This window comes from Natrix helvetica, assembly GCF_964273705.1.
Source record: "Natrix helvetica genome assembly, chromosome: 7".
Classification (NCBI taxonomy): domain Eukaryota; kingdom Metazoa; phylum Chordata; class Lepidosauria; order Squamata; family Natricidae; genus Natrix; species Natrix helvetica.
Genome location: NC_138558.1, coordinates 9,344,519 through 9,408,095, shown reverse-complemented (window position 1 = coordinate 9,408,095; position 63,577 = coordinate 9,344,519). Strand labels below are relative to the sequence as shown.

The 63,577-nt window shown below is 45.0% G+C and overlaps 2 protein-coding genes across 3 annotated transcripts in view; both read right to left on the bottom strand.

The window, feature by feature from the left end:
• Positions 1-4,592: 4,592 nt before the first annotated feature.
• ANXA3 (annexin A3) lies at positions 4,593-41,521 on the bottom strand. Of its 2 annotated transcripts, none has more exons than XM_081960327.1 (13): positions 41,419-41,521; positions 36,188-36,225; positions 28,226-28,313; positions 26,378-26,472; positions 24,277-24,390; positions 21,959-22,049; positions 17,290-17,369; positions 15,184-15,240; positions 14,021-14,114; positions 11,706-11,801; positions 10,007-10,065; positions 8,805-8,927; positions 4,593-6,700 (listed from the first exon to the last, which is right to left on the bottom strand). In XM_081960327.1, exons 2-13 carry the CDS (start codon positions 36,200-36,202, stop codon positions 6,641-6,643), a joined length of 972 nt encoding a protein of 323 aa, XP_081816453.1. In that variant the 5' UTR covers positions 36,203-36,225; positions 41,419-41,521; the 3' UTR covers positions 4,593-6,640. The 2 variants fall into 2 exon arrangements, with proteins under 2 accessions (XP_081816453.1, XP_081816454.1); XM_081960328.1 differs by lacking the exon at positions 41,419-41,521 and adding an exon at positions 41,123-41,220.
• Positions 41,522-48,234: 6,713 nt separating this feature from the next.
• The window catches only part of FRAS1 (Fraser extracellular matrix complex subunit 1), a gene marked incomplete at its 5' end in the record, with an annotated part of 344,413 nt that continues 329,070 nt past the window's right edge, over positions 48,235-63,577 (bottom strand). Inside the window, 4 exons of the mRNA XM_081960316.1 lie at positions 48,235-50,210; positions 53,939-54,085; positions 57,044-57,249; positions 61,484-61,650. Of these exons, the coding sequence (XP_081816442.1) occupies positions 49,608-50,210; positions 53,939-54,085; positions 57,044-57,249; positions 61,484-61,650 (1,123 nt within the window). The 3' untranslated portion in view covers positions 48,235-49,607. The remainder of the gene's footprint in view (positions 50,211-53,938; positions 54,086-57,043; positions 57,250-61,483; positions 61,651-63,577) is intronic.

Below are 63,577 nucleotides of genomic sequence, written 5' to 3'. Positions count from 1 at the left end.
TATTTTTCGGAGTATAAGACACACCAGAGTATAAGATGCATCAAGATTTTGAAGAGGGAAATAAAAAAAAGTTTTTGCACTCTGCAGACCTCCCAAAACCAGCCCATTTTTCACAAAACGGGCCCATTTTTTTCAAAAAAAAAAGAGGCAAAAATAGCCTTTATGGGGCTTATAGAGTGCTCCTGGGGGCTGGGGGGTGGCAAAAGTGAGCAACAAATGGTCTGTTTTTTGCTCATTTCTCCCCAGCCCCCAGGAGCACTCTGAAATGCAGGCTCTGCATGGCCATTTTGGTGAAGGAGGTGGAGTTTCGGGAGGCAAAAAATGCTGCATTCAGTGTATAAGACGCATCCAGATTTTCAGCCTCTTTTTTGAGGGAAAAAGGTGCGTCTTATACTCCGAAAAATACAGCAATTGCTTTTTCCAGTGAATTTTCCCCTCGTGACATAGCCAAAGTAAGTGACACCATCTCTCTTGCACATTATTCAAAGTTGGGATCTTTACATAAGACACAGTAACCTTAGAATATTTGTCGCTCAGGACTGAATTGTGGGAGTTTTCGGTGTTCTCTAAGCTGGGTTGTTTTCTTGCAGACCTTTCATTGCCAAACTAGGTTACATCATCAATGCTAATAGATGCAGTCAATGCCAGGCTGCCTGTTAACAGATCTTTAACAGATTAACGGAGTTGGAAGGCACCTGGTAGGTCATCTACTCCAATCCCCCACTCAAGCAGGAGACCCTACATCAGTGAGGGCGAACCTATGGCAAGTGTGCCCAAAGTGCCATTTGAAGCCATGTCGCCTGGCCTGTTTGTCTTCCAGGTTTCTGGCGCGCATGCGCATGGGATGATCAGCTGTCCTTCGCGTGCGAGGCAGTGCCGAAAACCAGCGTGCTCCTGCGCACTGGCCAGCTGATTGTTGGGTGTGCATGCACACCAGAACCTGGAAGTTCAGCTTTTCCGGAGCGCGATCACTTTGAGCGCGCAGCAGTGCCAAAAACCGGTGAACTCATGCACGATGGCCAGCTGATCGTCGGCTGCACATGCGTACTAGAACCAAGAGGTTCGGCTTTTCCAGAGCATGGTCCTGATGAGCGCACGCACGCAATGTTTCTACGTAACCATTTCAACACTTGGTGCTGAAACGTTTCGCCATCGCTGCCCTACACCATTTCTAACAGGTGGCAGCCAAGTCTCTTCTTGAAAGCCTCCAGGGATGAAGCTCCCACAACTTCCCAACTTCTGTTCCATGGGTTGATTGTTCTCACTGTCAGGAAATGTCTCCTTATTTCCAAGCTGAATCTCTCCTTGTTGCAGCTGGAAGCAGGAAGAAACCGTGGAATTTCTGGCTGAGGGAGTCGGTGTCTGGAAAAGTTGGGCAAACTCAGTAGCTAGAGGGAAAATGTTGGAAAGAATAGGGCAGCGTTTCTCAATCTTAGCCCCTTGAAGATGCGTGGGCTTCAACTCCCAGAATTCCCCCAGCCAGCATCGTTTACAGAAACTTTACACAAATACCCCAGGCCATCACTACACTGTATGTATTTTATCCTCATAGGTGTTCCAAGGGGACCATTGAACATTCGATCTGATGTACATCCTGTGTAGAAGATCATATCAGAGTTGGAAGGGACCTTGTAGGTCATCTAGTCCAACCCCCTGCCCAAGCAGACCCCACACCATTTTTGACAGGTGACAGTCCAGTCTCTTCTTGAAAGGCAACTTCTGTTCCATGGGTTGATTGTTCTCACTGTCAGGAAATGTCTCCTTATTTACAATACAATACAATGCAATGCAATAGCAGAGTTGGAAGGGACCTTGGAGGTCTTCTAGTCCAACCCCCTGCCTAGGCAGGAAACCCTATACCGTTTCAGACAAATAGCTATCCAACATCTTCTTAAAGACTTCCAGTGTTGGGGCATTCACAACTTCTGGAGGCAACTTCTGTTCCACTGATTAATTGTTGTAGCTGTCAGGAAGTTTCTCCTCAGTTCCAAGTTGCTTCTCTCCTTGATTAGTTTCCACCCATTGCTTCTTGTTCTACCCTCAGGTCCCTTGGAAAATAGTTTGACTCCCTCTTCTTTGTGGCAACCCCTGAGATATTGGAAGACTGCTATTATGTGTCCCCTAGTCCTAGTCCTTTCTAGGTTAAATCTCTCCTTGATCAGTTTCCATCCATTATTCCTTCTCTGACCCCTTCAGGTGCCTTGGAAAACAGCTTGACTCCCTCCTCTTTGTGGCAGCCCCTTAAATATTGGAAGACTGCTATCCTGTCTCCCCTGGTCCTTCTCTTCACTAGACTAGTCAATTCGTGTCTCTCCACCTCCTTCTGGAAAGCCCCACCGCTAAATTTCCCTTCTTCATCCTCTCCTGGAAACGTGAAAAGAGAAGAAATTGCAGCTGGTTCCACTAAACTTTTTTCCTCCCCAGGTTAAAAAAAAACCTAGCATTTTCATTGTGAATGCCAAACACAGAAGTTCTTCTCTTACAATTTTGCAAAATCCGATTTTACCTTTTTAAATATACGGTTGTTTTTTCTTGCTTTCCGACTTCCCTGAAAGGAGACACTTCGGCAGCAGAGGGATTCCCCCCCCCCCTCCACTTGCTGCTAATATATAAAATGAATTTATTTGGGAGGTCATTTCTTCTTCTTCTTCTTCTTCTTCTTCTTCTTCTTCTTCTTCTTCTTCTTCTTCTTCTTCTTCTTCTTCTTCTTCTTCTTCTTCTTCTTCTTCTTCTTCTTCTTCTTCTTCTTCTTCTTCTTCTTCTTCTTCTTCTTCTTCTTCTTCTTCTTCTTCTTCTTCTTCTTCTTCTTCTTCTTCTTCTTCTTCTTCTTCTGTATAATACCAGAAGGTGGCAGCATGCATATATAAAGTAGAGCACCAAACTTGTTTGTTTGTGTTATTTCTGGATTGAGAGGGTAGCTGTGTTAGTAGCCAAAAACCAGAAGGAAATCTGGCGATTCATTTTTTGATCAAATGTGTTTTTAAAAAATGTCACCATACTATAAAAAAGATGTTGAGACTCTAGAAAAAGTGCAGAGAAGAGCAACCAAGACTGGAGGCTAAAACAAACGAAAAACGGTTGCAGGAACTGGGCATGGCTAGTCTAGGGAAGAGAAGGACCAGGGGAGACAGGATAGCAGTCTTCCAATATTTGAGGGGCTGCCACAGAGAGGAGGGAGTCAAGCTATTTTCCAAGGCACCCGAAGGCCAGACAAGGAATCATGGGTGGAAACTGATCAAGCAGAGATTCAACCTAGAAATAAGGAGGAATTTTCTGGCAGTGAGAACAATCCACCAATGGAACAGAAGTTGCCTTTGGAAGTTGTGGGAACTTCATCATTGGAAGCTTTCAAGGAGGGACTAGACTGCCATTTATCAGAAATGGTGTAGAGTCTGCTTGGGCAAGGGGTTGGACTAGATGACCTACAAGGTCCCTTCCAACACTGTTAAGCTGTTAAATCTGAATTACCATAAACGTTTCCAGGTAGCCCTCGACTTAGGAACACAATCGCGCCCCCAAATTATCTATGGCTAAAGAAAAGCAGTCGTAAAGTCTATGACTTTGGGTTGCCACGGTTGTTAAGTGAATGAGGAGGTCGCTAAGTGAATCTGGCTTCCCTCCATTGACTTTGCTTTTCAGAAGCTCCCTAGGGAAGTTTGCAAATTCACAATTCCAGGACCTCAGGATGTTGCAACCATTATAAATGCCTGCCGGTTGCCAGGCCCCTCAATTTTGATCACGTGACTCTGGGGATGCTGCCACAGTCATAAGTATGAGAACTGGTCATAAGTCACTTTTTTTTTCACTGCCGTTGTAACTTTGAACGGTCATGAAACGAATGGCTGTAAGTTGAGGGCTGACTGCATAAGATTTATGTAATGAGCAGACTGGTTGCCCCAAATTCTTCAAAATGAGTGGGCATAAGTCAGGGGTCGGCAAACTTAAGCAAGAGCCACAAAGCTCCTAACCAGAAGCCCCCCGTTCAATTCTGAAGCTGGAAGTCCAGTTCCTCCCACCATAGAGTCTCCTCCTAATGTGGCCTCCTTTTTCCTCTGCCAACCGGAAGTCCGGTTCCCCCCACCATAGAGTCTCCTCCTAATGTGGCATCCTTTTTCCTCTGCCAACCGGAAGTCCGGTTCCCCCCACCATAGAGTCTCCTCCTAATGTGGCCTCCTTTTTCCTCTGCCAACCGGAAGTCCGGTTCCCCCCCACCATAGAGTCTCCTCCTTATGTGGCCTCCTTTTTCCTCTGCCAACCGGAAGTCCGGTTCCCCCCACCATAGAGTCTCCTCCTAATGTGGCCTCCTTTTTCCTCTGCCAACAGGAAGTCCGGTTCCCCCCACCATAGAGTCTCCTCCTAGCACGGCCTCCTTTTTCCTGTTCCTATCCTAACTGAAAATCCTATCAATTGTGGAGCTGACTGGCAACAGGGAGCCGTAGCAGGTGGATGAAAGAACCACATGCGGCCTCAGAGCCGAGGGTTGCTGACCCTTGTCTCGCTTTAGCAACATAAATTTGGGGTTTCTACTGTGTTCGTAAGACGAGGACTACCCGCATGGCACCAAAAAATACGTTCTCCTGCATTTGCTTCTACTAGTGTTTATTCCATTCCAGGCCACAAAATTTGCTTTCACGTTTTATTTCAAAGAAGAATAGAAGAGGCCTTTCCCGCGGCCAGCAGATTGCGCTCGTTTTGATGATCAAAGGAAGGCGTGGAACGTCTTCATCGCAGCCTTATCTTCCCTGCAGTCTGCAGCCAGGCTGACTCCTCACTCTCTTGTTCAATCCCCAAGAAAGGATGTCATGAGAAAAACTCCACCGGCGGGCTTGTCCCAGTAGGAAGGGCAGCCCGCCAAGGGAGGTGTCAGAGTGACGGGGAGATGAGTCAGTGAAAGCAGACACATCCTCCGCGGCCCATCCTTTGCCGCTTTCCACAACGGAGTCAGTTCAAAGCAACAGAGAGAAATCCTCAAATATTCTGAGAAGACAGCAATTTACAGACACCTCTTTCTAAAAGGGAAGAAAACCTCAACCCAAGCAACTTTCAACACCTCATTAATTTAACCCAGAGATCCCATGGACCAGGGGTGTCAAACTCAAGGCCCAGGGGCCAGATCTGGCCTGCGGGATGCTTAGATCTGGCCCGCAGGGCCGCCCTGGAAAACTGGAAGGACTGACCCGCAGTGCCTCTGCCAGAGAAAACGGAGCTCAGGACGACTTCATCCATCCCTCCTGAGCTCCGTTTTCACTAGCTGAGGTATTGCAGGAGGCCGTCACACCTGCAAATGGAGTTCACAAGCGTCGCGGGTGGCACTCCCGAGCTCCGCTTTCGCTAAGGGTTGCAAGAAGTCATCACAGCTGAAAGCAGAGCTCGGGAGCCCGTATTCACTGGCGGAATGCTCAGACTATCACAGCCACCCCCGACACAAGTGACGTTGAGCTGGCCATGCCCGCCCTGGTCCTCCAAGGTCAAACATAATCCCGATTCAGCCCTCAAGGAAATTGAGTTTGACATCTCTGCCATAAACCAAAACTAGGACCCCCTCCATAAAGCCAAAATGAGGGTATCAATGGCTTATCTTCACCACGAACGTGTGCTTTGTGTTCATATCAGGTGTATGGTGGGTTAGTGTCTTTCCCAAGTGTTGGCTATCATCACAACTTCTCATGTTACGGTTTCAATAAAACAACATGGCAAAAATTTGGCAATATTAGTATTTATGCCTATTCTATCCTCTTTGGAAAGGTTTTGGCCATTCTTATTATTTGTTTTAAAAGGCAATTTTTTTACAGTTTAATGTTGGGTCCTCTAAGGCTGGGGACTCCCAACGTAGCAACTTTTAAGACTTGTGGACATCAACTCCCAGAATTCCTCAGTCAAGACATGCTGGCTGAGGAATTTTGGGAGTTGAAGTCCATATGGTTAGAGACCCCCTGCTCTAAAGATAAGAGGAATGGGCCACTGATGCTATTTTAGCCAGTCCCTTTTGAGATTTGATTCCAGAAAAAGGTGTTTCCAGAGATTGCAAGAAGACAAACCTAGAACCTGACTGCAACTTTAAAGCAGCTGCATCAATGCAACTGCTTTAAAGAGTGGTTGGCAGATTGTAGATTCATGTTCCCGTGTGGTCCATAGCACTTTTCCAAATTATTTCTTAAACAACCGTTTAAGGCACTTCAGGTCTGGAATACAAATGAATCATTTGCGGTAGCTGTGCGTTGCATGCAAAATACAGGAAGCCCTTTTGTAAAGCTGGACAGCAAAAACAACACAACAGCAATTCAAGAATAGCACAAGAAAAGCTCAGTTCAAGACCCAGCAGTTCCTCGGACGTGCCCAAGACGCTGTGTTGTATCTTAACTGCATCCCGATCCCAACTTTCCAGGGTTGGTTAATTTCTGGCAGATTATTGGCCTGTGAGTGCAGATTTCATCCCAAATCCACGGTGTGTGATGAAATCAGTGTCATCCAGGGGCTTAAGATACTGTGTGTAGTCAACATCTGTCTGTTATGATACCTAATTAAAAAATAATTGAAAGGAGGAGTGGAAACGTCGCACCCTTGCTTAAATATATCTAAGAAGCTCTATGAATTGGTGAAAGCAGCCGGAAACAAGTGCTGTCAGCCAGAGTCGGCCTCATCAGTCGTCCCCACCAATAATCTTGAGCAAGGTGCGGCGATAATCCCCAGAACTGTCCGACTGTAATAAAAAAAGAGGAAGAGTAACATTACTTTCAAGTCGCTTACGGCCCTTCCACAATTACACAGGCAAGTGTCATTTTCCTTGCTTCTGAGATGCGAGATTTATTGCAGACGTCTAAAAGCACTCCGGTTTTATTTTAGTAGTTTTAGGTTGCTTGTTTCCCCACCACCGCTCTGGTTATTTAAAATTTGATTTCCCCTTTGGAACAAGCGCCGATTCATAGAGCACCTGTCCAATTACAATGGTATTTTCAAGCCTACCAAGGGTTGAACCTATTTCATAAGAATAGCAGTCACGGGGGTAAAAACAGAAGCTGTCTGAAATTACCTTGTTTTCCCCAAAATAAGACCTCCCCAGTTAATAAGCCCAATTGGGCTTTTGAGCGCATCCAATAAAATAAGCCCTCCCCGAAAATATTGCGACACAGCAGCAGCCATGAGGTGACCACGCTCGCCGCCTCCTGCAGCTCAAAAATAATAAGAGCTCCCCAAAAATAAGGCCAAGCGCTTATTTCGGGGGTCAAAAGAAAATAAAACCCTGTCCTATTTTCGGGGAAACACGGTACATTGGTGGCTAGCCCAAGTCAATATTTTAGAAGTGCTCCCAAATGTTTGTGTGCGTTCTCTATCTCTACGGACGGCAACTTTGCGGTTGTCGGCCTTACGCAACTCCGTAGCTCACAGCGTTGCGGAAGCGCTACCACAAAATCCTTCTGTGTAACAGGAATTCTGAAATCTGTAGCAGTTTGTTTTATCATTCTCAGAACATTCCCTCATGCAGTGAAGGGAGAAAGAGAGAGACGGAGAGAGAATTTATCGTTTGTCAACCGATATCACAAAATCGCTCCAGGCAGAACTCAGAAAATCCTTTTTCATTTAGAAAGGCACCGCAATGATCGGTTCCAACTTGGCCCGCTGAACACATTTGCAGCCCCCTCGGCTCCTATCATGTTAAGCCCTCATGCGGTTTGCTGGGTCGCGCGAGCCTCATTCCCTGAGATTTGTAATCACGGGAGCAAACCAGAGCTTAGCAAAATCAACCTCCTTTCAGTGTGTGAACGAGCTTCTAAGGGCGCTAATACACAAAGCTAGTCGCCCTGGCAACATGCATTAACAAACCAGGGGTGCAGGCCATGTTGGAGAAGCAGAAGGAAGCAGTTCGCCCCTGGGCTGCAGGGAAGCAGCCATCATTTTGGTGCGACTGCAATGAATTGTGGGTGTGCTGAAAATGGTGGCCGCTTCCGGGAGTCAAACACAGATTAGGCCGAAGCCTGCATAGACCCTGTGGGACAGGATGGGGCAGGGATGAAATGCTACCAGTTTGAACCAGTGTGCCCAAACCAGTAGTAAAAAATGCTACCGGTTTGCCCGATCGGTTGGAAAAAAATGCTACCGGTTCAGGTGAATTGGTAGCTCCGATGATCAGCTGTGCAACAATCAGCTGTGCTGTACGATCTATGTTTGCTAGATTTATATTCAAAGCGAACCTATAGCGAAGCGAACCGTTAGCAGGCTTCAGAGCATTTCATCCCTGGGATGGGGGTGGTGCGTAGAAAAACAGAGTGCTGCAGCACCCCTGTGGTCAGTCATAAGGGTGAATGCCGGCGGGCGTGTTGCACCAGTTGTAAATTCAAAATGGGGTCATAATTGTCTTGGGCGGGGGGGTCAGTCGTAACTTTGAATTGCCATTAAGCAAACAGACCTGATAAAGGAGAATATTTGTAGCTCAGGATTGAAATGAGGGGCCCTTGGTGCTTTCTGAGCATAGTTTTTGCCTTGCAGACGTTTCATTACCAAACTAGGTAACGTCATCAGTGCACTGATGTTGTTACCTAGTTTAGGTAATGAAACATCTGCAAAACATACCAGGCTCACAGAGCACCAACGCCCCCCCCCCCAGACCTCAAGTACACAAGGATCTCGATTTGTTGCATCTAAACAAGCTGAATTAGTCAGCCGTGAATACACCATGCTTAAAATCTTCACAATAAGCCAGCATACTCCAGCATCCTGCCTTGCAGTTAGCTGTTTCTGCTTACAATCGGATCACCCATGCTTAGAAAGTTGGAGAGTCCCTGAAACTTTGAACTGGAAGTACTCACACTAATAGCAGAATGCAGAGATTCTCCAAAGAGGTTCTTGTATTCGTGTCGAATATCCAGAAGATCGATTTCTGACCTGGATACTAGAATTCTGGTCACTGTGATTTCATCGGTTCCAGGTCCCTGTAAACAAATGAGGAAAAAAATCCCTCAGTTAACGAAGAGTTTTTAAACTCTGCTTCCAAAAACACAGAATGCATGAGCTCACATATTTTTACACCAGAGACCCAAACAGCTCTAAATATTCAAAACAGAACACAACACAACAGAATAGAATAGAAAGGAACAGAATAGCATAGCATAGAATAGAATAGAAAATAGAATAGAATATAGAATAGAATAGAAAGGAATAGAATAGAATAGAATAAAAAATAGAATAGAATAGAAAGGAATAGAATAGAAAATAGAATAGAATATAGAAAATAGAATAGAATGTAGAAAATAGAATAGAATATAGAAAGTAGAATAGAATATAGAAAATAGAATAGAAATGAATAGAATAGAATAGAACAGAATAGAATAATAGAATAGAAAATAGAAAATAGAATAGAATAGAAAATAGAAAATAGAACAGAATAGAATAGAATAGAAAGGAATGGAATGGAATGTAATAGAATAGAAAATAGAAAAGAAAATGGAATAGAAGAGAAAAGAGAAAAGAAAAGAATAGAATAGAGAAAAAAAATTAGAAAAGAATAGAAAAAAGAAAATAGAAAAGAATAGAAAATAGAAAATAGAATAGAATTCTGCCCAGTTTGGTGAATTGGCTAATGCCATCACTGGTGGCCCTGCCCCCACCCATTTTTGGGCAGGTTTTTTTGCTGTTTTGGGACAGTTTTCAGCCCTTTTTCAGCTGTTTTTTCGGGCCGTTTTCCATGCTGTTTTCCAGCCCAAAAACACAGGCCAAAAACATGGCCTGAAAAACAGCGAAAAACACGGCCCCAAAAACGGGCAGGGGCAGGGCCATCCAGTGGTGGGATTAGTCCAAACCAGTCAGAATTGCTGAATCCCACGTCTGCCTTTGAGCCAAGTGGCCGGGAGGGAGGGCTGGGTATGATAAGTGACGTTTACTTGGCTGCACCCACCCACCCAGTCATGTGACCACCCGGCTATGCCTACCCAGCCAGAGAACCAGTTGTTAAATTATTTTAATCCCACTACTGAGTTGGTGGTTGGGCAAAACAATCTCATATCAGTCTTACCTTTAAGGCTTTGTTCAGTTTTTCAGCAAAGAAGGCAGGGGCATTATTTACACACTTCACTATAAAAAAAAAGAGGAAAAACAGAACTGAACATAAGCCTTTTATACTATCTGGCTACATTTTGCACAGGATTGGAATACAAAGCAGTAAAATATCCAGTTAAATTATTTAAGCATTTGCAAATCATCCCACAGATTAAATGCATGAACAAGAAGTGGGAAGCACATCTAACAATTAAATCTGTAGATAAATAAAATATTAACCCGAGGGCTCGTACTTGATTACAATCATTTACACGGTTTCCTTATTACAACTCTCTTGTGCATATTTTTTATATTTACATTTGCAGAGTGGTTTGGGCAGATGAAGAGCAAAAGCATCTATCAAAATGTAATCGGCCACCCCCTTTTGGGAAATTACATTTTGGAGGGGGGCGAGTGTAGAAACGTATCCTCCTCTTTAGCTGCTGTATGTGGTTCAAGATTAAATCTGCAGTTTGCTTTTCCTCCAAAAAAACCGCTCAAAATAAGAGCTGGTAAGGACAAAACGTTTCTAAACAGACCTCAGTGGGAGGCTTGGAAATCTATTTTGTGTTACGAAGTTCCCAATTTGGGGGGCAAACCAAGGCTTTTGGAGGAATAGAGAAAGTGGCATTCACTTCTTCTTCCACTGTATTTATATACAGCAGTGATGGCATTTTTGTCGGGTGCCAAAAACGTGAGAGCATTTGTGCGATAGTGCGTGCGTGCTGGCACCCATAATGCAAAGCGCCACCCCCACATGTGCATACTCACACAACCCTCCCATGCTCCCCCCCCTCACGTGCGCAGCACTGCCGGTGCACTGCTTGCCACCAAGCTGAGCTTAGTATTTCCTCCAGGGGGCAGGGAGGCCGTTTTTGCCCTCCTCAGGCTCCAGGAAAGCCTCCGGAGCCTGGGGAGGGTGAAAAACAGGCCTACCAGAAGTTCAGAAACAGATTGTTTCCAGCTTGGAAACAATAAATGGCTGGATGATAGATGCAAAATTACAGTATAAGAATTAAGTATTATCGACAATCAATAGGATAACACTGTAAATATCTGTAAATATTATTACATTCTATAGAGCTTATGTAAATATGAATTATATTAATACCGATACAGTAACACTGTAACATATAACACACATACATGATACACCGGTGGTGGGTTCTGGATCCCGTTGCAACCGGTACAGTGCAACGGGGCCCGGCGGCCATCACATGAATGCACGCAGTGCGCACATGCATCCTTACCTCCTGCAACGCTCTGTGATGCCTCCGCAACACTCCCGGTGCTTGGCAGAGAGTTGCGTAGGTGCCGTACACTCCGTGCACGTACGCGGAAGCGCCGAAGTGCTCAAATACAGGTAAGGACGGTGGGCGGGCCTTCCGGAGCACCATACTAGAACGGTACCCGGTGCTCCCGGCAGGCACTGGTATGTCCATACCATGGCGTACCGCCTGCAACCCACCACTGCAATACACATATAACACACAGACACACACACACAGACAAACAGACATACAGTATCTATATGTATATGTGTATCTAAATATCTATATTTATTATATGCATTGTATATATGGAAAGAGATCAACCGTCCATGAGATTTAGAAGAGTCAAAGGATATAGTGTATAAATACGGACACACTCACAAGATCACCACACGCTTCCCTTACCTACGGCCAAAAGCAGTTGGGCAAAGTCGCCCGATGTTTCGTTAAGCACAGTATCCTCCATCCGGTGTCCACTAAGTTTTTTGTACTCCTCAAATGCTTTAAGAAAGGACAAAGGAGAACACTGTCAGAGGCATAAGCTGCACATACTTTAAGATGCGTGAACAAAAGTCTGAGGCATTTTTACTTCTCCATCTACAAACCATTGCTCCTTTACAATATATCATTTGTCACAGTCTGAAACACTATTTTCCATGCTGTTAGTGGTACTAGTGCGATTAAGCACTAGCAATGAACCCCAGGTCGAGGTTATAACAGAGCAACCCTGTAAAGTATACGCAGCGTGCGACATATAAAGCAACCACACTGAATAATGGATAGTAAAGTAACAAAAATAAACTTTACTTTCTGAAGAATATAGCAAAATCCATAAACACAGCCAAAAAGTCATACACAGAGAAAAACAGTCCAATAACTTGTATAACTTGGATACAAGTAGATACAAGTAAGTAACTTACACACAGTAAGTAGTAGCAACAGTAATAACAACAGTAGTAACAGTTAGACAGCAGTTATCATACATCAAGCAAGAGAGAGAGAGAGAGAGAACATCAGCTGCAATTTATATGCTGTAATCTACTAATTAGTAGATCTCCTCTCTTAAAGATATATAACATGCCTTGTGCAATATATTGTCTACCCAACTTGTTGGTTACACCCTAACACATGCTATTTTTTTTTGAAAGTTTGTTAAAATATTCATGACTGGGAGAGACATGGGAACAAGGTCAGCCAATGAATAGGCATAGCAACTAAGTCAGCCAATGGGAGCTTAAACAGATCTGAGTCTGTGCAGAGAATTGAAACAGAAACTTAAGAAACTGCTCTGAGAAGTAAACTAGCAGTCGGTCTCAGCTTGTCTGCTGAAATAAAACTAACTGCTTGTGTTTGCCTGTAACTCTCCTGCCTTGTGTTTACTAGGAAGAACCACCTGTTGGTATTGTACATTTATTCATCTATTCTTATGTATATAAAGAAGTTAATGAATCCAGCGGAATCAATTATCTGTGCGTGCTTTCTGGATTTGATTTTTCTGCAACAAACTCTGACAAAGTTTCTAGTGTGTCTTAGGATTTTCTCACTGGCTCAAGATTGACTCAGCCTTCCATCCTTCTGTGGTCAGCAAAATGAGGACCCAGATTGTTGGGGTCAAAAGGCTGACTCTGTAAACCACTTCGAGAGGGCTATAAAGCATTGTATATAAAGTATATATGTCTAAGTGCTATTGCTAAGTGCTATTTCAGCCTTCCTGGACTGGGCTTCCTAACCCATGATCCTCAGCCAATATGACACATCTGAAGAACATTGGACAAGAGAAAGTTATATATAGATGGCCTAAATATCTAGCTTGATTCATTTGGGCAAACCTAGCCATATATCCAAACTGCAAATGTCCCCCCCCCACCCCTGGCATAACAAATGAGCAAATAGCAATAGCACTGAGACTTATATACCACTTCATAATGTTTTACAGCCCTCTGTAGGCAATTTACAGAGTCAGCACATTGACCCTAACAACCTGGATCCTCAGTTTACCAACCTCGGAAAGTTGGAAGGCTGAGTCGAGTGCGTTTCAAGGTTTTGATTACGATCTTTAAAGCGCTCCATGGCTCAGGACCTAGTTACCTGCGGGATCGTATTCTGCCCCATACATCCCTACGACCCATCCGCTCGCACAGAGAGGGACTTCTCCAGGTGCCGTCTACCAGACAGTGCCATGGGGCGGCGCCTAGGAGAGAGCCTTCTCTGTGGCGGGCCCAGCCCTGTGGAATGACCTCCCCCCGGATATTAGGACTACTACTGACCTCCGCTCCTTCCGTGTCAAGCTCAAGACCCACCTTTTCCAAATAGCTGGCCTGGCTCGACCATAACTTAGTAACGCTCCTGATGGGTTTTTTAATTTGGTATTTTATTAGGGGATTTTAAATTGTATTTTTAACTGTCTTTCACTTAAGTCCATCCTCCTCCATGCACATATGTATATGTCTCTGTTTTTTGTATATATGTTTGTCTTATGTGTATTTTTTATCTGTTTGATTGTACGCCGCCCCGAGTCCTTCGGGAGAGGGTTGCGGCTAATCAAATAAAATTATTATTATTATTATTATGAGTCAACCTCGAGCCAGTCAGGATCAAACCGTTGACAGTCTGCAGAGTCCGCCTGCAATACTGCATTCTAACCACTGCGCCACCCTGGCTAATCATGCGAGGACAGCTAATTGGTTTTATTTTACTGTGGAAGACAATCTGTTTCTTACTGAGTTTGAGCTGAGCAAAGCTGCTGGAGCTCAGGATCTCGATGAATTTGGTCTCATCCGTTCCCAACCTCTTCTCACCAGCACTGTACAGGAGCTAGAAAAAGGGAATTGAAGGAGCATAAAATGGCTATCCCCTTGTAATATTTCAAATAAGATACTCTGGGCAATTACTTTGCCAATTCAGGGGTGAAATTCTGCAGCTACTGACGAACCGGTAGCGGAAATTTTGAGTAGTTCGGAGAACCGGCAAATACCACTTCTGGCTGCCCCCAGGAGTGGGGCAGGAATAGAGATTTTACAGAATCCTTCCCCGGGAGTGGGGAGGGAATGGGGATTTTACAGTATCCTTCCCCTGGAGTATGGTGGGAATGAGGATTTTGCAGTATCCTTCCCCTGGAGTATGGTGGGAATGAGGATTTTGCAGTATCCTTCCCCTGGAGTGGGGAGGGAATGGGGATTTTACAGTATCCTTCCCCTGGAGTATGGTGGGAATGAGGATTTTGCAGTATCCTTCCCCTGGAGTGTGGTGGGAATGGGGATTTTGCAGTATCCTTCCCCCAGGAGTGTGGTGGGAATGGGGATTTTGCAGTATCCTTCCCCCAGCTGTAGGGTGGGAATGGGGATTTTGCAGTATCCTTCCCCTGGCATGTAGTGGGAATAGCGATTTTGCAGTATCCTTGCCCTGCCACACCCACCAAGCCATTACAGAGGCAGTTTCTGTAAGCAGGGCAATAAAGATTAGGCTAGAAACAACACCAGAATGTTTCCTTCCTGCCTTCCTTACAGGATTAGCCCTGTAAAGTGGAAAAAAACAAAAGGAGATCTCTTCCAACAACCAGTTTTCCGAACTGCATAGAAAGTTAAAAACCCGTTCTCCCGAATAGGTGCGAACCGGCTGAATCCCACCACTGGATCAGAGTTTCTTCAGCTCAGCATGCTGGCTGGGGAATCCCAAGAGTTGAAGGCCACACATTTTAAAGTTGTCCAGGTTGAGAAAAACCAGCCTAGATCTTTTACTACAGATAAATACAGCATTTTCATGTCTGGATATCTGCCTCCCTATTTGAGTTTTTAAAAAGCAGAAAAGGCCTTTTAACAATTTGGAGATTAAAAAAAAAACATTATAGGACACTGTAGCTGGATTTTTTCCAAACTGTGATTACCTGTGCATCCCTCTTTGCTACGTCTTCATGGGCCTGTGGATTTTCATCTCTTTTGGCCTGAGACATTATTGAAAAGAAGAAGAAAAACAACAGCAGGTAAGATGCACGATTCCTTCCCAAAACAACTCTTGTTGTATTTGTGTTGCAATTCAGTTACTTATAGAATTGCCAACCGAACAGGAATAACAGGAATATATATATTAACCTAAACATGTGTATTCATAGTAGAATTATATGGATTGAAGAACTGGAAAGAACATGAATAGAAGTACTTTCAATGTATAAATGATTGTGATTGATACTAAACCTGTATAAGGAGATATTGAAGAATGGAAGAATGAAGGATAGAACGTTGATTTAACTATGGAAATATAAAGTAGGTAGAAAACACATCTTTGAATATTATAGCGACATGAAAGGGGGGGGAAAGTTAAAATAGGGATAGAAAATAGTGGGGGAAATAATAATGAAATATTAATATGTTAATATATACAAAAGGACAGAAAGATGGTCCAGAAAGGAAGGGCGATAATAAAATAAAAGACATGTATAAATAATATGAAACAATGGCAATGAAATGTAATATTTAGGAATAATAAGACATATTTATGTGTACTGAAATGTATGTTATCCAGTTACCACACCATTCACGCATTGATAAGTATAAAGAATATAAAAAATCAAAAAAATTGATTGGGGAAAAAACAACAACAGGAATAACGAGACCGGCGTTTATGATGGATGGATCTTCCTTGATTTCGAAGCTCTAAGGCAATTGACAGTAATTTCAGGGAAGATAGGAGGATCTCAAAACTGATGAGTTTTTAACAACTAACTAACTGTCGGTATAATTTACTTGGACTTCAGTAAGGCATTTGATAAAGTAGACCATAACCTACTACTACATAAAGTTGAAAAATGTGGGTTAGACAACTTCTGGGCTTCTCTCCTGTTTCTGGATTAATTCTCCAAGTGCAATAGAAGTTACTCTACCTGGCTGGGGAATTCTGGGAATTGAAGTTCACCACACCTTAAAATTGCCAAGGTTGGAGAATACTGCTCTACAGAAGTGGCTAAAGGGACCTCAATTAACTTTGCTGACTAGGATCAAGAACATGTCACTTCCACCACATCTGTAAGATGTTTTTAATGCCCTATTTTTCACAGATCCACCTTCTTCTTCAAGAACACAGGAGAAGGGAGAAAGTTGTGCAGCTTTCCTTTCTAGGAATCAAAACATTTACTTGCTCAATAGTAGTAACTGTGAGAGGGATTTTGGAGTCCTAGTGGACAACCATTTAAATAGGAGCCAGCCGTGTGCAGCAGCTGCCAAAAAAGCCAACACAGTTCTAGGCTGCATAAACAGAGGGATAGAATCAAGATTACGTGAAGTGTTAATACCACTTTATATTGCCTTGGTAAGGCCACACTTGGAATACTGCATTCAGTTTTGGTCGCCACGATGTAGAAAAGATGTGGAGACTCTAGAAAGAGTGCAGAGAAGAGCAACAAAGAGGATTAGGGGACTGGAGGCTAAAACATATGAAGAACGGTTGCAGGAACTGGGTATGTCTAGCTTAAGAGAAAGAAGGACTAGGGGAGACATGATAGCAGTGTTCTAATATCTAAGGGTTGCCACAAAGAAGAGGGAATCAAGCTATTCTCCAAGGCACCTGAGTGCAGAATAAGAAGCAATGGGTGGAAACTAATCAAGGAGAGAACCAACCTAGAACCAAGGAGAAATTTCCTGACAGTTAGAACAATTAATCAGTGGAACAGCTTTCCTCCAGAAGTTGTAAATGCTCCAACACTGTAAGTTTTTAAAAAGATGTTGGATAACCATTTGTCTGAAACGGTATAGGTTTTCCTGCCCAAGCGGGGGGTTGGACTAGAAGACCTCCAAGATCCCTTCTATTCTGCTCTAATAAAAAACACCCCAGTGTTTGGGGTTTGTTTTTTTTGTGTGCGTGCCAATAAGACGGTTGACAACGGATCCGATTCATTCTATTGTGAATAGCTGCACCACACATGAGGACCTTCCAATAAATTATGTTACACAAGGCAACCGTGAGGTCATTTAAACAAATCTGTTAAAAGCTTCCTTACATCCAGCAAGGCCAGGAAAGTTCTTTTGGTGTCTCCAGACGTGTCCCAACCGACATCCTCACTCATGATTTTCCTATAAACTGGAACCAAAATGAACAGAGTTAGTGACACACGCTCAGATGAGAAAAAGATAAGAAACACTCTGCCTCAACGCCTTAAGTAGATTATATGCGGTCAATATAGATCAGTGATGGCGAACTATTTTGGCACCGAGTGCTCAAACCAGACAGTGGCGGGTTTTTACCGGTTTTACTACCGGTTCGCTCGTGCGCGCACACTCTCTCTCTTTTGCGTGCGATGCGTCCGGGCAGGTGGGCGGAGCTTCCCGCCGCCGCCACTACCGGTTCAGCCAAACTGGGCCGAACCGGGAACAAGCCATATCTTCTGCCAGAGTGCTGGAAACCTGAAGTCCAGCTGGCCGGTGCGCAGTAATCTGAGACCTTTTGGAAACCTGACACAAACATTATCCCCCTTTTATCTTAATAACACCAAAGAAACCCAGCTTCCCAATTTCTGAGGCAGCCCTCTTATGATGGAAGTGATACATCCATTATACTGGAGGAGCTGACTCTTATCTGCAAAGCTCATAAACACAGATTGCACGAAATAATCCTGCCGGTTATCTTGTTCCCGTTGCTAAAGAGCCGATAGAAGGTTTATAGCCTCTACAGGGCAGGATTTTTAAAAATATATATATATTAAAACATGCTAACTCTTTTAAGCCGGAGGAGGAACTGATAAGCTAGATAAATAAAGTGTCGTCCGGATGCATGACTTTCATCAGCTCTAGCCAACCTGGGAAAATGCAGTGGAGTGGTAATCCAGATTACGTGTCACACTGAGGATCACTATAAGGTTTTTACGATCCCGCTAGTCCTCAACTTACGGCACACAGCCCAAAGTTTATCTTCCGTCCTTCTGAGATGGGTAAAATGAGGACCCAGATTGTTGGGGGCAAAAGATGCTGACTCTGTAAACCGCTTAGAGAGGGCTGTAAAAGCACTGCGAAGGGGTATATAAGTCTAAACGCTATTGCTGTGACTATTTTACGACCTCTCTGGCTGCAGTGGTTAAAGGGATCACTGCAGTTAAGTTAGCAACATGGGTGTAAAATGAATCTGGCTTTCCCCATTGACTTCACTCGTCAGAAGATTGCCCAAAGACTCCAGTACACCGAAACCGTCATAAATATGAACCAGTTGCCAAGCGGTTGAATTTTGATCAGGTGAACATGGAGATGCTGCAAAGGTCATAAGGTGCTTTCGATGAATAGTTTGACCCCCTTCTTCCTTGTGGTAGCCTCTCTAAGATCCCCCTTGCAGTTACTGCCATTGAGCCAAGTGTCACCTAATTTGTCCCTTTTGCACATTTGGTTTTTCATAAGCCTTTCCTTATGGGGTGACTTCTTAGAACTAAGAGCCAGCAGTGTGCAGCAACAGCCAAAAAAGCCAACACAACCTTAAGCTGCATTAACAGAGGGATACAATCAAGATCAAGGGAGGTACTAACACCACTCTATAAAGCCTTAGTAAGACCACACCTAGAGTACTGCATCCAGTTTTGGTCACCACACTATAAAAAAGATGCTGAGACTCTAGAAAAAGTGCAGAGAAGAGCAAGCAGGATGATTAGGAGACTGGAGGCTAAAACATATGATGAACGGTTGCAGGAATTGGGCATGGCTAGTCTAGTGAAGAGAAGGACCAGGGAGACATGATAGCAGTCTTTCCAATATTTGAGCAGCTGCCACAGAGAGGAGGGAGTCAAGCTATTTTCCAAGGCACCCGAAGGCCAGACGAGGAATAATGGATGGAAACCGAACAAGGAGAGATTCAACCTGGAAATAAGGAGAAATTTTCTGACAGTGAGAACAATCAACCAATGGAACAGAAGTTGCCTTCATAAGTTGTGGGAGTTTCATCACTGGAAGCTTTCAAGAAGAGATTGGACTGTCATTTGTCAGAAATGGTGTAGGGTCTCCTGCTTGGGCGAGGGGTGGGGGTTAGACTAGATGACCTACAAGGTCCCTTCAAACTCTCTTAATCTAATCTAACTACAACTCTCAGAACTGTCAGGCTGCCCTTGATCACGGAATTCATCCATCCCTCCATCCATCCATTTTCGATAGCCAACCATCTCAATCAACAACTATGGGCAGCTTGCAGTTCCAAAATTCTGGAATTCTGGGAACTGATGCCTCAAGGCCCCTTCAAGAGCACTCAAGTAGCCAATCGCTGGGACCTCACCAAACGGTGAACCTGCCTTCCTTCACTCGCAGTGTCAGCAAGTTTACTGACCGGTCCATTGTGACTCAATCAATTTGTCCTCCGGTCCAGGTTTATTTGCTTGGCTCAGCTAAGACTACAGTGCAGTGAAGCAGGGCGTCTGATTCTATTCCCACCAGTGGCCTCCCTACACTCTCGCCAAGAGAAGAGCCATCCATCTTCCAGATATTAATCAATGCCAGGGCTCTGAAAGAACGACGCCAACTCCAGCTATAGGCTCCGCTGGGCTGGCTGCGTTCAATTTCCAATCCCTCTTGGCCAGCCTCTCCGCAGTTCGGCAATTCATCAAGCCGCGGGTTCTGTGGCTAGTGCCACTTATCAAACTAAAAGCTAGAGGGGACACGGGCCATGATCTGGCTAATGCTAACTCAATAGGGTCTGACTTAATGATGGGGAGCCCCTCCAACCGGTGTGGACTTCTGCACAAAACCAGAAAGACCAGAAAGGCACGGTTTTCTTCAGCCACAGACGTGGTACATGAGAAAGAAAACCCGATGAGTAAATATTCTGATGGTTATATAATCAACACTATGATGGAAGATAGTATACGTTGTAATAATGATTGATATTATTGCATATTTGTTGATATATTATCTATCTATCTATCTATCTATCTATCTATCTATCTATCTATCTATCTATCTATCCCATCCATCAATCATCTATCTATCTATCTATCTATCTATCTATCTATCTATCTATCTATCTATCTATCTATCTAATCTATCTATCTATCTATCTATCTATCTATCTATCATCTATCTATCTATCTATCTATCTATCTATCTATCCCATCCATCAATCATCTATCTATCTATCTATCATCTATCTATCTATCTATCTATCTATCTATCTATCTATCTATCTATCTATCCCATCCATCCTCTATCTGTCTGTCTGTCTGTCTGTCTGTCTGTCTATCTATCTATCTATCTATCTATCTATCTATCTATCATCTATCTATCTATCTATCTATCTATCTATCTATCTATCCCATCCATCCTCTATCTGTCTGTCTGTCTGTCTATCTATCTATCTATCTATCTATCTATCTATCTATCTATCTATCTATCTATCTATCTATCTATCTATCATCTATCTATCTATCTATCTATCTATCATCTATCTATCTATCTATCTATCTATCTATCTATCATCTATCATCTATCTATCATCTATCATCTATCTATATTTGTGTTGCATTTTTGCTGATAAATAAATGAAGGGGGACTAGTATAGATCTTATTTCAAGTTATTTAGCTCTCATCAGCTAGCCATACCCTTGCTGGGATTCGAACTTCGGCTGTTTTTACAGATTAGGCAGTTGTATTAACCTCTAAGCCACAAGCTCTCCTCCCTTATCAGCTGAGCCAGGGGAATGATTAAGTATTTTTCCTTTTGTCAAAGCACCTGGTGTAGCCAAATATGCTCCAAATCTGCAGTATGCGCCCTCCCATATTTGGGCACACCAGGTGCTTTGACAAAAGAAAGTGCGCGCGCACATACATACACACACACACGATTATATTGACTATGATGATGCTTGTATGTTAACACCCCAGACACCTAGAAAACACACAGTTCAATACAGAAATGGAATGTAGGATATAAACCAATAAAAAACATATAATAAAAAAAAGAAGTTGTAAGTGCCCCATCATTGGAAGGTTTTAAGAAGAGATTGGATATCTGAAATGGTATAGGGTCTTCTGCCCGAGCAGGGGGTTGGACTAGAAGACCTTCAAGGCCCCTTCCAGCTCTATTTTAATTGGAAAATTGCCCTGTTGACTTTGCTTGTCAGAAGCCGTCTGGGAAGGTCCAAAATGGTGGATGACATGATCAGTGGTGAAATTCAAATTATTTTACTACCGGTTCTGTGGGCGTGCTTTGGCGGGCATGGCAGGGAAAGGATACTGCAAAATCCCCATTCCCTCCCAAACAGCTGGGACTCGGGAGGCAGAGAATAGATGGGGGCATCGCCAGCCAGAGGTGGTATTTGCCGGATCTCCGAACCACTCAAAAGTTCCGCTACCGGTTCTCCAGAACCCGTCAGAACCTACTGGATTTCACCCCTGGGCATGACCTTGGGACAGTGCAACTGTCATGCATACATGCCAGTTGCCAAGCAGCTTACATGTTGATCATATGACCCTCAGGATGCTGTTACCATCATAAGTGTGAACACTGGCCATAAGTCACTTTTTCCAGCGCCGTTGTAAATTTGGACGGGCACTAAGCAAACAGTTGCTAATAAAGGACTACTTGTAATACAGGATACCACCCTGAACCATTTTTCCATTCCAGACAGGTGGGCAATCGCTGCCTACAGAGAAACAATGAGGCAAATACCTGGCTGGTACCTATTTAGCCAAAGCAGTTCTTACTTGTATAATACACCTGAGCTGTCTCTCTGATTTGCTTGCTGGTTCGGGAAGCCGCGATCTCAATCAACGCCATCTCATTCGTTCCAATGCCCTGGCAAGGATCACAATGAAAAGATGCTCAATTTTCCATTTTAAGATTTATCTAGATCTAATTGCATCCAAAGGGATGAGGTGGCTCAGTGGCTAAGACACTGAGCTAGTCGATCAGAAAAGTTGGCAGTTTGGCGATTTGAATCCCTAGAGCCGCGTAACAAAGGGAGCTCCCGTTACTTGTCCCGGCTTCTGCCAACCTAGCAGTTCGAAAGCACATAAAAATGCAGGTAGAAAGACAGGAACCAACTTTGGTGGGAAGGTAACAGCGTTCCGTGAGCCTTCGGCGTTTAGTTATGCCAGCCACATGACCACAGAGACGTCTTCGGACAGCGCTGGCTCTGTGGCTTTGAAACGGAGATGCGTACTGCCCCCTAGAGTCGGAAACGACTAGCACATATGCGCGAAGGGAACCTTTACCTTTATCTAATTGCATCTGGCCATCGCAGAAGCTGCCACCACTTGGTCAGACATCTCCAGATGAGATAAATGACCCCAAAGAGTTCCTTTCAACATTAAAACATTTCTTCTGGCAGAAGAAAAACCAGCTGACCTCATCTTAAAGCCAGTGTTTTGTAAACAGGTTCGGCAGATGACTCTCTGTGAGCGAACATTTTATTTGAAATCGCTGAAAGTCAAGTGGGCCTGGGTGATTAATGTAAGCCCCCGACAAATTGTTGGTTAATGGTGTGAACTAACAAGAGTTGGGGTAGATGAAAGAGCATCGATCAATTCATTCATCAATGCGTTACTGCTGGCTAAAAGTAAGGATTTTAAAATGGAGAATAGAATAGAAATAGAATACAATAGACTAGAAATAGACTAGACTAGACTAGACTAGACTAGACTAGACTAGAATAGAATAGAATAGAAATAGGATAGGATAGGATAGGATAGAAATAGAATAGAAATAGAAATAGAATAGAATAGAATAGAAATAGAAATAGAATAGGCTAGAAAAGAATAGAAAAGAAATAGAATAGAATAAAATAAAATAGAATAGAATAGAATAGAATAGAATGGGATAGGATAGGATAGGATAGGATAGGATAGGATAGAAATAGAAATAGAAATAGAAATAGAAATAGAAATAGAAATAGAAATAGTATAGGATAGGATAGAAATAGAATAGAATAGAAATAGAATAGAAATAGAATAAAATAGGATAGAAATAGAATAGAAATAGAATAGAAATAGAATAGAATAGACCAGAATAGAAATAGAAATAGAATAGAATAGGATAGGATAGGATAGGATAGGATAGGATAGGATAGAAATAGAATAGAATAGAAATAGAATAGAAATAGAATAGAAATAGAATAGAATAGACCAGAATAGAAATAGAATAGAATAGGATAGGATAGGATAGGATAGAAATAGAAATAGAAATAGTATAGTATAGGATAGGATAGGATAGGATAGGATAGAAATAGAATAGAATAGAAATAGAATAGAAATAGAATAAAATAGGATAGAAATAGAATAGAAATAGAATAGAAATAGAATAGAATAGGAATAGAGTAGAATAGAATAGAAATAGAATAAAATAGGATAGAAATAGAATAGAATAGAAATAGAATAGGAATAGAGAGTAGAATAGAATAGAGAGCAGAATGGAATAGAATAGAATAGAAATGATGGCCCTGCAGGGGGATAGCTACATTAACAAAAACACAGGCAGTGTGTATGTGTATATTAGGGCTGAACCACTCTATCAAGCCTGGGTAAGGCCACACTTAGCATCCAGTTTTGGTCGCCACGATGTAGAAAAGATGTGGAGACTCTAGAAAGAGTGCAGAGAAGAGCAACAAAGAGGATTAGGGGACTGGAGACTGAAACATATGAAGAACGGTTGCAGGAACTGGGGATGTCTAGTGTAATGAAAAGAAGGACTAGGGGAGCCATGTCTATGGAGATTCTCGGACATCCAGGTCCTGGTTGTCCCAAAGATGTTTTTTTTTAAAAGGCAATTGGACTTTTTGGTTTTTCTTTGAAGATGTTTTGCTTTTCACCCAAGACGTTTCTTAAGCTCTGAAGAAGCTTCATCCAAGAATTGTATAAAATGTGAAGGATGTTAAGGTGCAATTATATTAAAGTGTGTTCTCAGAAAAGGAGAGAGAGCAACAGAAAAATCGTATTTCCCCAAAGCAGAATCAAATGAAACATGTGTCAGGAGGAATTAGGTTTAGGGGTTAGCCTGAAAAGGAAGGCCACCCATTTCGACTTACTCTGACGGCACGGTTAATTTCTTCAGCATCAAATTCTGCCGGGGGAGTGACCAGAGCAGACAGGACATGCCCAAAATCACCTGAGGTTTCTTCCTTCAGAGCATCTTTCAACTCCTTTAAAAAGAAAACAGAATCTATGTCATTGTCAAGAATCCTGGGCAGCTTCAGCAAAAGTACCTAATCCAGCATCCTCCAGCGAATCACGACTGGGGGGAGGGGGTCATAAATATCTTAGCCCACCATCGGGGATGAAATTCAGCAGGTTCTGACCGGTTCTGGAGAACCGGTAGTGGAAATTTTCAATAGTTCAGAGAATAGGTAAATACCACCTGGCTCCGTCCCCATCTACTCTCTGCCTCCCAAGTCCCAGCTGATTGGAAAGAAATGGAGATTTTGCAGTATCCTTCCTCTGGAGTGGGGAGGGAATGGAGATTTTATAGTATCCTTTCTCTCGAGTGGGGAGGGAATTGAGTTTTACAGTATCCTTTCTCTGGAGTGTGGGGGGAATGGGGATTTTGCAGTATCCTTCTCCTGGAGTGGGGAGGGAATGGAGATTTTGCAGTATCCTTTCTCTCAAGTGGGGCTTATTTCAGGGGGTCAAAAGAAAATATGACCCTGTCTTATTTTCAGGAAAACATGGTATTGCTAGACTTAGCTGGACTGTACCACTTCAGATATAAGCCACCTGCAAGGTGTTTTTGGATGGGATGATCCCATCTCAGGGATCTGAACATTCATTTTAACTGGATTTTTCTTTCTTTTCTCCCCTTCTTTAGGGGGGGGGGAGCGGGAAATCCCTTCTCTGACAGAACTCCTCTAATTACTCCTTTCAGAAATACAATATCCTGCTTTTTATGACTTTATAAGTAACTCACACTACAGAACATACATAATACTCTTTCCTCCTCCTCTTTTTTCCACAACAGCAATCCTGTGAGGTGAATTAGGCTGAGAGATAGTTATTGTCCCGAGGTCACCCAGCCAGCTTTCATGACTAAGGAGGAACTAGAACTCATGGCCACCTGGCAATTGAGCCAAAGTCACCCAGCTAGCTTTCATGCCAAAGGTGGGGCTACAATTCACCATCACCTGATGACTGGGCCAAAGTCACCCAGCTAGATGTCATGCCAAAGACAGGACTAGAATTCATCATCGCCTAGTGATTGAGCTAAAGTCACCCAGTTGGATGTCATGCCAAAGACAGGACTAGAATTCATCATCGCCTGGTGATTGGCCCAAAGTCACCCAGTTGGATGTCATGCCAAAGACAGGACTAGAATTCACCATCACCTGGTGATTGGGCCAAAGTCACCCAGCTCGATGTCATGCCAAAGACAGGACTAGAATTCATCATCACCTGGTGATTGAGCCAAAGTCACCCAGCTAACTTTCATGCCAAAGACGGGACTAGAATTCACCATCGCCTAGTGATTGAGCCAAAGTCACCCAGCTAGATGTCATGCCAAAGACAGGACTAGAATTCACCATCGCCTAGTGATTGAGCCAAAGTCACCCAGCTGGATGTCATGCCAAAGACAGGACTAGAATTCACCATCGCCTAGTGATTGAGCCAAAGTCACCCAGCTGGATGTCATGCCAAAGAGAGGACTAGAATTCATCATCGCCTGGTGATTGAGCCAAAGTCACCCAGCTAACTTTCATGCCAAAGATGGGACTAGAATTCACCATCGCCTAGTGATTGAGCCAAAGTCACCCAGCTGGATGTCATGCCAAAGACAGGACTAGAATTCACCATCGCCTAGTGATTGAGCCAAAGTCACCCAGCTAGATGTCATGCGAAAGACAGGACTAGAATTCATCATCGCCTGGTGACTGGGCCAAAGTCACCCAGCTAGCTTTCATGCCTAAGGCAAGACTAGAATTCACCATCATTGATGAGCCACTTAGCCATTTTTCATGCCTAAGACAGTACTACAACTCTCAGGGCCTGGTTTCCAGGCCAGCATCTCAACCACTACACCAGACTAGCTCTTCCATACTACTGACCACAAAGAATCAGCAGCTGGAGATAAAACAGAGTCCCTCGCCCTCCTAACATGCCCCCCCCCAACACTTCACAATATTTCCCAAGGATGCAGACCTTTCCAGTGTAAGATTTGAACTCTGCCGCTATCAGCTGCCGTTGAGCATTGGATCTCCCTGTCAGGATCTCAATCACTGTCGTTTCATCCGTGCCTAAAAAGCGAAATCAAGAAGGGAGTCAGCTCAGAAGCAGAAAGGATCTTGACGCTTGGAGGCAAACATGTTAAAAGTTTAGCGATGGTGTGTTCTAGAACAATGTTCCCAGGGAGGTACACATTAAATTTCTTAGGAAAAGTACAAGAGATGAAATCCTGAATGCACAAAGGGGGCAAGCCTTGACATATAAAGATAAGGAGATAACCATCCTGAAACAGATACCCAAGAAAGTGAGGGAAAAAAGAAAACAATATTTGCAATTGGTGAATAAATTATACCAGAAGGGGGTGTGGTTTAGATGGTTGATGCCTGAAGGTATGTTAATATTCTGGGAGGAGACAAGAGTTAGGATTAATACACCCATAGAGGCGCAGGCCTTTATGGAGAAAAATAAACTGCTCCTAGAAAAACCAGATGACTCTTCAACAGACATACAAGACACGGGAGGGGCTGGAGCTCTGCCAGCGGGGGGAGATGGGGCGACAACAAGAAAGCTCAGATCACACAAATGAGTAAGAAAAGCCATCTGATATATACTGATCGAAATTACCAATTGAATTTACCACACTGACTACATGTTATTACTTAATATTGAATTTTATGCAAATGTATACTATGAGTTTGGAGGGGGGGTGCATCTACCGTATTTTGCAGCTGCCAAAATTTGTAACTTTTCCCTTACCTTTCCCCTTTGTAAAATATAAAAAAACCAATAAAACTTTGTTTAAAAAAAAAAAGTTCAGCGATGGGCAACCTCTACCCCATTCTCAGGTTTCCTTTACAAGTTTCACGGACTAGTTTCATACAGTAACGCCTGAGAGAAGCAGCAGAGTCACATGCGGCTTGGCTTGGGGATAGAAGTAACAGGCTTTGGGTTTTTTTCACGGTCATCCTATGGGACATCAACCGACCTTCCAAAATTTCCTTCCTTCCAACCTGAAATCCAGGTGGTTGCAAGGATACTGCTGGGCGTTCTTCGTTGCAGAATGCAGAAATAGCTCACCAGGCCTTCTCCCGTGTTCTTTCATCCTCTCAGTGTAGCACACAGCCATTTCATTGTGGTCCCCCTACACAACTAACCCAGTTTTGGTAGCCAGAAGCCGAAAAACGGCAACCTAACTGTTCTAACCCAGGCGACTTTTGCGGGAAACAATTCGTTCCTTCTGTCAATTCAAGAGTGGAAAGTTCTGTGTGGGACTATAAGAGTCTCTGTGCCAAGTTTTGCCTTGCCCTGCACTTGGAAACTAGTTATCTGGCAGATCTCCAAGCGAAATAAGGTTCGTGTTGATAAACATTCCTCTGAAAGACTGTTTGCTCAGCCTTGCTGACTGTGAATGAAAGGAATTCACAGGCGTGTAAGTAAAAAAGGTTTTGCTGGGACCAAGACTCTGCTTCTTGCTTTTTTAAGGAAGCCTAGTCAGAACAGATTTGGCCCGTGGAGCCATCCTGGAAATAGCAAAGGCCCGGCCAGCGGTGCCTCTGCAAGCAAAAATGGGCCCCTCCTGAGCTCCGTTTTTGCTCGCAGAGGGTTGCAGGAGGCCGTCCCAGTTGAAAACTAAGCTTGGGAGTCCATTTTCTCTGGCAGAACCCTCGGGCCACAGGCGCCCCCGAAATGAGTGATGTCAAGCTGGCCACACCCACCCTGGCCACGCCCACCCCAGCCCCCGAGGTCAGAGATGATGAAATCGAGTTTGACACCCCTGCTCCAAGCAAACTGTCCTCCTTTCCCAAAAGAAAACAGGATGCTTACCCAGTCCTTCCATTGCTTTTTTAAGTGCCTCTGCATCTTTGGAAGCATTGAATCCTGCGAAATTCTGAATCGTCCCTCTAGAACCAACCTGGAAGAAAAGAGATGGCGCTCAATGACACAGGATTCAAGAAACGCATCAAGCAAACAGGATTTTAACACCAGCACCGAATCACTTAACAACTGGGACAAGAAAGGCGGTAAAATGGGGCAAGTTCACTTAACGCATTTCTCACTTTGCGACATAAATTCTGGGCTCAACTGCGGCCGTAAGTCGAGGACTACGTGTGCTTTATTATTTTCTGCCTATAATACAGGAATCTCCCCATTCAGGCAGCCAATCCCATGGGAAAAACTTAGAGGGAGTCAGTCTTAGACATTTTGTGGTTTTGCAGTGACTCCAGGCTAGATGCAAGCCTCATCCTTCCTCCCTGGTGGCTGGTTGTTTCCTAACAGGTATAGTGATTGTTGTGGCCAAAGTTGCCCAGCAGAACTGGTGGCATACTCAGACAGTGAGGAGGTTGGGGAGGAACACGGGCCAGTCCTGGAGTCTGGAGAAGGCTCTGATGAGGGCTCTGCATCGGAGGCAGAGATTGAGCCATTGTCATATGCCAGTTATCAGCTGCCTTCAGAGTCAGACATCAATGAGGCAGACGAACAACTGAAGCCTGTTCCCAGTGTGTGCATGTACAGAGTTGCCAAAGGCAACAGCTAAGGAACAAGGGCCAACTTGGGAGTAAGGCCACAGGTGGATGATAAATGGCCTCTCCCATAGGGAATAAAAGAGGAGCAAAAGGGGAGGGGAGTTTGCAGGAGACAATTAGTTTGCTTAATTGGTTCCTGACTCTCCGAGACTCCTGGCCAAGTTTTGCAGATATCGGCCTGGCAGCTCTCCAAGCCAGATAAGGTCTGTGATGTAAATCCTTCCTTGAAAGACTTTGCTGGATGTGAATGAGCAGAATTCACAGGAAATTAATAAAAGGTTGTTTTTTTTTGTTTGGTTTGGTTTGGTTTATTTGGATTTATATGCCGCCCTTCTCCAAAAGGACTCAGGGCGGCGTACAACATTAAAAAACACACATCCCAAAAGTTAAAAAAAGATTAAATCCATTTCCAAAAAAAAACAAACCGAATTTTTAAAAAAACAATACATTTAAAATAAGTTAAAATTAAAATTAACAGGCCAGGCCGGCTTGCTGGAAAAGCCAACTTTTTAGGGCACGTCAGAAGGACCGGAGGTCAGGGATTATGCGGAGCTCTGGGGGCAGCTCATTCCAGAGGGACAAGGAGTCTGCTTCATCTCTCGGAAAGCCTTGGTTAGAATAGTGATAAAGGTGTTGGACTAGGAATGATAAGATCTAGCTTCAACTCAACCCTTAGCCATGTACAGACTTAGGTTTGTCCCTCTCTCTCTCTCTGCCCAGAAAGACAAGCCAGGAAAAGTGGTAAAAATTAACCACATTCTGGAGTGAAGTGCTGCTTTGTTGAGAACTAGAGGAAACCAGAATCCAAGTAAGAAGGAGAAAACAGTAAATTAGATCTATTCTCATCTATATTTTCTTTTTTACCATGTTTCCCTGAAAATAAGACAGGGTCTTATTTTCTTTTGGTCCCCAAAATAAGCACTTAGCCTTACTTTTGGGGAGGTCTTATTATTTTTGAGGTGCAGGAGGTGGCAAGCGTGGTCACCTCATGGCTGCTGCTGTATCGCAATATTTTCAGGGAGGGCTTATTTTGGGGCGAGAGCTTATTTAAGCGCATGTGCTCAAAAGCCCAATTGGGCTTATTATCCGGGGAGGTCTTATTTTCGGGGAAACAGGGGACATCCAGGTAACCTTTATGAAAAGACACTAGTGCAATCAAATACGTAGAAACATACAGTCACCTTTATTAAAAAAATTAGGAAAATTGTCACAGGACGCTAAGACAAAGAGGCACTCAAACGTTACAACAGAGAATCATTTTCTAGCCCTTTATGACAGAGTCATGGCAAAGCTGATTTATTCACACCAAATGTGCCAACAAAAGGAAACGCTTGAGTTTTTAGTTGATAACATCTGCTGTTAGCACATAAGAAGATGCAATTCACGTAGGTGTGGAGAAAGAAAGAAAGAGCAAGCTTTGATATGATCTCAGCCTTTCAGGAATGCTGACTTAATTCCTCTATTAAAAAAAAAAATTAAAATGAACCCTGCCTGGATGACGCACTCTGAAGAAATCACAACTCGGAAGAATAAAAGTCATAAATACAAAAAGCCCTTGCCACAATGGAGCCAAACATTTCTGTTGCTAAGCGAGACAGTTGTTAAGGGAATTTGGCCTCACTTTAAGACCCTTTCTTGCCACTGTTGTTAAGTGAATCATTGCAATTGTTACATTAGTAACCCGATTGTTCTGCTTCCCCGTTGACTTGGCTTGTCAATCAAGAAGGTCGCAAAAAGAGATAACGTGACCACAGCACACTGCAACTGTCATAAATATGAACCAGTTTGCCAAGCATCCAAATTTTGATCCCGTGACCATGGGGATGCTGCAATGGTCGTAAGTGGGAGAAATGGTCCTAGGTCCCTTTTTTCAGCGCCGTTGCAACTTCAAATGGTCACTAAGGGAACCGCCATAAGTCAAGGACTCCCTGTACAGGTAAACCTCAATTTACGAGTGGTCGTTAACAACCATTCAAGGTTGCTTCAGACATCCCTGTTCTGATGGAGGCTTCCCAAGAGCATGAAGCAAACTCCTTGTCCCGACAAACACCCCTGTTATTAATTGACTGTGAATTCCCATCCAGCAAAGTCTTTCAAGGGAGGATTTACAGTCACAGACCTTATCTGGCTTGGAGAGCTGCCAGGCTGATCTCTGCAAAACTTGGCAAGGAGTCTCAGAGAGTCACGAAGCAATTACGCAAACTAAATGTCTCCTGCAAACTCCACTCCCCTTTCGCTCCTCTTTTATTCCCTCTGGGAGGGGCCATTCATCGTCCACCTGTGGCCTTAATCTCAAGTCGACCCCTGTTCTTTAGCTGTTCCCTTCATCTGGCAACTTTGCGCATGCACAAATTGGGAACAGGCTCCAGCTGTTCGTCTGCCTCACTGATGTCTGACTCAGCTGATAACTGGCATATGGCCCTGGCCTCCTCTCTGCCTCCGACACAGAGCCCTCCTCAGAGCCTTCCCCAGACTCCAGGACTGGCCCAGGTTCCTCCCCAACTTCCTCACTGTCTGAATCTGCTGCCAGCTCCGCTGGCCGCTGGCAGCCCACAACAATCCCAAATGGGATTTACAACCCTGTTTTGAAGTTTGGACCATGGGGACTCGCTTTACGTCCATCATGACTCATGGACTACCTGTATTCACGAAATGAATGAATTCCCACCCCCCCTCCACCCCTTCTCCACCTCGCTCTGCACTGCAGTGTGGATTTTGCAGACGGAGACAAAAAGAACCAGCCTAACAGCAAACTCTATTTAAAAAAAAAAAATCAGGGAAGGAATTCAGCTGAAGCCCCACTGACTGTGAATCAAGGAGGCTCAGCAATAATTAGGTTTTCCTCCCATAAGCCGACAGCCTCTCTCGACAAACTGCAATTTCCACATTTCATAGAGTTTTGGGGTTTGTTGGTGTTGTTATTTTTTTTTTTTTTTTGCAACGTAGCAAAATTGTCTCGGCTTCTCAGTTTCCCCGAGGTCTGTATTTAGGACGTGCGGGACAAGTTGTTGGTGTAAAAAATTGCATCCCATAGCAGAACACGTTTTCCGGATTGTGCATTTTTTGGCTACAACCTGCTTTACATAACATGATATAGGGCTTTGAGCCCAATGCAATCGAGGCAGATCAGTGAGAATGGGACCCACCGAAAGGACATCCCAAATTCAAGACCCCCTTCTGTAAGAATTCCCAGGGAGTTTTCTTACATAAACGTTAAAAGTAAAGGTTCCCCTCTCACATATGTGCTAGTAGTCATTCCCGACTCCAGAGGGCGGTGCTCATCTCCGTTTCAAAGCTGAAGAGCCAGCGCTGCCCGAAGACGTCTCCGTGGTCATGAATAAACGCCGAAGGCGCACGGAAGGCTGTTACCTTCCCGCCAAAGGTGGTCCCTATTTTCCAACTTGCATTTTTTACGTGCTTTCGAACTGCTAGGTTGGCAGAAGCTGGGGCAAGTCACGGGAGCTCACTCCGTTAGCAGCGCTGGGGATTCGAACTGCCGAACTACCGACCTTCCTGATTGACAAGCTCAACGTCTTAGCCACTGAGCCACCGCCTCCCTTTCATACCTGATAAATGTGGATTTATCCCCTCTTTCAGTGTAAATGAAAAGGGGTTTTTTTGGGGGAAAAAACGAAAGATGGGCTATAATTCCTTTGAATGTTTCTCGTAAGATAAATGTAATTAAGGTAGACTTGGCTGCAAGGTTATTTTCTATTTTGGCAGGTCTTACTCTCTGCTTATTACATTATTTTCAAGAGCTTTATGGGATATTGGAAACATTTTGGAGGGCTCTCCCCTGAGTTTACATAGATGCCATATTTAATCTTTTATTGCTTTTATGCTTAGGGCTGGGGATAGGGGGGTGATTGCTGCCCGTATCGCTGCTGAGGGTTAGTTTCAATCTGGTTTCAGATGGCACCGTAATTGTTATCAACTCTATATGCTATGTAAGCTGCCGAGAATCATTCTGACTGTGTGGGGCAGAACTGAGTTTAATAAAGCATTCAATATTTTTTAGCAAGGGTATCATGCAATCTTCCAATACAAACATTGTAATTATCTGCTGAGAAAGATGGATTTCACAGTCTACACTTTCAGGCTTATTTCTCACATGTATCATATTTATAACTTACCTGGAATCATCCTGAAATCTTTGTAGAACAGAAAGGAAAAGGGCAGGGCAGGGCAGGGGAAGGAGGTGTGGGCAGGGCAGCAACAAGGATAGGATAGGGAGGAGACTTATACACAGGAATGGGTAAAATGGATTGATTATATACAGAATAAATACCAGACTAGGAGGTATTATGTAGCCTTTAGGTAAGAATGTTTAGACTGATAGATGATCAGAGTAAACAATACATGGGATGCTTGGAATTGTTAGAGTAGTGTATAGCGGAAGTCAGGGGGGGGGCTTTGAGTGGGAGGTGGGGGTGGGTTAGGGTCGAGGGTGGGGTAATATATACGCATAATTAAACTAGAAGATGGGATTAATGAAATATTGTTATTTTAAGAGAAATTTATATTATGATTTATATATGTTTAATTAACTTAGAAGATGGGATTAATGGGCTATTGTTACTCTAAGAGAAACTTATATTATGTTTGTTGGGAGCTGAGGGGGTACAATATGTGAATGAGTAATCTACTTTAAGATGGGGGGAGGGAGGGGGTAAAATATTTGGTATAATATTTGAATGAGAAATTTTTTGGGTGTTGGGGGGAGGGGAGGGCGCATAGTATCTGTATGTGATTTACATTGTATGGTGGGGGGGTTAAAAGGGGAAAAATTTGTTTGTATAAAACTTTTTCAATTAAACAAAAGGATAGGATGGGGAGGGGAGAGAGGGAGGGGAAGGGAGGGAAGAGGAGGAGAAAAGAGTGGAGTGGAGGGGGAGGGGAGGAGAGGAGAGGAGGAGAATAGACTGGAGAGGAGAGGAATGGAGTCATAGAGTGGAGAGGAGAGGAGGAGAATAGTGGCGTGGAGAGGAATGGAGTGATAGAGTGGAGAGGAGAAGAGGCGAATAGAGCAGAGTGGAGAGGAGGAGAATAGAGTGGAGAGGAGAGGAAAGGAAAGGAGGAGAATAGAGTGGAGTGGAGTGGAGAGGAGAATAGAGTGGAGAGGAGAGGAGGCGAATAGAGCAGAGTGGAGAGGAGGAGAATAGAGTGGAGAGGAGAGGAAAGGAAAGGAGGAGAATAGAGTGGAGTGGAGTGGAGAGGAGAATAGAGTGGAGAGGAGAGGAGGCGAATAGAGCAGAGTGGAGAGGAGGAGAATAGAGTGGAGAGGAGAGGAAAGGAAAGGAGGAGAATAGAGTGGAGTGGAGAGGAGAATAGAGTGGAGAGGAGTGGACTGGTAGAGTGGAGTGGAGAGGAGGGGAGAGGAGGAGAATAAACTGGAGAGGAGAGGAGTGATAGAGTAGAGAGGAGAGGAGTGGAGTGGTAGAATGGAGAGGAGAAGAGAGGAAGGGAGGGGAGAAGAATAGAGTGGACAGGAGTGGAAAGGAGGAGAATAGACTGGAGAGGAGAGGAATGGTAGAGAGGAGAGGAGTGTAACCTTGGGAACTTTAAGAGGGGTGGACCCTCTACTGCCATGGCTGGGGAATTCTGGGAGTTGAAGTCCACCCCAAAGTTCCCACAGTTGAGAAACATTACAGTAGGGGATAATTAAGGAGGCAAGAATTCCACAGACTTACCAAATAAGGAGTTCCAGCCCAAAAAATTAGGGGTAAAATGCAGACTCTTGCAAGCTCCAATAAGCACCCCGCCCAGGTTGGACTGAGCTCATCAAGGTGGAATTGCTTTTGAAACTTTTGAATCACTTCTTTTTGGGGCATTGCACAACTCAGACTAAGCTGGTGTTCATTAAATAAGGAAGTAGCAAACACCACCATCCCACTAGCAGTTTATGTCTCTTGAGCATTTTAAGGTGGTTTGGAACAAAAACAGCAATAAATGCACGTCGTCTTTTTTAAAGCCACAATTGTAACCCCAATTTCCATTGCTAAGCAAGGGGGTTGTTAAGCGAGACATCCCTGATTTTGCGACCTTTCTGGCCACAGTTGTTAAGTGAATCATGTGGACATTAAGCAAACCTGACTTCCGACATCGATTTTGCTTGTCGGTAGCCAGTCGGGAAAATCACGAGTGACGATAACATGACTCTGGGACTTTACAAGTGTTGTAAATATATACCGATTGCCAAGCACCTGAGATTTTGATCATGTGACCATGGGAATGCTGCATCCGTTGTAAGTGCGAGGACTGGTTCTAAGTCACTTTCTTCTAACTTCGAATGGCCACTAAATGAATAGTTGTAAGTCGAGAACTATGTGTGCATCCCAAGAGATTTAAAGCAGTGGGAAACAACAATACTTCAACTATGTTCAGTCATTTGTCAATCAGGAACAAAACGGATGATTTTGGTTATCACAGGAAGAGAAACAAAGCTAGGTATTTCGACTGTAATTATTCTGCTTTTTTGCTGAATTGATGTTTTCTGGTGCCAGGATAATTTGGCCAGTTTTGTAATTAATCTCACCCAATTTTGTAATGAATGTGCATCTTGACTTGGGGATTTAAAAAATAATCTGTTTCTATTCAGTCCTAAGCTGCAAAATGTCTACATTGGCTCACTCAGTCCTTCATTTCAGTTTGTCAATATTTACTTAGCAAGAGTTTGAACTGGCATTTGCCATAAAATCAATACAATGCTGCTACTCTGAGGCGTAAACCAGGCACACCCTCCGTGGTTTTTTTAAGCTTTTTTCTTTTCATCCTGAAGCAAAAATAAATAAATGCTAGTTTGGCAGCTTGGTGGACTGATCTGTATTTCCTCGACTGCCTCACACTGTGGGAAAATGATTCATTTGCACAATTATTTGAAATTGTGGAGTAGAAGAAAGTGGCATCACACCACAGTAATATGGATGGAAAATGTAAGGCTATTATTTCAGCAAAAATCATTTATCTAATGCAGGGGTCTCTATCTTGGCAATTTTAAGACTTGTGGACTTCAACTCCCAGAATTCCTCAGCCAGCCACCTCGCTTAGGGAGTGATCCCTGTCCCAACATATAATTTTAGTGCTGTTTTTTTCTTCTATACAAAGCTAAGGACAGAATAGAATAGAATAGAACAGAACAGAATAGAATTAGAATTAGAATAGAAGCTGGAAGTTTCCTTGGAGGTCTTCTAGTCCAGCCCCCTGCTGAAGCAGATATATTAGATTAAATCTAATAAATCTGAAAAAAAATAATTTGACTTACCCAAGTAGAAGTCATGATGATCTGTTTTCACAAAGATGCTGGAAAAAAAACCAATACATCGGGTTATTAAACAAGGATGAATTCAACTATATGCAATGCAGGGAACAGATACAGATTAACAGAGTTGGAAGGGACCTTGTAGGTCATCTAGTCCAACCCACTGCCAAAGCAGACCCTAGACAATTTCTAACAGATGGCAGCCCAGTCTCTTCTTGAAAGCTTTCAGTGTTAACAATAAACAGTGTTTATTGTTTTATTGTGGTCTGTACACCGTCCCGAGTCCCTTTGGGGAGAGGGGGCGGTCTATAAATTTAATAAATTAAATTAATTAAATAGTGATGAAACTCCCACAACTTCCGAAGGCAACTCCTGTTCCTTCGGTTGATGGCTCTCACTATCAGAAAACTTCTCCTTATTTTCAGGTTGAATCTCTCCTTGATCAGTTTCCACCCATTCTTCCTTGTCTGGCCTTCAGATGCTTTGGAAAACAGCTTGACCCCTTCCTCTCTGTGGCAGCCCCTCAAATATTGGAAATATTGGAAATACATGTCTCCCCTGGTCCTTCTCTTCACTAGACTAGCCATGCCTGGTTCCTGCAACCGTTCTGCGTGTTTCTACCCTCAACAGATGGCTGTTTATCCTCTGATAGAACACATTTTTAAAAAAACATTGCTTGCTATCTCTCAGGGTCACTGATCCCACTGAAAACCTGTTGTTGTTATTATTATTATGTGGCTAATCTTTGGTGAGATTCACAGCCTTTGGGGCTGGTTAGTAGCCTAACAGCTCAAGTCCTAACCAAGGACCTAGGAACTGTTAAGGTAACATCGGAGGATATAAGTTGTTCCAAGTAGGGTTTTTTTTTTTTTTGTAGAGTCAGAATGTTCAAGTCAGGTAAATTTAGAATTTTCAAATAGCGAGGTAGCCCTTTAGGTATTGCTCCAAGGGCCCAATTACAATTGGGACAACACATGATTTCTTTTTCCACAGTCGCTCAACCTCAATTTGCAAGTCCTGGTATTTTGATTTTTTTTTTTTTTTTTTGCTGCTTATCTTCAATTCGTGCATCACCAGGTATTGAAATGGGAGTAAAGCAATTTCACGGAATGGCGATTCTGCCTGCTTTGGGAGGAAGCAGGAAGACTGGCAAGCAGAGACCATGGGGGGTTGGACTAGATGACCTATAAGGTCTCTTCCAACTCTGTTAATCTAATAATCCTCTGCTAATTCTTTTTCCTTAGCCCTTCTTTTCCTCCAAGATGGAATTTAGAGACACTTTTCTATCTTCGTGGATTTCTTAATCAATGTTCCTCTCGGGTTTTGTATTTGAAAAGACTGAAGTTTGGTTCAAGGAGTATATGCAACGGAAGCAGTGAAGAGCTCAACTCAGGATTTACTCCTATGTTGGATTGAGCATCCTTCAACCGGTTCTTTCTGTTCTATTCCCAAACTCAAGGGTACAAGAATTGGAGAATCCATAAATAGCACTAGTATTTAGACTTACATACCGCTTCATAGGGCTTTTACAGCCCCCTCTACGCGGTTTACAGAGTCAGCCTCTTGCCCCTCAACAATCTGGGTCCTCATTTTACCCACCTCGGAAGGATGGAAGGCTGAGTCAACCTTGAGCAGGTGAGACTCAAAGTGACAAATTGCAGGCAGCCAGCAGGCAGCAGAAGTAGCCTGCAGTACTGCATTCCAACCACTGCACCACCTCGTTGGTTCAGATTAGCACTATCTACTGGGAAATGTGGGGTGGGAAGTTGTGGATTCTAGCTTTTGTTTGTTTGTTTGTTTGTATCCTGCCTTTATTTTTATAAATAACTCAAAGAGGAGAACATACCCAATACTTGTTCTTCCTATTTTCCCCATAATAATGCTGTGATGTGGGCTTGACTCAGAGATGAATTGGCCCTTAGGCTTTCATGCCTAAAGCAGGATTAGAACTCCCAATCTTTTGGTGATTGGCTCAGAGTCACCTAGTTGGCTTTCATGCCTAAGGCAGGACTAGAACTCCCAGGCTTCCAGTGATTGGCCCAGAGTCACCTAGTTGGCTTTCATCCCTAAGGCAGGACTAGAACTCCCAATCTTTTGGTGATTGGCTCAGAGTCACCTAGTTGGCTTTCATGCCTAAGGCAGGGCTAGAACTCCCAATCTTTTGGTGATTGGCCCAGAGTCACCTAGTTGGCTTTCATGCCTAAGGCAGGGCTAGAACTCCCAGGCTTCCAGTGATTGGCCCAGAGTCACCTAGTTGGCTTTCATCCCTAAGGCAGGACTAGAACTCCCAATCTTTTGGTGATTGGCTCAGAGTCACCTAGTTGGCTTTCATGCCTAAGGCAGGACTAGAACTCCCAATCTTTTGGTGATTGGCCCAGAGTCACCTAGTTGGCTTTCATGCCTAAGGCAGGGCTAGAACTCCCAGGCTTCCAGTGATTGGCTCAGAGTCACCTAGTTGGCTTTCATGCCTAAGGCAGGACTAGAACTCCCAATCTTTTGGTGATTGGCTCAGTCACCTAGTTGGCTTTCATGCCTAAGGCAGGACTAGAACTCCCAATCTTTTGGTGATTGGCTCAGAGTCACCTAGTTGGCTTTCATGCCTAAGGCAGGACTAGAACTCCCAATCTTTTGGTGATTGGCTCAGAGTCACCTAGTTGGCTTTCATGCCTAAGGCAGGACTAGAACTCCCAATCTTTTGGTGATTGGCCCAGAGTCACCTAGTTGGCTTTCATGCCTAAGGCAGGACTAGAACTCCCAGGCTTCCAGTGATTGGCCCAGAGTCACCTAGTTGGCTTTCATCCCTAAGGCAGGACTAGAACTCCCAATCTTTTGGTGATTGGCTCAGTCACCTAGTTGGCTTTCATGCCTAAGGCAGGACTAGAACTCCCAATCTTTTGGTGATTGGCTCAGAGTCACCTAGTTGGCTTTCATGCCTAAGGCAGGGCTAGAACTCCCAATCTTTTGGTGATTGGCCCAGAATCACTTAGTTGGCTTTCATCCCTAAGGTGGGACTAGAATTCCCAATCTTTTGGTGATTGGCTCAGAGTCATCTAGTTGGCTTTCATGCCTAAGGCAGGACTAGAACTCCCGGGCTTCCAGTGATTGGCCCAGAGTCACCCCCTTGGCCTTTCATGCCTAAAGCAGGACTAAAACTCACCAACTCCTTGTTTCTAGTCTGGTGCCTTAACCCCTAGACCAAACTGTCCCTAAATGCTATGGAACTACATTTCCCATCTCCCTGTCAAACTAGAAAAGATAGTTTATCCATCAATATCTGGAGACCAGAAATGCATCCCCCCTGTTCTGTACAGGGTCACTTCTCCTAGGTCTAATCCAGGTGCCCTGCACCCCCGTCACCCCACCACGGCATCTTACTTTTTAAAACAACATTATCATTTCAAAAGCTAGTTTCAGCCGTTGGCTGTGGTCAAATATTGCTGCCCCAGCTGAAAACTCAGAGGATCCTGAATAGCTGCCTCAGGTGAGTCTCGGCTGATGAGACGTGTGAGGGGACCTCCCAGATCAGGAATTTGAAAAGTAAATAGATTCAGAAAGAAGCAAAAACAAGCCACATTCATAGTTGCCAGAGAAAACTTCATCTGCCAACAAAGTCCGGCTCGAATAAAGAAAACTTTGGTTTGTAATTCGATCAGGGGGGAAAATGAGCACAGAAGGAAAGCGAGAGGGACAGATCGACCCCGATTTCATTTGTTTGTTTCTGTTTTAAAGAAACATTTTAACTGAAACATAAATTGTTGACAGAAAGAGAATGGCAGAGGGGGAAAAAGGGTGCGTGTATTGTGCTTGTAGTCATTTTGCTCAAACAACCCCCTCCCCATCCCGTGCTAAAAATGGGGAGCTACTTGCTATTCTCTGAAGAACCTAATTGCACGTCCCTATCAAGGACTCCAGACACAGAGATTGTTTGAGATGAGATCCCGGTCAGTGTTTGAAAGGGAGACCACCAGGAAATCACATGCCAGAAGAAATGGTACCAAATCATTAGTAGACTGTTGCAGAAGAAAAACAAACAAACTTCTCATAGACTTTCCAGGTAGATTGAGTCAAACTCTGAAAGAGAGAGAGAGAAGGGAGGGAGTAAAGGAGAGGGGGGGAGAGAGGGAGAGGGAGGGAGAGAGCGACACAGACAGACAGACAGACTCATGCATTTAGCTGGCAGTAGTCCAGGGCCAGTTTGAGACAGACGGTGACTGAGTGATTGAGAGAGCGGAAAAAGGGAAGGAAGTAAGGAGAAAGAGACAGACAGACAGACAGACAGACAGACAGACAGACAGAAAGTGAAGGAGTGAGATCCATGCGCTCAGCTGGCAGCTATCCAAGGCCAATTGGAGACAGGAAATGACTATTTAATTGAGGGAGAAAGTGAAAAGGAAGGAACGAGAGAGAGAGAGAGAGAGAGAGACAGAGAGAGAGAGACAGAGAGAGAGACAGAGAGGGAGGTAGGGAGACCCATGTGTTCAGCTGGCAGTTATCCAGGGCCAGTTGGAGATAGGCAATGAATCTATTTAATTGAAAGAGAGAGAAAGTGAAAAGGAAGGAACGAAAGAGAGAGAGACAGAGACAGACAGATAGACAGACAGAGAGGGAGTGAGACCCATGCGCTCAGCTGGCAGCTATCCAGCACCAGTTGGAGACAGGCAATGACAATAATTTGAGAGAGAGAAAAAGGGAACGAAGGAAGGAAAGAGAGAGAGAGAAGAAAGAGAGGGGGAAAGAAAAGAGAAAAAGAAAAGGAAGACTTTCCGTTGGTTTGGTTTCTCTTTGTAGAGTGGGGAAAAGATGTCCAGGAAAGGAGCAGGGCAGCGCGTAACAGGGAGCGCGCAATCGGGGCAGGGCGCGCCTTCTCTGTTGCGCTGCGAAGAAGCTGGGACGGGGCGCTTTCGAATTGGTGTCCCCCCTCCCTCCCCGCCTCCCTACCTTGGACAGATCCCCCCGGGGGGGGGGACCCCCGTCTGGCTGGTACCTCGGCTCTCCCAAGACAGCGGGAGGCGAAGGGGAACCTGCAGGCGCCGGGGACCGAGTCCTGATCCCAGGCGGGGCGCGCCCGGGTGCAAAGGGCGAGGTGAGTTGGGGCTGGGCTGGGAAGTTGGGTATAGGAGGAAGAGAGGATAGGAAGCTTGCAAGAGTGGCTGGGGTTAGCGATCCCGGCTTTCCAAGCATCCTCCCCATCCAAGTCTCGGGGTGCAGGGAAGAAATCGAGCGGAGAGACTTACCCGAAGCAACAGTCCGAACTGTGAACTTGGCGAAGGAGAATAGTAGCTACGCCGGCGCGGCGCTTGGGAAAAAGTAGTGCTGTCGCGTTCCCGCCCTGCGGTGGCTCCACCTGCCCGGAGGTGCGGAGGAGGAGGAGGAGGAAGAAGAAAACGGGGTTGGACAACCTTTACCACTTCTTCCGATAGGGGGCGCCTTTCATGGCTTTTTCTTTCCTTTTCCAGCATTGGCCCAAGAAGACTCAGGCACCAAGTCTGGTGGCCAGAAGGGTTTTGGAGGACCACCAAGCAGGTTGCATCCTCTTGAGAAGCAAGGCTGGGGTTTTAACAGCGTAACAGAGTTGGAAGGGACCTTGGAGGTCCTCTAGTCCAACCCGCTGCTCAAGCAGGAAATCCTACACCGGTTCAGGCAAATGGTCATCCAATCTGCTCTTTAAAAACCTTCACACAACTTCTGGAGACAAGGGGGTCTTTGTGAGAAAGGGGAAGGCATGGTGGTTTGAAAGAGCTGGAAGCTAGGTAAGACTGTGGTTGTTAAGGTTGGGATGGGAGGCCACAAGGAAGTCCCTGGTTTACAGGCTAATCTTAAACACTCAGAGCCAAAAAGGTCCTAACCGGAAGCCCCCCTTTCAATTCTGGAGCCAACCGGAAGTCCGGTTCCCCACCACCACCACGACCATAGAGTCTCCTCCTAGTGCGGTGTCCGTTTTCCTCTGCCAACCAGAAGTCTGGTTCCCCCTACCATAGAGTCTGCTCCTAGAGTGGCATCCTTTTTCCTCTACCTGTCCTAACCGAAAGCCATATCAATTGTGGAGCCGACCGGTGACAGGGAGCTGCAGCAGAGGGATGAAAGAGCCACATGCGGCTCCAGAGCCATGGTTTGCAGACCCCTGCACTAAACCTTAGAGTGGTCAGGATGGTATGAAGCCATCTCAAGGATCTTCCTAATGTCCCCTGCCCTATTAGCAAAACCAGCATTGGACACAGCCTACCATTCCCACCACCCCCATTCAAGATGGTTAATGTCTTCTTCTGCATTATGTTAAAGCAGGGGTGTCAAACTTGGTTTCATTGAGGCCTGCATCAGGGTTGTGTTTGACCTTGGGGGCCGGGGAGGGGGATCTGGGGGCAGGGCCAGCTGGACGTCACTAATCAAAGCTCTGTTTTAGGCCGCGATGGCCTCCTGCAGCCCTCTGCCAGCGAAAACAGAGCTCGGGGAAGGCTGCATGCAGCCCGCCCAGGCTTCGTTTTTGCTAGCAGAGGGCTGCAAAAGGCCGTCGCGGCTGAAAACAGAGCCCTGGTGAGCTGCACATGGCCCTCCCAAGCTTCGTTTTCGCTGGCGGCAGCACCATGGGACGGTCCTTTGCTGTTTCTAGGGCGGGCCTGCAGGCCAGATCCAAGCACCCCGCGGACCAGATACAGCCCCTGGGCCTTGAGTATGATAGCCTTGTGTTAAAGGGTAGCAGGCAGTGGTGGGATTCAATTTTTTTTACTACTGGTTCTGTAGGTGTGGCTTGGTGGGCATGACAGGAGAAGGATACTGTAAAATCCTCATTCCCTCCCACTCCAGGGGAAGGATTCTGTAAAATCTCCATTCCCTCTCCCCTCCTAGGGAAGGATACTGTAAAACCTCCATTCCCTCCCACTCCAGGGGAAGGATTCTGTAAAATCTCCATTCCCTCTCCCCTCCTAGGGAAGGATACTGTAAAACCTCCATTCCCTCCCACTCCAGGGGAAGGATACTGCAAAATCTCCATTCCCTCCCCACTCCAGGGGAAGGATACTGCAAAATCTCCATTCCCTCCCCACTCCAGGGGAAGGATACTGCAAAAATCTCCATTCCCTCCCACTCCAGGGGAAGGATACTGTAAAACCTCCTTTCCCTCCCCACTCCAGGGGAAGGATACTGCAAAATCTCCATCCCCTCCCCACTCCAGGGGAAGGATACTGCAAAAATCTCCATTCCCTCCCCACTCCATGGGAAGGATACTGTAAAATCCCCACTCCAGAGGAAGGATACTACAAAATCTCCATTCCCCCCTCCTTCCTAGGGAAGGATACTGTAAAATCTCCATTCTCTCCCGATCAGCTGGGACTCGGGAGACTGAGAATGGATGGGGGCGGGGCCTGTCAGCGGTGGTATTTACCGCTTCTCCGAACTACTCAAAATTTCCGCTACCGGAATTCTCTAGAACCGGTCAGAACCTGCTGAATACCACCTCTGGTACCAGGGTTCAACCTTTTTGAAAAGAAAAAAAGAAAGAAAGAAATGCCTCAGACCGAAGGCAGCTTTTATTCAAAAGTAACCAAAGTGGTTTATTAGCAAAGACAACAACAGAAAGGCATCATGGGAATAACAAGTAGATTGGTTGCTCTGAAGTACAGAACATTATTGAGGTTTGAGGAAACACGGTGGACAGCACCAGACAGAGTCACTTTGGGACACCAGAAGAGCTTTCCGGAAGGACAGTGTGCCGCAAAAAACAAGAGGACAATTAAAGTCAATCCAGAGAAGGCAGATTTCCGCGTCTGCCGTGTCAGCGGTTAACATTTATAATAGGTGCCTTCAGGCAGCCAAGGAGACAGCAGAGGTGCTCCCGTGTCTTGCTCTTACAAACACCGTCATGTTTATTTATTTTTTTACAAATACCAACCTATGCGACACTAACATCGTACCTTTCAAGTAGACTCCTCAAAACTTCCCAGTGGCCAGGCCAATCTCAATTCATGGAGCACGTTGGCCGCTTGGGATAATATTTTGGCACAAAGAATTGTCCAGAACGACAAACGATGCCCTTGTGGTACATTGTATTTTCATCCTGCCAATTTTACCGCGGAGACCGCAGCGGCGTCTCCTAAACCTTAGGAAAATTCTGCGGTGGGGAATTGGACTTGTTCAAAGATCATCCATGAGCTTCGTGGAGAAGCAAGGTCTCCAAAGGTAATCTGGATTTTTCCAGAGCCAAATCTAGGCATTTAATGTGGGCATGTTTGATACACACCGAGCTTTGCCATCCAACAGGGATATTCTCGTACATCTCAAAGGCATTCCCTGAGCTGAACAACAGGACTCTAGGAACAGAAAGCAATATGTAAATATTCATATTCTGTAGGAAATTCTGCTTTGTGATTTATTATCCTGGATTTCTTCCTTCCTGCCACAGAAAACCTGTGGAGGGGGGGGGGGTCTGTGAAGATTCACACAAGGTCAAATTGTTTTCCAATTCATTTCCGTGGAGGTCCACACCGCCGCTAAGTTCCCACCTGCACCACACCACACTTACATCCCTCTGTGTGTGCTATTTTACGAAAAAGTCTTTGAAAATGAAGGCTTATTCAATTTCGGCTGGGCCTAGACCAACAAAAACGTCTGAAGTGGAGGAATATCTATATCTATATATAAATGGCTCCGTGTTTGTGTGTGCGCGTGCGCGTGTGTGTTCCAGCATAACTGTAGAACGCCTTTCAACCAAATGGTACACAGATGACTTACTCTCTGGAAACAAATATTGTGGGGGTAAGACACCCCTAACACCCCTCAGGGGTGTGTGTGCTCTGTTAATATACAGCCTGTTGTGCCTTAAAATGGCTTCTACCGTACTGCCGTAAAATGACTTCTACTGTACAGCGCAGTGGAGTCACCATGGTAACGGCTTTACAGTACTCCACAAGGGGTCTCCCTCTGGTAAGGGGGATAATCCAACATTAGAAATTATGTTTGGTCCGGACATTTTCCCCCTATCAATAAAATACCCGGGCAACGGCGGTTTATCAACTAGTTCTAAATAAACAGGAGTGAGCAATTAATTTCCCCAACAGGCCCACGTGAAAAACTGGTTGTGGAGGATTGAACCAATGGGGCTGGGAAGGTGCATGGGCTTGCATATATGTAGATTGGGGAAAAAAAAGGAAAAAGCAGTTTCCTTCAAAATAAAAGCAATCCGCGTGGACCAGAACAAGACAGGGATAGCCATAGGTCTGGATCTGCCCCTGGGAGCCATAAAACACTACTAAGAAGCTCCAGTTGTCCGATTTAATACTCAGTGACTGTAGGGAAGAAATTCCTGCTTCTACTCCATTACCAGTGTCCACTTTTTGTGACCCTACAGATAGTCCTCGAGTTACAACGGTTTGTTTCAAAGTTACACCACTACTGAAAAAAAAGCGTCTTAGCACCGTTCTTTTCACACTTAACGACCGTTGCAGCATCCCCATGGCCGTGCGATCAAAATTCAGATGCTTGGCCTCTAACTCATATTTAGGACGGCTTGGCCACTGGCTCATATTTATGACAGCTTGGCCGTTGGCTCATATTTATGACGGCTGTGGTGTCCTGGGATCACACGATCCCCTTTTGCGACTTTCTGATCAAGCCAAGTCAACAGGGAAGCCGGATTGGCATAACCCACCCCCCCGTGTCGTTAACTTGACAACTGGAGTGATTCGCTTAACGACCGTGGCGAGGAAGCTGGCAAAACGGGGCACGATTCGCCTAACGAATGTCTCGCTTAGCAGCAGAAATGTTGGGCTTGATTGTGATCGTTGAGGACGACCTGTAATAAGATCCACAGGAAGAAGAGACTCTTCAAGACAGCAAATCAAATGAAACGAGGAAACAGATAATTATCAACTCGGTTTCTGTCCCTTTAGGATGTTTTCCTCTTGTGACCCAGTGGTTTGTCATGTCAGTGTAGGACCAGGAATGACGTTAACATGGTTCTCTCTCACTTGGGGGTCCTGCATTAATAAACATGTATGCAAGGCGCATGGGGCAGCTCTGAGACACCACCAGTGTTATGAGAAAGCAAGTCAAACGGACCTTAATCCTGTTTTGATTCATATGGTGAGTGGGTTGTTTTCCATCAGGTTATTTATTGCAAAGTTCCTGCTGCCTTCTCCAATTGGGTACCTAATAAATTCAAATCCGCTGGTAAACAGAATGCAAGGTAAAACCTTAGCACTCTGAGAAGGCATTAAATTATGGGGGAAACCAGTTTCTTGCATGTAATCAGGTTGCTTTTAGCACGTGCAACCAGGTTTGCAAGTATCTCCACATGCCTTCAAAATTAAGATTAATTTTAGCCTGAACGAATTACTTTGGTAAGTAATTTGGATAATGTGGCTTTGGGGAGTTAGGACCTTGTAAATTATTCAGACATTTGCATAATCAACGTGATGATAATGTACCAAAATCCAGGAGAGCATACATTGTGTTAAAATGATTGGACCCACTGGCTTAAATCAAGTCCCATGCTGGCTGGGGGATTCTGGGAATTGAAGTCCATAGATCTTAAAATTGCCAAAGTTGGACACTTCTGGTCTGTGAAGCCTACTAGATTTCCACACGGAACATGAGTCACTTGCTGCTTTACAACACACTAGGTTTCTGGATTAAATTATGCTAACACGCAGAAAGAGTCCTAGATAGTCTTATAAACTAAGTTTAGCAACAATTTTGGCGCAGGTGATTTTCAGTTCCAAAGTGCTGCCTATTTTCTAAAAGAGTATTTTTTTTAAAAAAAAATCTGCATTTAGGACAAAAAAAAGGGGAATCCTTATAGCAGATATTTCAAAATAAGGTGGAACAACAATGGACAGTGTGAGAAAAATAATGGCTCCCTTATTTCTTCCAGCCAGTTCACGCAATCCCTCCGTTTCATCGTTAACTTAGGTTGCCTCTTTATAGAGATTTAAGGTGTGTGCTTGAAAACCGATCTAGAAAAAGTTTCTTACAAACCCCCCCCCCCCCCAAAAAAAATTCTCATCGTCAATTATTCCTGTTCCGCAGAATGAGCTGGCACTTTGTCACATGGAGATAAGAACGTTATAAAAAACCTCTTCAAGATTTCTTGCTAAAGAAGTGCCAGTGGCACCGGGGATAGAGAGTCATGATCAGCTTCTCAGTTTGCCAAATTACCGTATTTTTCAGAGTATAAGATGTACCTTTTTCCCCTCAGAAAAGAGGCTGAAAATCTGGGTGCGTCTGATACACTGAATACAGCATTTTTGGCCTTCCAAAACCCCCTTCACCAAAATGTCTGTGCATCGCCTGTAGGAGGCTTTCAGAGTGCTCCTGGGGGCTGGGGAGGGCAGAAATGAGCAAAAAAATGGGCCAATGTTTGCTCAATTCCCCCCCCCCCGCCGCCCCCAGGAACACTCTATAAGCCTCCTAAAGGCTATGCATGCAATTTTTTTGACAAAAAACTGGCCCGTTTTTGCGAAAAACGGAGCGGTTTTTTGCTAGTTTTTCAAGGGGGCATCCCCCGGGAGCACTCGACAAGCCTCCTAAAGGTTATTCATGCCTTTTTTAAAAAAATGGGCCCATTTTCACAAAAAACGGGTCATTTGGGGAAGGTCTGCAGAGTGCAAAAACTTTTTTTTTTAAATTTGCCTCTTCAAAACCTTGGTGCGTCTTATACTCCGGTGCGTCTTATACTCCGGAAAATACGGTACTTCAAATTAACTCTTTGTCCAATTTGTAAGAAATATCCAAGAACACCAGCGCTCTGCTCCTTTGCATTATGACCCTATATCAGAACTTCCTAAGCTTTAGGGCAGGAGTCCCCATCCCCTGGGCCGGGTCCCACTATCATGCCGCAACCAGTTTCGAACCGGGACGCAACCGGTTCGACACCAGGCCATGTGAAAAAAGGGCAAATGTGTGCATGAAAGTCGAGGGTGGTATTCACTTACTTTCCCTACCGGTTCACAAATGTGAGCGCCCACACAGGTGCTTTGGCTTGAAAATGTGCCTAAACAGGACGATTTCCACTACTGGTTCATGAACCAGTCCAAACCGGCTGAATACCACCTCTGATGAAGCTCCACCTGCGTGAACGGAGGGCGCTTGCGCTCACATGCGAAGCTCCATTTGCTCACACAAGTGTGTGCCCCTGCCACTCTCACACCCACACACACACTGCGCCAGTCTGCCAAGCTAGAAAGGTTGGGAACCGCTGCTTTAAGGTGATTTAGGAGATCTCAAGGGATCTACTTGGAAAAAGTTTGGGGCACCCCAGCTGCTCTACGGCCAATTTGCTCTCCATGCAATGGTGACTTTATAAGAACCAGATCATCTGTGACAAGTGACACATAAACACCACTCAACATTCAGGGAAAACCCTCACGCTTTTCTGAGCTGCTATTGCTATTATCCAAATAGTAAACCAAGTCAGTAGCCAATAAGTAGTACATATCACAGTTGCACTAATGACGTTTCCTAGCAGGGATGGCAATAATATATCTGCAGGAATCCTATCAAACTTGGAGAACATCAAGAAACCCATATTGGTAAGATCTCCACAACTGCTTCTATGGATCTGTTGGTCCACTGAAATGACATGAGTCTTATAGAGACCCTTGTTGTCCTCAAGGCATCTGGGTTTCAAAGGGAAGCCATTACTTCATCCTTCCATCTGGAGAAACTGGTGTGAAAAGAGCTTCTGCAGAAGTTAAGTTCATACGAACGGTCCCACCAAGGCATCATTGGAACGGCCAATCCTTCATCCGTCAACCGAATTGGGGGAAATCCAGGGGCATCTCGCTGTCCCGTACATACATTTCCATATTGTGCTTCTTCTTCTACCTCCGAAGTAGACATGGGCAAGGCATCTTTGTTTTTTTGTTTGTGTTTTAATTCAACCAGTTCTTGCAAAGAGAATTCAACAGGCCAAAACAAGAGAAGAGGTCTGGGAACCGTAGCAAGACTGGAGGGGGCGTGGCGTGGCCCCATCCGAGGTGGCTTTTTACGAGATGAGTTTCGGTCCTTCCTCTCCTTGGGCGGGTTTGGCTTTCATTGAGGTAGCTCCTTGGTAGAGTGGAAGCGTGCAAAGGTACCTTGCTTGAGCATTGCTGAAGCCAGAGGGGGGCTCCTCCAGCCTTGGCAACTTGGTGGACTTCGATTCCCAGAATTCCCAGGGCTGGCTGAGGAATTCTGGGAGTTGAAGTCCACAAATTTTAAAGCTGTCGCGGGGGGGGGGGGGAACCTCGGGCTTAAGCAAACAAGACACAAAAATTTTGTTCTTCCCTTTTTTCCTCACAACTATAAAAATACCAGAAATGGCGGGAAACATTTTAGAAAAAAAATTATAGAAGGTTTCTCCTCTTCCCCTCATTTTTTTTTTTTACAATTTATATCTATCTATCTATCTATATAAAGACATTTCTTCCCCCTTCCCCTAAGGCGCAGGCCATTAAACCTCAGTCCCATCATGTAAATTGTTATGAACTTTCACTTCCAAGTTCATCGGCTTGACCTTCGCTCCCCGGACCTTGTAGGCGCCTTCGTTTTCGCAGAGAAGGTTGAGGTTTTTCACCGTACAGTAATGTCCGCTGACGTTTTTCTCCAGGCCCTCGGCGTACCGCTTGGCTGCCTCAACCTTCGTGTTGAGAGGGTACTGCTCTGCCACCTCTTGGGCAGCTTTCTTCTTCTTCTTCTTCTGGTGTTTCCGACACTTCCTGGTGACGAAGCAGATGGACAAGAGGACGAGGACGAGGAGCAGGACGGCTGCAAAGCCGCTGCCGATGGAGGCTCCGGTCTGGGAAAGAGAGGCCACGGTGATGGCTTCCTGTTGCTCGAGGCTGAGAGACTTCATGTTCGTGCCGTTCTTCATTTGATCCCCCTCATTGTCGTAGATCAAGGAGTCGTCCAGAATAGGGGCGCCTTTGTGGTCCACAAGATCTCGGCGGCCGCGCTTCAGGTGATGGAGCACGGAACGGGGCATGCGGGACCCTCCAATCACCTCGGGACCGATGACGTAAATCACTTGGAGGTACCACTGGTGCCCGGCTTCCACCTGGCCAAAAAGACAGAACAAGCGCCACATTCAGAAGATGAGATTTCAAGATATACAGGGAGTCCTTGGATTACAACAGTTCATTTAGTGACCAAAGTTACAGCGGCATTGAAAAAAAGTGACAGGACTATTTTTCACACTTATGACCTTCGCAGCACGGTCATATTGTTGTGGCCCACCAGCAGCCAGAGGAGCTGGCAGCAGATTCGGACAGTGAGGAGGTTGGGGAGGAACATGGGCCAGGAGTCCTGGGGTATGGGGAAGGGGGGAAGGGCCGTATGCCAGTTATCAGCTGCCTTCAGAGTCAGACATCAGTGAGGCAGAAGAACAGCTGGAGCCTGTTCCCAAGGTGCGCATGCGCAGAGTTGCCAGAGGAAGGGAACAGCTAAAGAACAGGAGTTGACTTTGGGAGTAAGGCCACAGGTGGACGATGAATGGCCCCTCCTAGAGGGAATAAAAGAGGAGTGAAAGGGGAGTGGAGTTTGCAGGAGACAATTAGTTCGCTTCATTGGTTTGTGACTCTCCGAGATTCCTTGCCAAGTTTGTGGCCTTACTCCCAAGTCGATCCATGTTCCTTAGCTGTTCCCTTCGTCTGGCAGCTCTGCGCATGTGCACCTTGGGAACAGGCTCCAGCTGTTCTTCTGCCTCACTGATGTCTGACTCTGAAGGCAGCTGATAACTGGCATACGGCTCTGGCCTCCTCTCTGCCTCCAACACAGAGCCCTCGTCAGAGCCTTCCCCAGACTCCAGGACTGGCCCATGTTCCTCCCCAACCTCCTCACTGTCCGAATCTGCTGCCAGCTTCACTGGCCTCTGGCGGGCCACAATAGAATGAAACCAATCACTCAGAACTGAGGAAGCTTCTTGGAGGAGAAGCGAAACGTCTTCCTCAAGGGGGAAAAAAAAAACTCCAGCTGCCTTTTGAAAAAGCACCTTTGAGACCCTTTTTTCTGGCCTCCACTCTATATGCTACCACAGTGAAGACCAAAAATCTGTGGCATCTCCAGCTCATTTAGTGCCAGATCGTATTGAGGCGGCCATATTGTAAGAGCTTTAAGTTCCAGCTTTGGGAGTTGGAATGAAGCCAACTATTTCGATTAAAACTTTCTTTGTTACTGCGCAAATCTAATTTCACAGTTATGGTTCTCACTCCTGAACTGGATAAATTAATATTTATTATATATACTATGGGCATCATCCTCCAATCCGTATTTGCAAGGGGGTTTACAAAAAAAAAAAAAAAAAAACACCCCAGAATGATTAAACGCAGAAACAAGAAATCAGATGCTCAAAAAGACCACAGCTTTATATGAGATTACATTCCTAAAGCTTTGGGAAAAGGAAGCTTTTGATCAATTGATAACAAGGAAGCCTCACATGAGAGATTTTAAGATCTAGGGAGTTAATGATGGATATGCACCCTGAAGTATCCTGTCAGCCAGTCAAATCTTTAAATATTCTTCATTTTTAAAGAATAATACTGCTTCATCGGGAGAAATATCAACAACCTCCGATATGCAGATGATATGACTCTAATGGCAGAAAGTGAAGAGGAACTAAAGAGCCTCTTGATGTGGGTGAAGAAGGAGAGGGCAAACTTTGGCTTGAAGCTCAACATTAAGGAAACTAAGATTGTGGCATCTGGCCCTCTCAATTCCTGGCAAATAGTTGGGGAGAAAGGGAGGTAGTGACAGATTTTATTTTCCTGGGCTCCAAGATCACCACAGATGGGGACTGCAGCCAAGAAATTAAAAGACATTTGCTCCTGGGGAGGAAAGCTATGGCAAATCTAGACAGCATACTAAAAAACAGAGACACCACCCTGACAACAAAAGTGTGTATAGTCAAGGCTGTGGTTTTCCCAGTTGCAATGTATGGCTGTGGAAGTTGGACCACAAGAAAGGCTGAGCGCCAAAGAATTGAGGCCTTTGAACTCTGGTGCTGGAGAAGACTCCTGCGAGTCCCTTGGACTACAAGGCGATCAAACCGATCAGTCCTAGAGGAGATCAACCCTGACTGCTCTTTAGAAGGCCAGATCCTGAAGAGGGACCTCAAGTACTTTGGCCACCTAATGAGAAGGAAGGACTCCCTGGAGAAGGGCCTCATGCTGGGAAAGACTGAGGGCAAAAGAAGAAGAAGGGGACGAGAGAGAATGAGGTGGCTGGATGGAGTCCCCGAAGCAGTTGGCGTGAGCTTCAATGGACTCCAGAGGATGGTAGAGGACAGGAAGGCCTGGAGGAACGTTGTCCAGGGGGTCGCAATGGATTGGACACAACTTCACAATTAACAACAACTACTTCATCTTCTAGGACAGCTAGAACAACCAACCCAACAAAATGGCACTACCATTGTAATGGCCACTTCCAATTAATTTTGAATTACATGCAGTTTCCCCCAAACTCTTCCAGACAGGCACACAAATTAGTGCTGAAGCCAGAAGTTCATTGATAAATAAAACATGTCTATAGCTGGCATGCCAGTGAGTCCATGCTGGGGGGGGGGGGGGGGGGAGAACCACTATGTACTCCCAAATAAAATTCCTGCAGGAGATGAACACATCCAATTGTCCACCTAAGCCGCCTTGAGTCGCCATATGTGATTAGGTGGCAACACATTTTTTCTACAATAAATAAACTGTGAATCCCAAAGGTCCTTTTTTCCAAGAGGCAACTGGACCTCCTGGTTTTTCTTTGAAGATGTTTTGCGTCTCATCCAAGAAGCTTCTTCGACTCTGACTGGATGGTGGGGAAGGATTCAATTAGAGCTGAAGAAGCTTCTTGGATGAAAAGCAAAATGTCTTCGAAGAAAAAATCAAAAAGTCCAGTTACCTCTTAAAAAACCATCTTTGGGACAATGCGTTGTGGCCCACCAGCGGAGCTGGCAGCAGAATCGGACAATGAGGAGGTTGGGGAGGAACATGGGCCAGTCCTGGAGTCAGGGGAAGGCTCTGATGAGGGCTCTGTGTCGGAGGCAGAGAGGGGGCCAGGGCCGTATGCCAGTTATCAGCTGCCTTCAGAGTCAGACATCAGTGAGGCAGAAGAACAGCTGGAGCCTGTTCCCAGTGTGCGCATGCAAAGCGTTGCCAGACGAAGGGAACAGCTAAAGAATAAGGGTAGACTTGGGAGTAAGGCCACAGGTGGATGATGAATGGCCCCTCCCAGAGGGAATAAAAGAGGAGCGAAAGGGGAGTGGAGTTTGCAGGAGACAATTAGTTCGCTTCATTGGTTTGTGACTCTCTGAGATTCCTGGCCAAGTTTTGCAGATATCGGCCTGGCAGCTGTCCAAGCCAGAGAAGGTCTGTGACTGTAAATCCTCCCTTGAAAGACTTTACTGGATGTGAATGAGCAGAATTCACAGTTGATTAATAAAAGGGGTTTTTGTCGGGACAAGGAGTTGGCTTCATGCTCTTGGGAAGCCTCGGTCAGAACGGAGCCATTACTTGGGTGACTGAAAATCTCCACAGACATCCAACTGTGAACTTATCCAGAGGGACAGCAACACCTTCCTCCGAGATAGGAGGAACACCATTCTCCTTCAGTTGAGAAGCCACCTCATCAGCCTGTCTTGTTCAATAAAAGATGAGAGGCCAGGGCAACACCCCAAATATTTCTCTTTCCCCCTTAGGTCAGCGATGAAGGAGACGGCATTCCACAGTTCTCCTGCGTCAACAGCCCCAAGAATTTTCAATCAGGCTTTGTAATGCGTGAATTAATTTGTAGGCCACGTACCTTATACAGGGCGTCCACTTTCATGGTAAAACCATCCACTCCAGGTATGCTGCTGACCTGGTGGAAATCGGGCAACTCGGATGCAAAATAGGCATCAAAAGGGACGTCGTGAAAGTATTTGTCAGTCACTTCCGGCTGACTCCGGTCCTGCAAATTAAAAGAACGGAGGACAAGGTGAGGACGATGACAAAGCTATCAGGATTCTGATGCGCTCGACCGACGCTTTCAAACCAATGATGTCCAGAGAGAGAGAGATGTAAGAACTGGAACGCGTAGAATTCCCTTTCGGTCGGCTAGACAGGAATTCTGAGATTTGCAGATGATACCACTCTAATGGTAGAAAGTGAAGAGGAAGTAAAGAGCCCCTTGATGGCTCTTGAAGGAAGCGAGTGCAAAAGTTGGCTTGAAACTCAACATTAAGAAAACTAAGATCGTGGCATCTCAATTCCTGGCAAATAGATGGGGAAGAAATGGAGGTAGTGACAGATTTTATTTGCCTGGTCTCCAAGATCACCGCAGATGGGGACTGCAGCCAAGAAATTAAAAGGCGCTTGTTCCTGGGATGGAAAGCTATGGCAAATCTAGACAGCAGACTAAAAAGCAGAGACATCACCCTGCCAACAAAAGTGTGTATAGTCAAGACTATGGTTTTCCCAGTTGCCATGTATGGCTGGGAAAGTTGGACCATAAGAAAGGCTGAGCACCAAAGAATTGAGGCCTTTGAACTCTGGTGCTGGAGAAGACTCCTGCGAGTCCCTTGGACTGCAAGGCCATCCAACCGGTGAGTCCTAGTGGAGATCAACCCTGACTGTTCTATAGAAGGCCAGATCCTGAAGAGGAAACTCAAATACTTTGGCCACCTAATGAGAAGGAAGGACTCCCTGGAGAAGAGCCTAATGCTGGGAAAGATGGAGGGCAAAAGAAGAAGGGGACGACAGAGAAGGAGGATGGATGGAGTCCCCGAAGCAGTAGGCGTGAGCTTAAATGGACTCCAGAGGTTGGTAGAGGAAGGCCTGGAGGAACATTGTCCATGGGGTTGCGATGGGTTGAAACAGACAAGGGTGCATGTGCCCAAAGAAGCACGTGTGCCATACGTCACCATCACAGCATTAGAGTAAACTACTATAGGTTTCTGAAATATTCTGGTAAATTTTCATTTTTAATCCAACAGAAGAAAAAAACGTAGGAAGTAAGTCGTTCATAATTCATACCTACCCATTAAAAAATCATAGGAAATCATGTGAACATTTTTTTTTAGCGTATTCTCTGCCCTAGACCTGAACTGACACTTAATCAACTATTCAAAAGCTGAGCACAACACTGGTTTTTTCATGGAGAAATCCTGAGAAACATTTCAAAGCTGCTAACTTCAGAAAGAAGAAGTTTGCTCATTTCCTTCCTGTCTCCGTCCCAGTCGGGTGACATTGGTAAGTTGGTAGTTGGGATAGAGACTCTTTTTTTCTTCTCTTGTTAAAAGAGGAGAAAAGTGGTACATTCATTTCTGCCCCCCCTCCCCGGCTGTTGTAAATAGCATCCTTGGCTGTTTTCTTGCAGACGTTTCATAACCCTACTTGGTAACATTATCCTTGCTAGAAAGGAGTGTGTAAACAAATGACGTTACCTGGTAAGGTTATGAAATGTCCGCAAGGAAACAGCCAGGCTCAGAGATCACCAAAGACCTTACATTAATCTCCACAGACATTTGGGGGGTAAAGAAAACTGGGCATGGAACATGACCTTCACAGAACCCATGCTTTCTCTTCAAGTGACCCCGACTCCAAGGATTTTTGTACTCTTGACCTACGGTTGAGTAAGAGTGAATTGGGCGGCCATGTAAGTGTCCATAAATAAACAGATAGATAATTATTTGATTGCCTTCTAACAAAGGTAAAGATTCCCCTCGCACACATGTGCTGTTTGTTCCCGACTCTAGGGGGCAGTGCTCATCTCTGTTTCAAAGCCCAAGAGCCAGCGCTGTCTGAAGACGTCTCTGTGGTCATGTGGCCAGCATGACTCAACACCAAAGGCGCATGGAACGCTGTTACCTTCCCACCAAAGATGGTTCCTATTTTTCTACTTGCATTTTGTACATGCTTTTGAACTGCTAGGTTGGCAGAAGCTGGGACAATGGGAGCTCACTTCCTTACGTGGAGCTAGGGATTCAAACCGCTAAACTGCCAACCTTTCTGATCGACAAGCTCAGCGTCTTAGCCGTTGAGCCACTGTATCCCTTCTAATAAAGTCCTCCAATTCTGTCACTTACAAAGCTTCCCTGACCTGCTCCCGAGTTGCCATAGTTAGTGGTGATGGGGAATCGAGCCTCGCAGCTGGAGGAATTTACACCTCAGCCAAAAGAAAACACATCCTAGCTGGCCAAAGTCAAGGCTATCTCCACAGAAACCAGTAACGGCCAGAGAGAGTGACTTCTATGACCCATGAAATTGCTTCACTGGGGAATGTGACTGATGACACATCTTGGGGGGAGGGGGAAACCGGCTCAGAGGCAAGGCGCGAACTGAGTGGGGTCAGAGCTGGCTTCACTTGGTCTGTGCCGACATATCGCTTCTAATAAACAACTGGGTTTTTCTTGAAACTTTGCTTGAGGCTCCTGCTTTCATTCGGGCATTTATTGGAACCCTGACATCACTAGAAATTAGATAGACTCACTTTGTGCTTTGAATTAATTAATCCACTTGATTAATTAGCACATACCGTGTATTACATTCTGGCAAATTATTAAATTTGATAGAAAAACCGTTTTCCTTACTCCCATCATGCGTAGGTAGTGCTCGACTTACAACTACAATTGGGACCAGGATTTCTGTCATTAAGTAAGCTGGTTGCTAAGTGAGTCACGCCTAATTTTAAAACCTTTCGTTGCCATAGTTGTTTTTCCCCTGGACTTTGCTTGTTGGGAGCTAGCTGGGAAAGTCTCAAATGGCAAAACCAGGATCATAAACACATGCCACATCTCAAACCCCTGAATATCGATCGCGTGTTTTTTTTTCCAGTGTTTTCTGAACGGTCCCTAAATGAATGGCTGTAAGTTGAAATCCACCCCCAGTCAAAGTTTTATCTTAGGGAGACAGGAGTTGCGCTAGTTACCAGCAGCAGGAATCTGTGCTTCAGGTGCTTGCTGGGCTGGATGCAGCCGTACTGGGGTCCTTCATTATATATGGTGCCCGTTGGGTCAAAGAACGGGACGTAGCCATCTTTCCCTGTGCAGAGGTAGACTTTTTCCAGCTGCAATTTGTAGGCGGAATTGAGGTTTTGCTCCGGATTCCACATCACTCGGCCGTACAGGATTTGACCTGAGTTTTTTTAAAAAAATATACATTTGAGATCAGGCAGACGCAATGAATGTCCACCAGAATAACAAGAGTACTCAGATTGAACAGCCAACAAGCAGGCGTAGAAAGAGACAAAAATCTTAAGAGAGGAATATGGGAGACAAGTCAAAAAGAAAAAAAAAAGCATAGTAAGTAAAGTATTGAAGCAGGCAAGAGATGATGGATAGATAATTTTACGTTTCTGGCGTTGTTTTGCTTTTCTTTTCTTCTCTCTCGCTTTTTTTTTTTTTTGTAGGACATGATTAGAAGTTAGGTAGGATAGAAAGAAAATGTTTTCTAACAAAGGATGACATGAATAAAAGTTAGAATAAGAAATAGAAATAAGAGAAAAGGGGAGTATTAGTGTACACACTTTCATATAATAAAACAAGAAGAACAAGAAAAACAAGGGTAGAACAAGAAGCAATGGGTGGAAACTAATCAAGGAGAGAAGCAACTTAGAACTGAGGAGAAACTTTCTGACAGTGAGAACAATTAATCAGTGGAACAGAAGTTGCCTCCAGAAGTTGTGAATGTCCCAACACTGGAAGTCTTTAAGAAGATGTTGGATAGCCATTTGTCTGAAACGGTATAGGGTTTCCTGCCTAGGCAGGGGGTTGGACTAGAAGACCTCCAAGGTCCCTTCCAACTCTGCTATTGTATTGTATTATTGTAAAATAAGATCAATAACAAGAGAAAACCTGGAATAATTGAATAATGACAGATTGCAACTTTATATAAATATGTATTACTATTAGAAATATATGTTGGTTGAAAGTAATAACTTTGACTAATAGTTTTATTTGTATTAGAATGTATGATACCCAGGTGCCACACTGTTCAACCATTGATATGTTTGTAAAAAATTTAAAAAAATACTTATTTTAAAAAAAGAGTTGGAAGGGACCTTGGAGGTCTTCTAGTCCAACCTCCCGCTCAAGCTCAACCATTTCAGACAAAATAGTTGTCCAATCTCATCTTAAAAACCTCCAGTCTTGGAGCACAATTTCTGGAAGCAAGTCGTTCCACTCATTCATTGTTCTCACTGTCAGGAAATTCCTCCTTATTTCTAGGTTGCTTCTCTCCTTGATTAGTTTCCATCCATGGCTTCCTGTTCTGCCTTCTTTGGATGCTTTGGAGAATAGGTTGACTTCCTCTCTTCTTTTCTGGCAGCCCCTCAAATATTAGAAGACTGCTATCATGTCATCTCTAGTCCTTCTTTTCATTACACTAGACCAGGGGTGTCAAACTCAAGGCCTGGGGGCCAGATCTGGCCCGCGAGGTGCTTAGATCTGGCCTGCAGGACCGCCCTGGAAACAGTGAAGAAACAGCCTGCAGTACTTTCGCCAATAAAAACAGAGATTGGCACTCATGAGCTCCGTTTTCCCTGGCAGGGGGTTGCAGGACATTGGTGCAGCCGAAACGGAGCTCATTTTTGCTGGCAAAGCACTTGGGTCCCGACACGAGTGATGTCGAGCTGGCCACACCCATCCTGACCGCCCCCCCCCCCCAGGTCAAATACAATTCTGATGCGGCTCTCAATGAAGTCGCATTTGACACCGCTGCACTAGACATGCTCAATTCCTGCACCTGTGCAATTCCTGCACCAAAAGGACAAATATCCAGAAAAGGGCATCCTAGTCAGAAAATGGCTGCATTGCTCAATGGGAGATGAGACCCGAATTCGAAATTTGGCATTATGGCAGAAGATATTGGAGAACGAGAAGGTGCCTCGAACCTGTGCCACGCCAAACTTTCCCAGCTGATCCCCTTCACCTTATGCTGGTATTGACAATCCCCCAGTTCGGCTGACCAGCATGGGCCCCAGCTTGGAATTCTGGGACTTCTATGATAATATCAACTTCTTGAACATTTAGTGAGTTATTGAAGGAAGGGTTGAATCAGTGTTTCTCAAACTTGGTGACTTTAAGTCCTGTGGACTTCAACTCCCAGAATCCCCCAGCCAGCATAGCTGGCTGGGGAATTCTGGGAGTTGAAGTCCACAGGACTTAAAGTCGCCAAGTTTGAGAAACATTGGGTTGAATGAAAAGAGGCAGAGTTGAAGCTCAGCTGAAGCATTCCTGTGCATAATCTCGCCCCAACATTTAATAGAGACATATTTTAGATATCACCCCATCCTGCTTTATAGTGCATATATACATGCATTAAGCATACATTAATATATTAAGCATGCATTCAAGATTACCCTGCCCTGCTTCATGAGATATGTATGCATATCCTTAACATATATACATATATTCAACATAAATACATATATTCCAATATTGGATATATATTACACATTACCCTCGTGCCTTGCAGGAAGTTTACTTATACGGCTTCCTGAAAAACCGACTGCTAAGCAAGAAACTGTAGGAACCAGCCAGTGAGACGGGTGGCATATACATTTAATAATATTAAAAAGAACCTATAGTTTAATAAAATGAACACCATATAAATAGGGTCCTTCTAAAATCTCCTTGTATGCTTTTCAACGTTTGAAGGAGAACGGAACGCCATGTTCTAAAAACGCCAACTTTATCTAAAAGGTAAGGTCTGCATTCTGCTACGATTTTACATGAGCCCGGTGGACTGCTAGTTACATACAGGTAAGTCCTTGACTTGCAACCATTCGTTTAGTGATCATTTGAAAGTTACAACAGGCCAGAAGAAAAGTGACAAGACTGTCCCAAAGGTGCTTTTTTCAAGGGGCAACTCGACTTTTTCTTTGGAGACGTTTCACTTCTCATCCAAGAAGTCTTGTCTTCAGTGCTGACTGGATGGTGGGCAATGGAGGGATTTATGCTCCTTGCAGACAGCTGGTCATTTGCATCCTTTTCAGAGAGTTGTTAAGGTTACTTGGAGGTTTAGCTGTGTCCTCAAGGTCACCTGAATAGTGTAAATTGGTGTGGAGCCTTTCAACAACTCCAAGAAGGCCCCTCATCCATTTGCACCACTCAGGTGATCCTGAGGACAGAGATAAACTTCCAAGTGGCCTCAACGACCCTCTAAAAGGATGCAAAGGACCAGCAGTCTGCAAGGACTATCAATCCTTCCATTCCACACCAACCCAGTCAGAGCTGAAGAAGCTTCTTGGATGAGAAGCGAAAGGTCTTCAAAGAAAAAAAAACCAGAAAGTCCAGTGGACTCTTGAAAAAAAGCACCTTTGGGGACAACCCTGACCTGGATGACTGAGAATCTTCATCTGACTTGTGACTGGGTTTCACACCTTAGCAATAGGTAGCTTGCAGCCTCCCCGTGGCCACGTGATCAAAATTTGAAGGCTTGGCAACTGGCGTGTATTTATGACGGTTGCGTGATGATCCCAGGGTCATGGGATCACTTATTTGTAAACTTCCCAGCTGGCTTCCAATAAGCCAGGGGTGTCCAAACTTGAGAACTTTAAGACTTGTGGACTTCAACTCCCAGAATTCCCCAGCCAGCATGGCTGGCTGGGGAATTCTGAGAGTTGAAGTCCACAAGTCTTAAAGTTCCCAAGTTTGGACACCCCTGCAATAAGCGAAGTCGATGGGGGGAAGCTTAACAACCTCACAGTTCACTTAACGACGGCAGCGACCCGCTTAACAACTGGGCCGAAAAGGTGGTCAAAAGGAGCCAAACTCACGTTATCAACTGTCTTGCTTAGCAACCGAAGTGTTGGGCTCAGCTGTGGTTGTAAGTCAAGGACCACCTGTGTACCTCTGATGCTTTGGTGAACTCATTGGGCCCAGATTGGCTTTTCAAACGCCCCTGGAGGGGAACAGCCTTGCTGACTTCTCCATTATGTCAGGATCAGCCGAATGCCACACCTTCCCAATGTCTGTCTTGCACTTAGACTTATATACCACTTCACAGCCCTCTCTAAGCGGTTTATAGAGTCGGCCTATTGTCCTCAACAATTTGGGTCCTCATTTTACCCACCTCGGAAGGATGGAAGGCTGATTCAACCTTGAACCAGTCAGGATCGAACTGCTGGCAGTCGGCAGAATTAGCCTGCAATACTGCAGTCTAACCAATGCGCCACCACAGCTCTTCAGAAAGTGATTTTGGGAAGAAGAGCATTATGCCCATCCAATCAGCCTCCGTTTCACTTATTCTGTCATTCAACCCAGCCTATTTTCCCATAGAGCATTTCTGTTACCTTCCGGCATGTTTTCCTTGCCATTCCCCCCAGAGAGCTCCCTGCCCCGTCCAAATCTCGAAATGGAGATCGTACCTTTGGAAAAAGCTCCCTTGTAGTCCATCTCGGCCATCAACATCTCCGTTTTGGTTGGGTCCATGAGAAAAACTTTTTCGTTATTGCAGAGCTGAAATTCCGTGTTGAGGGAATAAACGACGGGAACCGGGCGGTTGGTCTGCTGAAAGGCAATTGGGATCAGAAATCTACATGGGGAAGAAAGGGAATAGAAAAATAAGGGCACAGAAAAATAATAACCCCAGGAATATTTCTTTATTTCCTAACTTTTTCTTTGAGAGCTCAAGGGGGATATATATACAGATAATGTATAATTGCATTATCTAAATCAACTCTTCCAGCGTAGGAGACTAGCATTGCCGCCACTTCGAAGGTTGACACATAAGCACAGAGCAGATCATCCTCAACTTGCAACCACAATTGAGCTCAAATATTTTGTTGCTAAGCGAAGACAGCTAAGGACCCCATTTTACAACCTTTCTTGGCCCAGTCGTTCAGTAAATCACTGCAGTTGTTAAATTAGCAATCTGGCTTCCCCCATTGATTCAATTGCAGTCCTAAATTAGCTAGGGTGTCAAACTGAATGCCCAGGGGCCAGATCTGGCCTTTGGGGTGCTTTGATCTGGCCCGCAGGGCCACCCTGGAAACAGCAAAGAAGTGGCCTATGGTGCCTCTGCCAGCGAAGACAGAGCTCAGGAGGACCGCCCACAGCCCTCCCAAGCTCCGTTTTCGCTGGCAGAGGATTGCAGGAGACTGTTGCAGCTGAAAACGGAGCTCGGGAGCCTGTTTTCACTGGCGGAGGATTGCAGGAGACCGTTGCAGCTGAAAACGGAGCTCGGGGAACCCATTTTTGCTGGCAGAGGATTGCAGGAAACTATTGCAGCTGAAAATGGAGCTCGGGAGCACACTTTTGCTGGAAGAGGATTGCAGGAGATCATTGCAGCTGAAAACTGAGCTCGGGAGCCCATCTTCGCTGGCAGAGGATTGCAGGAGATCATTGCAGCTGAAAACTGAGCTCGGGAGCCCATCTTCGCTGGCAGAGGATTGCAGGAGATCATTGCAGCTGAAAACGGAGCTCGGGAGCCCATCTTCGCTGGCAGAGGATTGCAGGAGACCATTGCAGCTGAAAACTGAGCTCGGGAGCCCATCTTCGCTGGCAGAGGATTGCAGGAGATCATTGCAGCTGAAAACTGAGCTCGGGAGCCCATCTTCGCTGGCAGAGGATTGCAGGAGATCATTGCAGCTGAAAACTGAGCTCGGGAGCCCATCTTCGCTGGCAGAGGATTGCAGGAGATCATTGCAGCTGAAAACTGAGCTCGGGAGCCCATCTTCGCTGGCAGAGGATTGCAGGAGATCATTGCAGCTGAAAACTGAGCTCGGGAGCCCATCTTCGCTGGCAGAGGATTGCAGGAGACCATTGCAGATGAAAACGGAGCTCGGGAGCCCATCTTCGCTGGCAGAGGATTGCAGGAGATCATTGCAGCTGAAAACGGAGCTCGGGAGCACACAGGTGCCCCCAACACGAGTGACACAGTGGTGGGTTCCAGCGGTTCGGACTGATTTGGCTGAACCAGTAGTGGTTTGGCGGCCTGGGTCGCTAGAATCAGCATCGACCCAGGCCTGCCATGCCCCCGAACCGGTTCTCTGGGCAGCGCCATAGGTGTCTCCATCTTGTTTTTCGGTTCTGCACACGCGCAGAACAATTTTAATTGTACTGTGTATGCGTGCGCAGTGCGTGGCACGCACATGAGCGAACCGACAGTAGTGCCGGCCGGAGCCCATCCTGTAGTGATGTCGAGTTGGCCACGCCCACCCTGGCCACGCCCACCTCAGCCCCGCAAGGTGAAAAATAACCCCGATGCAGCCCTCAATGAAATCGAGTTTGACACCCCTGAGCTGTGCTAGTTTGCTTGGATGAAGACGAAGCATCACTTTGTCTCCGCGATAAAGATTCCATGAATATACATTCAAAGGTGGGAGTGAAGGAACAGCCCTTTGATTCTTATGCCTTCAAAGCAGTAACATGGGTAGGTGGGTGGTAGGGGAGAAAGAATCTGCATTAATGGCGGAAGAAAGAATGTGGGAAGGGAAGGTGAAGACATGCGGTGGCTGAAC

Excerpts from the sequence above, each read along its gene's own strand:
- ANXA3 (XM_081960327.1), bottom strand. Across the intron at positions 22,050-24,276 it reads AAATTAACCGTGCCGTCAGA|GGCATTGGAACGAATGAGAT; the intron begins GTAAGTCGAAAT and ends GATCCTTGCCAG. Across the intron at positions 10,066-11,705 it reads CCAACTGCTTTTGGCCGTAG|TGAAGTGTGTAAATAATGCC; the intron begins GTAAGGGAAGCG and ends TTTTTTTTATAG.